The sequence below is a fragment of the Arachis hypogaea genome, chromosome 12 (genome assembly GCF_003086295.3).
Source record: "Arachis hypogaea cultivar Tifrunner chromosome 12, arahy.Tifrunner.gnm2.J5K5, whole genome shotgun sequence".
In the NCBI taxonomy this organism is placed as follows: Eukaryota; Viridiplantae; Streptophyta; class Magnoliopsida; order Fabales; family Fabaceae; genus Arachis; species Arachis hypogaea.
The window spans coordinates 66,186,027-66,258,115 of record NC_092047.1 but is presented as its reverse complement, the minus strand read 5'-3'; the positions used below and the strand labels follow the sequence as shown (position 1 = coordinate 66,258,115).

General features: G+C 39.0%; 1 protein-coding gene and 1 non-coding gene across 2 annotated transcripts; both read left to right on the top strand.

Moving 5' to 3' along the window:
* The first annotated feature begins 15,121 nt into the window (after positions 1-15,121).
* On the top strand, positions 15,122-15,225 carry LOC112731852 (small nucleolar RNA R71). The gene has a single exon (XR_003167607.1). It is a non-coding gene; the product is annotated as a small nucleolar RNA R71 (small nucleolar RNA).
* A 25,786-nt stretch (positions 15,226-41,011) lies between these two features.
* On the top strand, positions 41,012-41,896 carry LOC112730089 (uncharacterized). Its single transcript, XM_025780200.1, has one exon. The coding sequence runs from the start codon at positions 41,012-41,014 to the stop codon at positions 41,894-41,896; it is 885 nt and encodes a 294-aa protein (XP_025635985.1).
* The last annotated feature ends 30,193 nt before the right edge of the window (positions 41,897-72,089 follow it).

Here is a 72,089-nt window from a genome sequence, read left to right as displayed (position 1 = left end):
AGGGGATGTTGTGGTTCGGTCAAGGGGGAGAAGTAGTGTGTATGATGTGTGAAAATGAAGGAGTGAAGATGGGTTTATATAGGAGTGGAGAGAGGGGTAGGGTTCGGCCATATATGGGTGGGTTTGGGAGGGAAAGTGGTTTGAATTTGAATGGTGAGGTAGGTGGGGTTTTATGATGGATGGATGTGGATTGGTGAAGGGATTATGGAGAAGAGGGTAGGATTTGATAGGAGAGGGGTTTTTGGGGAAGAGGTATTGAGGTGATTGGTGAAGGATATTTGGGGGAGAGTGTTATGGAAGGGTGTGAAGAAGAGAGAGAGAGAGAGAGAGAGAGAGATGAGGTTGGTGGGGATCCTGTGGGGTCCACAGATCTTGAGGTGTCAAGGATTTTACATCCCTACACCATGTTGGCGTGCAAACGCCCCTTGCTTGCCAATCCTGGCGTTAAACGCCAGGTTGCTGCCCATTTCTGGCATTTAACGCCAGCTTTTGTCCCCTTTCTGGCATTTAACGCCAGCTCTGTGCCCCTTTCTGGCGTTAAATGCCCAGAATGGTGCCAGACTGGGCGTTTAATGCCCATTCAGCTATCCTTACTGGCGTTTAAATGCCAGTAAGCTTCTCTTCCAGAGTGTGCTATTTTTAATACTATTTTTCATTCTATTTTTACTTTTTCAGTTATTTTTGTGACTTCACATGATCATCAACCTACAGAAAATATAAAATAACAATAGAAAAGAGAAATTTAGCATAGATAAAAATTGGGTTGCCTCCCAACAAGCGCTTCTTTAATGTCAATAGCTTGATAGTGGGCTCTCATGGAGCCTTACAGATACTCAGAGCATGATGATGACCTCCCAACACCAAACGTAGAGTTTGAATGTGGGGGCTCTATTTGACTCTGCATTGAGAGAAGCTTTTCATGTTTCATCTCCATGACTACAGAGGGATATCCTTGAGCCTTAAACACAAGGGAGTCCTCATTCACTTGAAGGACCAATTCTCCTCTATCAACATCGATCACAGCTTTTGCTGTGGCTAGGAAGGGTCTTCTAAGGATGATGGATTCATCCATACACTTCCCAGTGTCTAGGATTATGAAATCAGCAGGGATGTAGTGGTTTTCAACCTTTACCAAGACATCCTCTACAAGTCCATAAGCCTGTTTCCTTGAATTGTCTGCCATCTCTAGTGAGATTCTTGCAGCTTGTACCTCAAGGATCCCTAGCTTCTCCATTACAGAGAGAGGCATGAGGTTTATGCTTGACCCTAGGTCATACAGAGCCTTCTCAAAGGTCATGGTGCCTATGGTACAAGGTATTGAGAACTTTCCAGGATCCTGTCTCTTCTGAGGTCATCTCTGCCTAGTCAAGTCATCCAGTTCTTTGGTGAGCAAGGGGGGTTCATCCTCCCAAGTCTCATTACCAAATAACTTGGCATTTAACTTTATGATTGCTCCAAGGTACTTAGCAACTTACTCTTCAGTAACATCTTCATCCTCTTCAGAGGAAGAATACTCATCAGAGCTCATGAATGACAGAAGAAAATTCAATGGAATCTCTATGGTCTCTAGATGAGCCTCAGATTTCCATGGTTCCTTATTAGGGAACTCCTTGGAAGCCAGTAGACGTCCATTGAAGTCTTCCTCAGTGGAAATCACTGCCTCTTCCTCCTCTCCAAGTTCGGCCGAGTGGGTAATGTTGATGGCCTTGCACTCTCTTTTTGGATTCTCTTCTGTATTGCTTGGGAGAGTACTAGGAGGGAGTTTAGTAATCCTCTTACTCAGCTGACCCACTTGTGCCTCTAAATTTCTAATGGAGGACCTTGTTTCAGTCATGAAACTTTGAGTGGTTTTAGTTAGATCAGAGATTATGGTTGCTAAGTCAGATTGACTCTGCTTAGAATTCTCTGTCTGTTGCTGAGAAGATGATGGAAAAGGCTTGCTATTGCTAAACCTATTTTTTCCACTATTACTATTGTTGAAGCCTTGTTGGGGCCTCTGTTGGTCCTTCCATGAGAGATTTGGATAATTTCTCCATGAAGGATTATAGGTGTTTCCATAGGGTTCTCCCATGTAATTCACCTCTTCCATGGCTGGGTTCTCAGGATCATAAGCTTCTTCTTCAGATAAAGCTTCTTTGGTACTGCCTGTTGCTGCTTGCATGCCAGACAGACTCTGAGAAATCATATTGACTTGCTGAGTCAATATTTTATTCTGAGCCAATATGGCATTCAGAGTATCAATCTCAAGAATTCCTTTCTTTTGATTTGTTCCATTATTCACAGGGTTCCTTTCAGAAGTGTACATGAATTGGTTATTTGCAACTATTTCAATGAGTTCATGAGCTTCTGCAGGCGTCTTCTTCAGATAAAGAGATCCTCCAGCAGAGCTGTCCAATGACATCTTGGATAATTCGGACAGACCATCATAGAAGATACATATGATGCTCCATTCTGAAAGCATGTCAGAAGGATACCTTCTAATCAATTGCTTGTATCTTTCCCAAGCATCATAGAGGGATTCACCTTCCTTCTGTCTGAAGGTTTGGACTTCCATTCTAAGCTTACTCAATTTTTGAGGTGGAAAGAACTTTGCTAAGAAGGCATTGACTAGCTTTTCCCAAGAGTTCAGGCTTTCCTTAGGTTGTGAATCCAACCATATCCTAACTCTGTCTCTTACAGCAAAAGGGAAGAGCATAAGTCTGTAGACCTCAGGGTTAACCCCGTTGGTCTTGACAGTGTCACAGATTTGCAAGAATTCAGTTAAAACTGATGAGGATCTTCTAATAGAAGTCCATGAAACTTGCAATTTTGTTGCATTAAAGAAACTAATTGAGGCTTAAGCTCAAAGTTGTTTGCTCCAATGGCAGGGATTGAGATGCTTCTCCCATAGAAGTCGGGAGTAGGTGCAGTAAAGTCACCAAGCAACTTCCTTGCATTGTTGGCATTGTTGTTGTTTTCGGCTGCCATAGCTTCTTCTTGTTTGAAAAGCTCTGTTAGGTCCTGTATAGAGAGTTGTACTTTAGCTTCTCTTAGCTTTCTCTTCAAGGTCCTTTCAGGTTCAGGATCAGCCTCAACAAGAATGTCTTTGTCCTTACTCCTGCTCATATGAAAGAGTGAGAAGAAAAAAGTATGGAATCCTCTATGTTACAGTATAGAGATTCCTTGAGATGTCAGAGGAAAAGAAGAATGGAAGGATGAGGTAGAGAGGAGACAATTCGAACTTATAGAGAGAGAGTCCAAATTACTGATAGTGGAGGAGTGTTAGTCCTTAAATAGAAGGATGTGAGAAAAGAGGAAGAATTTTAGAAAGCAAATAAAAAAGATTTTGAAATAATTAAAAGAAATTTTAAAAAAATGGTTGATGATTTTCAAAAATTGAAATTGAGGTAATAGTTAATTGATTTTGAAAAAGATTTTGAAATTAGAAATCAAAAAGATATGATTGAAAATTATTTTGAAAAAGATGTGATTGAGAAGATATGATTGAGAAGATATGATTGAAAATCAAATTAAAAAAAGAAAGTTTTAAAATTAAAGTTGATTACTTGACTAACAAGAAATTAGAAGATATGATTCTAGAATTTAAAATTTGATCCTTTCTTAATAGGCAAGTAACAACTTGAAAATTTTGAATTAAATCATTAATTGTTGCAAGGATTTTCGAAAATGGAAAGAAATTGATTTTGAAAAGATATGATTGAAAAGATATGATTTGAAAAAAAATTTATTTTGAAAAATTATGAAAATTTGAAAAAGATTTGAATTGAAAACAAAATCTTCCCGCTTGTGCCATCCTGGCGTTAAACGCCCTGAATGGTATCCATTCTGGCATTTAACGCCCAAAATACTACCCTTTTGGGTGTTTAACGCCCAGCCAGGTATCCTGGCTGGCGTTTAAACACCAGTTTTCCTTCCTCACTGGCCGTTTTGAACGCCCAGCTTTTTCTGTGTAATTCCTCTTACTGTCTGTTCTGAATCTTCAATTCTCTATATTATTGACTTGAAAAGACATAATTTTGAAAATTTTTTTATTTTTTTTAATGATGAGAAATAATCAAAATGCAACTAATCATGGAAAACTAAGATTAAATCAACAATGCATGCAAGACACCAAACTTAGAATTTTGTATACTAACGACTATAACAATTTGAAAATGCATATGAGAAACAACAAAAGACACAAAATAAGAGAATTTAAAGATCAGAGCAAGGAAATCATCAAGAACATCTTGAAGATCAATGAAGAACATAATGCATGGTTTTTCGAAAATTAAAAGAATGCAATTGACACCAAACTTAAAATTAGACACTAGACTCAAACAAGAAACAGAAAATATTTTTTATTTTAAGATTTTATAAAATTTTTTTGTGATTTTTCGAAAATTATTTGGAAAAGAAAATAAAGAGATTCAAAAATTTTAATAAGAATTATAGGAATCATTCAATGTTAGTCTAAAATTCCGGTCCAGGAATTAGACATGGCTTACTAGCCAGCCAAGCTTTCAGTGAAAGCTTCAGTCCAAAACACTAGACATGGCCAACGGCCAGCCAAGCTTTAACAGATTATCACTTTCAACAGCAAAATTGATAGAAATCAACAAGCTCTTGTGATGATAAGTTGAAACCTCGGTCCAAAAGATTAAACATGGCTTCACAGCCAGCCAGACATCGACAAATTATCATGAAACTCTAGAATTCATTCTTAAAAACTCTGAAGAACAGAATAGAAATTTTTTTTGTATTTTTTAAAATTTTTTCAAAAATAAAAAGTAAAAAGTTTAAACATAAAATAAAATTACCTAATCTAAGCAACAAGATGAACCGTTAGTTGTCCAAACTCGAACAATCCCTGGCAACGGCGCCAAAAACTTGGTGCACGAAATTGTGATCATCAATGGCGCCAACAACTTGGTACGCACAATTGTAATCTCAACTCTTTATCACAACTCCGCACAACTAACCAGCAAGTGCACTGGGTTGTCCAAGTAATAAACCTTACGTGAGTAAGGGTCAATCCCACAGAGATTGTCGGCTTGAAGCAAGCTATGGTCATCTTGTAAATCTCAGTCAAGCAGATTCAAATGGTTATGGAGTTTAAGATATTTAAAAGATAAATAAAACATAAAATAAGATAGAGATACTTATGTAATTCATTGGTGAGAATTTCAGATAAGCGTATGAAGATGCTTTGTTCCTCCTGAACTTCTGCTTTCCTATTACCTTCATCCAATCATTCATACTCCTTTCCATGGCAAGCTGTATGTTGGGCATCACCGTTGTCAATGGCTACTTCCCGTCTTCTCAGTGAAAATGGTCCAAATGCACTGTCACCGCACGACTAATCATCTGTCGGTTCTCGATCATGTTGGAATAGGATCCATTGATCCTTTTGCGTCTGTCACTACGCCCAACACTCGTGAGTTTGAAGCTCGTCACAGTCATCCCTTCCCAGATCCTACTCGGAATACCACAGACAAGGTTTAGACTTTCCGGATCTCAGGAATGACCGTCAATTATTCTAGCCTATACCACGAAGGTTTTAATCTTAGATTAGAAACCCAAGAGAATATACTCCAGCTGTCGTCCAATGACTACGTTGAACATCATGTAGATCGCTTTGTGGTTGTCAGGAACGCGACCTTGGCTAAGCGAGTAACGAAGATTGGGTGATTGTCACGGGTCACCCCTTCATTCTGACTTAACTGAATTAAGTACGAGAGTATATCTTGGAGAAGAAGTAGGCGTGAATTGAATAGAAAACAGTAGTACTTTGCATTAATTCATGAAGAACAGCAGAGCTCCACACCTTAATCTATGGTGTGTAGAAACTCCACCGTTGAAAATACATAAGAACAAGAGGGTCTGGGCATGGCCGAATGGCCAGCCCCCAAACGTGAACATAGAGATCAAAAGGTATATGAAAGTATCTATATACAATAGCAAAAGGTCCTATTTATAGAAAACTAGTAGCCTAGGGTTACAAAAATAGGTAATTAATGCAGAAATATTCTTCCGGGCCCACTTGGTGTGTGCTTGGGCTGAGCATTGAAGCTTTCACATGTAGAGACTTTTCTTGGAGTTAAACACTAGCTTTTGTGGCAGTTTGGGCGTTTAACTCCAGCTTTTATGCCAGTTCTGGTGTTTTGACGCCAGAATTTTTATGCTGACTTGGAACGCCAGTTTGGGCCATCAAATCTCGGGCAAGGTATGGACTATTATATATTGCTGGAAAGCCCAGGATGTCTAATTTCTACCGAAATTGAGAGTGCACCAATTGGGCTTCTATTGCTCCAGAAAATCCACTTCGAGTGCAGGGATGTCAGAATCCAACAGCATCTGCAGTCCTTTTTCAGCCTCTGAATCAGATTTTTGCTCAGGTCCCTCAATTTCAGCCAGAAAATACCTGAAATCACAGAAAAACACACAAGCTCATAGTAAAATCCAGAAATGTGATTTTTATTTAGAAAATAATAAAAATATAATAAAAATTAACTAAAATATACTAAAAATATACTAAAAACAATGCCAAAAAGCGTATAAATTATCTGCTCATCAGTTACCAAAGGGATAGTCCTTGGCCACAAAATCTCTAAGAAAGGCATAGAGGTAGATAGAGCCAAGGTGGAAGTGATTGAAAAATTACCCCCATCTTGCAATGTCAAAACAGTTAGGAGCTTTTTGGGACATGCTAGCTTCTATAAAAGGTTCATTAGAGACTTCTCAAAAATTGCTAAATCATTAAGTAACTTGCTTGTCTCTAATGTACCCTTCATATTTGATAGAGAATGCATGCAAGCTTTTGAGGATCTTAAAAGTAAGCTCTCCTCTACACTTATTATAGCACCACCAAGCTGGGAATTGCCCTTTGAATTGATATGTGATGCATCAGATTTTGCCATTGGTGCTGTATTAGGACAGAGGAGAGACAAGCTAGTGCATGTCATATATTATGCCAGCAAGGTCCTTAATGAAGTCCAAAAGAACTACACCACCACGAAAAAAGAACTCCGTGCTATAGTCTTTGCTTTTAACAAATTCAGGTTTTACCTCATTGGTTCTAAAGTAGTTATTTTTACTGACCATACAGCACTCAAATACTTGCTAACTAAGCAAGATTCCAAGCCTAGATTGATCAAATGGATTCTATTACTCCAGGAATTCAACATTGAAATCAAGGACATGAGTAGAGCAGAAAGTAAGGTGGCAGACCACCTATCAAGGATTCCACATATGGACAACGAAGCTCACAGCCCTGCTGTAAATGAAAGCTTCCCAGATGAGCAATTGATAGTGCTTCAAGAGGCTCCATGGTTCATAGACATAGCCAACTTCAAGGCCATTGGAGAGCTACCTTCCAACATCGACAAGCACTTAAGAAGGAAGCTCATCAATGATGCCAAGCATTTCATGTGGGATGAACTATACCTCTTCAAAAAGTGTGCTGATGAAATATTAAGAAGATGTATTTCTTATGAGGAAGGACAAGAGGTCCTTTGGAATTGCCATGGATCTACCTATGGAGGGCACTTTAGTGGAGAAAGGACTGCAGCCAAGGTTTTGCAGTGTGGATTTTTCTGGCCTACCATCTTCAAAGATGCAAAGGAGTTTGTGACAAGATGTAATGAGTGCCAAAGAGCTGGCAACCTACCCAAGAAGAATGAGATGCCACAAAAGTTCATCATGGAATTAGAGCTGTTTGATGTTTGGGGGATTGACTTCATGGGAACCTTTGTGATGACTTGCATCATCTACCTCTTTCTCTTAACTAAAAGGACCGTAGAATTAGTAAATTCTCATTCAATTGATGCAATTACTTGAACTAAATGATGAATTTTATGGTACAGTGCTTTGAAAAAGATCTTGTTTGAATTTCAGGTGAAAATAGCAACAAAAGAGGAAGAAAGCAAGAAAAATAAGCTAGGCGTGTGTACTGGGCGTGCCACTTAGTGTGAACGCCAACAATTTGAATGGGCGTGGCATGCCAGCTATAGGGCGTGTTACGCCAGTTAGCAACTCCAAAGAAGAGCCATTGATGAATTACAATGGGCGTGGCATGCTAAGCCCAGGCATGGCACGCCAAGGAGATGAACCACAAGGGGGCGTGGCACGCCTAGGCCAAGCATAGCACGCCAGTTATCTGATGGATGGAAATCAGATTCCACACCGAAACTCACCGACAAGTGTATTGGATCGTATCAAGTAGTAAAACTCACTTAGAGTGAGGTCGATCCCACAGGGATTGATGGATCAAGAAACTTTAGTGGTTTATTAGTTTAGTCAAGCTAACATTGGTGAATTGAGTGAAAATTTGAGAACAGAATGTAAAGTGCAGGGAATTTAAAGTTACAGAAGGTAAATTGCAGTGAAAGTAAAGAACAGAATGTAAATTAGATGAAGCTTAAATGACAATGAAAGTAAAATTGTAGCCGATCTCAATTGCAGGAAATAATTTGACAGAAGCTTAAAGAACAAGAAATGTAAATTAGACAAAAGGTAGATCAGCAGAATGTGAATTGAACAAAAGCTTAAAGAGCAAGAAAACTAAATTGCAGCAAAATGTAAAGGGGGTTGGGTGCTGGAAATTAAAGAAACAGTAAATCAGAACTCAGAACAAGAAATTTGAATTGCAGGAAAATCAAATTCAAATCACAGCAAGCTCAAATGTAAATTAGTAAGGAGGTAGAGAATTTAAATTGCATAGGAAGCAGACTCAGCTCAAGCAAAATGTAAAAGTGCAGAAAAGGAATTGCAAAAGAGAGAATTGTAGAGATTGAAAGTGTATAAGCGAAATTGCATTGGAAAGAAAATGAAGTAGAGAAGAAAAGAGAACCCAGATCTGATTTCCAATTCTCAAATTCAAACAAGAAAATCAAAGAGAGTTCTCTACTCTCCTCCTACTCCTACTGCTCTCTAATGGAGCCAGCCTTCCTAATGAAATGAAACTGATGCCTTTTTATAGGCTATTTACAAAAGGAAAATGAAATTAAAATTAAAAACAAAATTCAAATTAAATGAAGTGCCTTGTGCCTTTGAGTGATGTCCATGGGCTTTGCTTGCTTTTGATTTGAAGAAGAGTGGATCCGGATTGGCTTTTGGTTGAAAATGGGTTCATGGGACACTTCCAGGGAAGCGCTCAGTTAAATGCAACAACGCAGCGCTCAATTTGCTCGGTCCCAGGCTCGTGCCTAGCTCAATTGTTCATGGCGCTACGTTAAGTAAGTGAACGTAGCACCCTTTGTGCGCAAGGTGAGGCTTGATGCGCATAAACTTGTTATGCTACGATTAGGAAATTGCACGATCGGCAAAATTCCTTCCGGCAAGTGCACCGGTTATCGTCAAGTAAAAACTCACAATAGAGTGAGGTCGAATCCCACAAGGATTGGTTGAGTGAGCAATTCGGATTAGAAGTATGTTCTAGTTGAGCGGAATCAAGATTTAGATGAGAATTGCGGAATGTAAAATTGCATGAATTAAAGAGCGAGAAGCTAAATTGCTGAAATTAAAAGGGATGGGGGTGATTGCATGAATTTAATTGCAGAATGTAAAGAGAAAGTGGTAATTGGAGATGGGGAATTCATTGGGTTTTAGGAGATATTGAGATCTCCGAATCAAAACATTTTTATCTCTTCCTCAACCAATGCGTTCATTGAATTTTTGCTTGGCAATCTTATATGATTGGATCCCAATCCCTTGGCTCACCAATTCTCTCTAAAAACAAACAAATTTCCAATCCCTTGGCTTAAATGTTCATAAGAAGAGATGATGCTCGATCACTGATTATACCACACAGTTTCATGAACCACAATTTGGTAGGATTACATGTCACAATATCCATCCAAACCCCAATCCAATTCACTGTGAGAAAGCTTCTCTAGCATGAATCCTCCATTCCTTTCCCAAGGTTCCGAAGGATTCCAATTATGGGTAGTTTCTTTCCCAAGACAACTACCCAATGGAATTAGATCGAGAAGCTTTCTAACAAAATTCAAGAGAAAATATTGAAGAAGAAGATAAAACTATTACTGATTCATTGAATTACAATAGAGCTCCCTAACCCAATGAAAGGGGGTTTAGTGAGTCATAGCTCTGAATTCAATTACAAAAGTATGAAAACTTCCAAAATGAAAAGGTAAAAAGGTGCCTCTAACTTAAATTCTATCCTATTTATACACTTTCTTCATTGAGCTTCTGTTGTGTTTTTTTGGGCTTTGAGGCCTCTCCCGGCTTTCTTTTTGCTTTGGGTTTATGATCCATAATCTTGATGAGGCTGCTGATCCAAATTCTGTAACATTCATTGAGCCAACTTAGTGATAATCAAGTAATGACACATGACTCAACAAATTGAAATTCCAGACTCATCAATCCTTCAGGCCCAATCCCATAAACCATGATATTCAATTGGGTTTCATACCAGAGTAAGTTTAAGTTAATGTTTGTGCTCAAATGCTAACTTAAACTGCAATATTTTTGGCCCAGAAACCTTTTCCAAGAGTGGCGTTTAAGTAGCTTAAACTGCAGCTTAAACGCCAGACACTTCCAGTGATGCCTTTTGTGGAAGCACGTTTAAGCTTCAGTTTAAGGTTAAACTGAAGCTTAAACGTGAAAATGGAAGAAGGCAGCCCTGGAGGGTAACGTAGTCGAACACGTTTAAGCTTCAGTTTAAGGTTAAACTGAAGCTTAAACGTGGAGATAGGAAAAGCAGCCCTGGAGGTCGAACACGTTTAAGCTCCAGTTTAAGGTTAAACTGGAGCTTAAACGTGGAAATGGAGAAAGCAACCCTGGAGGAGAAAACTTGGTCGAACACGTTTAAGCTCCAGTTTAAGGTTAAACTGGAGCTTAAACGTGGAAATGGAGAAAGCAACCCTGGAGGAGAAAACTTGGTCGAACACGTTTAAGCTCCAGTTTAAGGTTAAACTGGAGCTTAAACGTGGAAATGGCTCCCTGGTGCATTTCCCATTTCTGGCGTTTAACTTCCAGTTTAAGGTTAAACTGGAGGTTAAACGCCACTTTCACCCTTTCCTCAGCTTTTATGATTTTGGCCGTTTAAGTTCCAGTTTAAGCTTAAACTGGAACTTAAACTCCACATGTGATATTCAAGCTTCCTTTATTGATTTTTGTTGCTTCCTTGCCTAGCCTCTTCTTTCCTGAAATCATCCAAACAACTGCATCAAAGTCTTGCAAATTTTCATGAGAATCTTCCATTCATAGCATTCAAGTAATATAACTAAAAACTCATGAAATTTGCATAAAAATCATACTGTTTGGATGGTTCATTGCTTTGTTATTCTTTTAACCATTCTTGGTTACTTTAAGCTCAAGAAAGTGCATAAAACAACTAAAACTAACAGAAAAATGCTAGTGAAACTAGCCTAAGATGCCTTGGCATCACAACACCAAACTTAATACTTGCTTGTCCCTAAGCAAGTCCTGAGTTATTTGAGAAGAAAGTATGAAACAGAAAGCAATTACATTGGCTATATTAGCAAGCATTTGAAGTTCATTAGAAGGGTTTTATGCAGAAAGTTGCAGCATCACTTTTTCATTCTTATCAGGTAAGATTATCACTTTTTCATTGCATCCATCAAACACTGCTATGGCCTCTTGTTATTCTTATGTCCTTGGCACTTTTCTCTTCTTTGTTTTTCTTTTCTTTTTCTTAGAGCTCCTTTGCTCCTTGTTTGCTTAGTGTCATGTGTTGCACAAGCCTTTGGCATTTTCTTTTTCTTATCAGTGCACTACACATATCCACTCCAGGCATTTTAGTTCACATTTCTTCTTGAGACATTGGTGTCCAGCACCTCTTTGTGTGACTAAATATTTTGTATTTAGGTTGCTCTTGATAATGGACTTTTGGTTGATAATCCCAGGTTAGTTAACCCAAGTTACCAAGTGTTGAAACACTCCTCAGAACCTATTCATCCAAGCATATCCTTAATACATAAACACCACAGACATTTGTCTCAGAAGTTCAAACCATTGGTGCCTAGCTTATTTTCTCAATTTTTTTTCTTTTTGGTTGCCCTTTTTTTCAGTGGCTTTTTCTTCTTCTTTTTCTTTCTTTTTCATGGCCAAAGACATTTATTCCTCAAGATCCATAGACAGTTTTCAAATTCTACACAAAAAATGATAATTCTACACTCTATTTCCAGTGATCTGACTAAACAATCAAGCATGCATACCACCACTTAATTCTACTTGATTTGTCACTAATTGAGCCAAGTTACTTTTGTTCAAACTTTTCTTTTATTTTTGGAAACAGAACAAGCATGGCAAGCATTTGTTTAAGAAGGTGAAGTTATATCCAAACATCTAGGCATTCACTTTATTCAAAGCAATAAACAGACAAACATACTAGAAACTTCACATTCCAGAAAGATTCAACAATTACAGTTTAAACCAGAACAAGCATGCTTTTGTTTGCCCTTTTTAAAGAATTGTCAAGGAACAACACCACCTTGTGAAATTCCTTGTTTTCTCTTTGTTGCCAGGGAACAATTTGATTTCTCCTTCTTCTCCTAGTTGTTGCTTCATGTTCTTTCTCAGATCCTTGTTTCCTTTCCTGCAAAGAGTGATGAAGTTGCTTGCTTCTCAAGCACTTGAGTGGTTAGCTCAACTATGTATGGGCAAGTGTCTGAGTCTTAAGTTGGTGTGTGAACACCAAACTTAGTCTCCTACTTACTTCTCTGTTCTTTGAATCCTTGAATTCTCCTTGGAATGAAGTTGCTGCTAAGGATTTTAAGCATTTCTGTGATTGCTTAGAATGGTTGTTCCTTTCATATAATTCAAAGGTTGTTGTGTTCAGTTGATCTTTATGGTGGAACACCAAACTTAGAGTCACACATTCCCCTTTGAATTATTGATCCACGAATTCATTGTTTGGTGTGAAACACCAAACTTAATTCTTTGCAATGCACAGAAACTACTTCACCTTTTTATTGAAACAAATAAAAGAAACAGCAAGGGAGTATTACCTCAGGTTGGGTTGCCTCCCAACAAGCGCTTCTTTAACGTCACTAGCTTGACGGTTGCCCCTTGTTAGGGTGGATTGTAGTGCTTGATGTCTTCTCCTCTCACTATGAAAACGTCCCCATTTGATTCCTTCATGACTTCTAAATGTTCCATAGAAAGAACTTTCCTGATTGTGAACACTTGAGGGAGCTGGGAAGGAATGGTTTTGAGGCCAGGTGGGATTGGCAGATAATGACTTGATATCACTTTATCTCCCGGAGAGAAACCTTCAGTGGGAATTTTCTTGTTTCTCCACCCTCTTGGCAATTTCTTTACAATTCTTCCCTTTCTCTTGAGGATTTCTTCATTGACCCTTATGCCAGGAGGATCCTTCTGATCTGTTTCTATTGATTCTTGTGGCTTTAACTCTTGCAATTCTTGTTTGCCTTCCAAGGACTGTTTCAGAATTTCAGCTACTGGATTGCTTTCCTCTAAACACAGATGGCTACTATCATCCTTAGGCTTTTCAGGTTCTGGTTCAGGCTCAGATGCAGGTTTGAAAGCATTGAAAATGAGCTGTTCATCATGTACTCTCAAAATTAGCTCTCCTTGTTCTACATCTATGAGCGCTCTAGCAGTGGCTAGAAATGGCCTTCCCAGAATGATAGGGTGTAGGTGGCTTTCCTCCATGTCCAAAATGACAAAGTCTGTGGGGAAGAAATAATTTCCCACTTTCACCAGCACATTCTCAACTACCCCTTCAGCTTGCTTTTGAGTTTTGTCAGCCAGTTGTATGATTACATCAGTGGATCTCACCTCATTCAGTTGTAGCCTCTTCATAAGAGTCAGAGGCATCACATTTATGCTAGCTCCTAGATCACAGAATCCTCTGTCAATTTTTGTTTCCCCTATGATGCAGGGGATATGAAAACCTCCTGGGTCTGTTTTCTTAGAGACTATGTCCTTCTTGATGAGGGCACTGCATTCTTTGTTCATTATTACAGTTTGTCCTCCCTTCAAAACTCTTTTCTTGCTCAGCAATTCCTTTAAATACTTGATATGTGTAGGCATCTGCTGGAGAATCTCAAGGAAGGGAATATTGATATGGAGAGACTTAAATGTCTCTAAAAACCTTGAATAGGTTTTCCCTTTTTCACCTCCTCCTAACCTCTGAGGAAATGGTGCTTTTGGTTGGTATGTTTCCAGCATGCCTTTTTGCAGTTCCTTGGCTTGCTCAGTTTCACTTTCCTGCTTAGCTTCTTCCACACCTTCCTTCAAGATTTCTGGCTCCTGTTCTGAGGGTCTAATTCCTTCTTCTTCTGAGACTTCCTTCAATATGGTGATGGCCTTGCATTCTTCCCATCTCACTCTCTTTTGTTCCCCTTTAGGATTCTTTTCTGTGTCACTAGGGAACACTGCAGTTGATTTGGGGGCCTGTTGAGATAGCTCTCCTACTTGAGACTCCATCCTCTTGAGTTTTTCACCATGGTTTCTTAAGGTAGATCTCACATCATCCCTGAAACTTTTCAACTCACTTATGTCCTGGCCCATGTTTGCCAGCATTCCTTCTATCCTGTTTAATTGATCTTGAAATTGTTGGTTCGGATTAGGTTGGGTAGGTTGATTATTTTGGCCATGATATGATGGTTGGGAGTAAGTGTTTTGTGTGGCTTGGTATGATCTTTGGTTGGAGTTTTGGTATGTGGACTTGTTATGTTGGTTTTGCTGGTTTCCCCACCCAAAGTTTGGGTGGTTTTTCCATCCTGGATTGTAAGTGTTGGAATGTGGATCATATGATTGCCTTTGTTGGTTTCCCACATAGTTGGCCTCTTCCCAATCACCTCCTTCAGTGCTTACTTCCTCTTGATCTTGTGTGTGTATTGCGGCCACTTGCTTTGTTTCTAGTTTCCTGGTGAGCTCTGCTAGTTGCTTGGCAAACACCTTGTTTTGGGCTAAAATTGTATCAACATGGTTCAGCTCCATGACTCCCTTAGTGTTGTGTCTCTCTAAAGCATAGTAGTACTCATTCTCAGCCACTGTCTCGATCACTTCAATGGCTTCTTCCACAGTCTTTTTCCTGTTCAATGAACCTCCTGATGAATGGTCTACAGCCTTCCTTGATTCATAAGAAAGTCCATCATAGAAAATATGCAATTGCACCCAGTCATGGAACATGTCTGGTGGGCATTTCCTTGTCAAATCCTTGAATCTCTCCCATGCCTCGTAGAGAGTTTCACCATCTTGTTGTCTAAACGTCTGAACCTCAGATCGAAGCCTATTGACCTTTTGTGGGGGGTAGAAATGTGCCAGAAACTTGCTTTCCACCTCATCCCAGGTTGTTAGGCTCCCCCTTGGGAATGATTCCAGCCACTTAGCTGCCTTGTCCCTAAGTGAAAATGGGAACAAGAGCAGTTTATAGGTATCTTCCTGGACTCCATTGGACTTCACAGTGTCGCAAATTCTCAGGAATTTTGTGAGATGTTGGTTTGGATTTTCATTAGCACTCCCACCAAATGAACAATGATTCTCCACAAGTGATATTAGCTGTGGTTTGAGTTCAAAATTGTTGGCCTGAATGCGTGGTTTCTGAATGCTGCTACCACAATTCCCAGAGGTTGGGTTTATGTATGAACCAAGAACCCTCCTCTCGGGAATGGCATTATTTCCATCAGCTCTCTCATGGTTGTGAACTTCTCTATCCATGTTGAGATCTAGAGCTTCCTCAAAATTGTCCTCAGATTCTCCTTCAGATTCTTCTTCTCCCAGTACTCTCTTCCCTCTTGCCTCCCTTCTAAGTCTATGAAGGGTCCTCTCTGGTTCGGTATATGGAGGAGTTGATGTCTCTCCTCTCCTACCTGTCATACAAGAACACAGCACAGGCAACAAACAAGTGAAATACTCTTGGTTAATGGAAGAGTATGGTTAGAGTAGTTGAGGAATTAATTCAAATAGTAAGTGAGTCAGTGAGTTAGTTGCTTGAATTTAAAGGCATAAAGAAAGAAAGAATGTAACAGAGTGCAGAAATTAAAAATTCAACAATTAACTTGAACTGAATTAACAAAGCAAGAAAAATGCTCAATCTAGTTAACTTCCAATTTGAGAATTGTCAATCGAAAACCAATCCCCGGCAACGGCGCCATAAACTTGATGCGCATAAACTTGTTATGCTACGATTAGGAAATTGCACGATCGGCAAAATTCCTTCCGGCAAGTGCACCGGTTATCGTCAAGTAAAAACTCACAATAGAGTGAGGTCGAATCCCACAAGGATTGGTTGAGTGAGCAATTCGGATTAGAAGTATGTTCTAGTTGAGCGGAATCAAGATTTAGATGAGAATTGCGGAATGTAAAATTGCATGAATTAAAGAGCGAGAAGCTAAATTGCTGAAATTAAAAGGGATGGGGGTGATTGCATGAATTTAATTGCAGAATGTAAAGAGAAAGTGGTAATCGGAGATGGGGAATTCATTGGGTTTTAGGAGATATTGAGATCTCCGAATCAAAACATTTTTATCTCTTCCTCAACCAATGCGTTCATTGAATTTTTGCTTGGCAATCTTATATGATTGGATCCCAATCCCTTGGCTCACCAATTCTCTCTAAAAACAAACAAATTTCCAATCCCTTGGCTTAAATGTTCATAAGAAGAGATGATGCTCGATCACTGATTATACCACACAGTTTCATGAACCACAATTTGGTAGGATTACATGTCACAATATCCATCCAAACCCCAATCCAATTCACTGTGAGAAAGCTTCTCTAGCATGAATCCTCCATTCCTTTCCCAAGGTTCCGAAGGATTCCAATTATGGGTAGTTTCTTTCCCAAGACAACTACCCAATGGAATTAGATCGAGAAGCTTTCTAACAAAATTCAAGAGAAAAGATTGAAGAAGAAGATAAAACTATTACTGATTCATTGAATTACAATAGAGCTCCCTAACCCAATGAAAGGGGGTTTAGTGAGTCATAGCTCTGAATTCAATTACAAAAGTATGAAAACTTCCAAAATGAAAAGGTAAAAAGGTGCCTCTAACTTAAATTCTATCCTATTTATACACTTTCTTCATTGAGCTTCTGTTGTGTTTTTTTGGGCTTTGAGGCCTCTCCCTGCTTTCTTTTTGCTTTGGGTTTATGATCCATAATCTTGATGAGGCTGCTGATCCAAATTCTGTAACATTCATTGAGCCAACTTAGTGATAATCAAGTAATGACACATGACTCAACAAATTGAAATTCCAGACTCATCAATCCTTCAGGCCCAATCCCATAAACTATGATATTCAATTGGGTTTCATACCAGAGTAAGTTTAAGTTAATGTTTGTGCTCAAATGCTAACTTAAACTGCAATATTTTTGGCCCAGAAACCTTTTCCAAGAGTGGCGTTTAAGTTGCAGTTTAAGCTTAAACTGCAGCTTAAACGCCAGACACTTCCAGTGATGCCTTTTGTGGAAGCACGTTTAAGCTTCAGTTTAAGGTTAAACTGAAGCTTAAACGTGGAAATGGAAGAAGGCAGCCCTGGAGGGTAACGTAGTCGAACACGTTTAAGCTTCAGTTTAAGGTTAAACTGAAGCTTAAACGTGGAGATAGGAAAAGCAGCCCTGGAGGTCGAACACGTTTAAGCTCCAGTTTAAGGTTAAACTGGAGCTTAAACGTGGAAATAGAGAAAGCCATCCTGGAGGTCGAACACGTTTAAGCTCCAGTTTAAGGTTAAACTGGAGCTTAAACGTGGAAATGGAGAAAGCAACCCTGGAGGAGAAAACTTGGTCGAACACGTTTAAGCTCCAGTTTAAGGTTAAACTGGAGCTTAAACGTGGAAATGGAGAAAGCAACCCTGGAGGAGAAAACTTGGTCGAACACGTTTAAGCTCCAGTTTAAGGTTAAACTGGAGCTTAAACGTGGAAATGGCTCCCTGGTGCATTTCCCATTTCTGGCGTTTAACTTCCAGTTTAAGGTTAAACTGGAGGTTAAACGCCACTTTCACCCTTTCCTCAGCTTTTATGATTTTGGCCGTTTAAGTTCCAGTTTAAGCTTAAACTGGAACTTAAACTCCACATGTGATATTCAAGCTTCCTTTATTGATTTTTGTTGCTTCCTTGCCTAGCCTCTTCTTTCCTGAAATCATCCAAACAACTGCATCAAAGTCTTGCAAATTTTCATGAGAATCTTCCATTCATAGCATTCAAGTAATATAACTAAAAACTCATGAAATTTGCATAAAAATCATACTGTTTGGATGGTTCATTGCTTTGTTATTCTTTTAACCATTCTTGGTTACTTTAAGCTCAAGAAAGTGCATAAAACAACTAAAACTAACAGAAAAATGCTAGTGAAACTAGCCTAAGATGCCTTGGCATCAAGGCTCCCTCTTTCGAGCCTTGGTGAGTTCATTTTGCCAATTTCCTTTGTGAAGAGTAGCGCTCAGTTAGTGCTTCTAACGTAGCGCCCCTTTGTTGTTTGCCTCGTTCCCCATTTCGAGCCCTGGTGGTTGCATTTGTGCTAGCAATTCCTTTGTATGAAGGCCCAAAAACGTTGTAAAAAGCAACGTAGCACTCATTGCTTACTTTCATTGGATTTATTAATTTATTTCTAATGTATTGGCCAATTGGCTTTAACGGCATTAAAATTGAAATGCACGCTTTAAACGCCTTTGGCATTCATTCATTTAATGAAAAAGCCAATGTAGCATTCATTCATATCATCCATTCCTAATTGTAATTATTAATTAAATTGCATGCATGCTTTAATTTATGATAATGCATGGCATTAATTAGTAATGCCATTAGCATTCATTTCATTTTAACGCTAGCTTCATTCCTTGGCATTATCATGGTCATAGGCCACGCTTTTAAAAGTGTGGCCTAAGGTTCCAAAGCGTGTTCAACTTTAAAGTGTGCCCCAAAAATTCCTCTTTTCTTCTTTTTTTGTGCTCTTTTGCTTCTTTTTCCACTTATTTCCTACAAAATTTATAAAATCAAAAGATCAAGGAAATATACTATTTAAGCATAAAAGAATGCAATATTTAAGCACTAATTGTCAATTTCTTGTATGAAAAAAGCATAGAAAAACATGACATGATGACATGTCATCACAACACCAAACTTAAACCTTGCTTGTCCCTAAGCAAGAAAAGAATCATGCAATAGAGATTGACAATCTAAGGTAAGAAGAATAGCAACTCAATGTTCATGGTTGGCTAGTTTTCTATTCATGCTACAATCACAAAAGAAATGTAAATGATTGATGCTTCTATCTAGCTCAATTTATGAAATCTTTTCCTTATATTTCTTCCTTGAAACAAGCTTTTAATTTTCTTATTAGCTTCTCCTTTTGGGTGCTTTGCCCCATGAGTTGATAGCAAAGCTACGACTTCTAAATACTTTGTTTTCAAGTATTACCACTTGATACATAAGCACCACAAGCATTTAATTAGAGGGCTTCTTTAAGCTCAATTGTTTCTTTTCTTAACTCTCTAATCATTGATGCTCAGAACCTTGAGCTTTGAGGGAGTGCTTTTGCACTTGAGCCTAACCTTGACTTTTAAGTGTTTTGTTTTCAAGCTTTTTGCTTGATACATAAACACCACAAGTACTTAACAATGGAATTGTCATTGGTACTCAGAGTCTTCAACTTTCTCATTCTTTCCCTTTTGCTTTTCTTAATTTGCAATTGCTTCTTCAAGGTTTTCATGATTTCAAAAGATTTCACAAAATGTCCTAGATGAAAACTTCAATTAAATAAAATCCAATGCAATTGAGCAACAATTAATCATACTAGCCTTCCTATTACTTGTATGCTCATGCTAAATTCTTCTTTAATTCCTTGTTTGTTTATGATCATGATGCTTTACTGCTTTTGAACTCACAGAATTCAAGTTGGTAATCATAATGCCACAGCAAGATGTTACAAATCAAAATTCAAGCTATGCTTATTCATACCACACGTGCTGCAATTTAAAGTGCTGGAAACAAATGAGAGGAAAAAGAACTTTAGAACCTTGTAATTAATCTTCTCTATTATTGTCATTTTCCTCCCATTCTCCTCCTTCCTATACCACACTTAGAATGCTTACTCATCCTTAAGCAACAATTAGAACAATGGTGGTGGGGTCTAAAATGGATCATAAATGTCTTACACAAGAAGATGTCAGTAGCATATGTGTTTAAGCAAGCAAGTTAAAAATAACCATCAAGGCACAGAGAAATATAAACATTGTGATTGCAAACATAAGAGGGTGTGCATGATACATTGCATAAAGAATAAGTGGCACACCAAACTTAGTGTGACGCTTTCACTTGAAATTGATGCAAGTATATAGTAAGGATTATAAGCAAATTTTGTTGCATAGAAACACCAAACTTAGAATGCAGTCACATGTCCATTTTATTTGAACTAAGACTAAGCAAAGGAAACTGTTATATGTTAAATACAATCACCAAGCCAAGAATCTGTCATGAATAAGGATTTCTTGGTGATGTATTAACAAAAACAGTTAATAAAAGAAAGCACTGAAAACAAGAAAATGACTAAAACTAAGAGAAAACTAAAATTGTCTAACTAAAAGAAAGATAACACTAAAAAAGGCCTTATGATTATGCAGACAAGTGGTGTTGCTGAATGAATTGCATAGAAAAATAAGTGGCACACCAAACTTAGAATCTTAGTGTGACACTTCCATGTAGAATTGATGAAATCATTCAAAGGGATTGAAAACAAATTGTTGCAGGGCAACACCAAATTTAGAGTGTAACCATATGCCAATTTATTGAAATTTAAACAAAGCAGACAGAGAACATAAACAAAGCAAAGAAATGAAATGTTACCCAAGGTTGGGTTGCCTCCCAACAAGCGCTCTTTTAGTGTCATTAGCTTGACATGTTGTTCTTCACTTTCTTCGTCTTCTTCCAGTTTGTTAAGAGGAATGACCTCAAGGGGGGAAAGATTCAGCTAGTGTCCCCTGTCTTAGCCTCTCCTCAGCAAGCTTCCTTTTGTTAATGGCTTGATTGAGCTTACTTGCTGGATCAGGGGTAAGATCGGTACTCTTGTTAGTTGCCTTCACTTCTTTGGATTCAAGACTTGGTTGCTGTGTGATTATTGGAGTTTTATCTTCATCTTGAGCCTTTTGAATTGCTGGCTCAATGAGCTCTTCCTTCATGTACTTCTCTTCCTCACTTGAGTGTGAATTTTCTTGACTGACTTTCTCACTTTCTTATTCTTCCACTTCCTCTTTTGCACTCAACATTTGAGTTAATAGCACTTTCATGGAGGAGGTTTGTTGTTCTTCCCAAGATTTCCTCATCTCCTCTTCATATCTTTCAATCACAGATTCAAGTGTTGAGCATTTTTGGTTCAAAGAGGTTTGTGGGGGTTGTGAGCTTTCATGTTCCTTTGTCATCTCAAGTGGCTTCTGTGGATATGCAAGTTCAGGTTCAAATGCCTCCTCCACTTCATTCTTCATTGAAATTTCACTTGATACAGTAGCCTTTTCTTCTTGCCCTTCCACTTTCTTCTTTGCACTCAACATTTGATCTACCATCACTTCTATGTTTGTAAGGGAGTTTTCTCGTTCTTTCCAGGATTTCTTTGTCTCCTCCTCATATCTTTTGACATGGACTCAAGCTTTAAGAGTCTTTGGTTTATGGAAGTTTGTGTTGGTTGTGAGTCTTGGGAGGGATTTTGTGTTGAGGCATAGTCAAGTGATGAAGAATTTTCAAATGTAGAAATGGGAGGTGAGGTTGGATAATATCTCATGTGATTAACTTGATCAATTTGTGGCTCTGGAGCAAATCTCCATGGATTGGAGTGCTCAGAATTTGCAATTTCTTGGTGATACTCCCAACCACCATTAGGATAATGACTTGAATCATTTTGTGGTGGTGAGAAATATCCCATATGATTCTCTTGCTCATCTTGTGGTTCTGAAGCATATCTCCATGGATTGGAGTGCTCAGGATTTGAAATTTTTTGGTTACATTCCCAGCCACCATTAGAGATTTGTGATGGTGGGTAATATCCCATAAAAGTTGTTTGATCACAAGATGAGTTGAACTCCAATTGAATTTTGTAAAACACAACACCAATGAAAATTGAAATTTCTCATATTAGAGATGAGAATTTCTGAGTGAGGCAATAACACAAACACCTTGCTTATCAGCAGAGAACAAAAACAAAGAAAAAAATGCTTAATCTAGACTTCTCACCAACTTAATCATTGTTGATCTAATCAATCCCGGCAACGGCGCCAAAAACTTAATGGGTGAAAATCAGGTTCCACACCAAAACTCACCGGCAAGTATTTCGGGTCACATCAAGTAGTAAAACTCACTTAGAGTGAAGTCGATCCCACAGGGATTGATGGATCAAGCAACTTTAGTGGGTGATTAGTTTAGTCAAGCTAACATTGGTGAATTGAGTGAAAATTTGAGAACAAAATGTAAAGTGCAAGGAATTTAAAGTTGCAGAAGGTAAATTGCAGTGAAAGTAAAGAACAGAATGTAAATTAGATGAAGCTTAAATGACAAGAAAAGTAAAATTGCAGCTGATTTCAATTACAGTAAATAAATTGACAGAAGCTTAAAGAACAAGAAATGTAAATTAGACAGAAGGTAGATCAGCAGAATGTGAATTGAACAAAAGCTTAAAGAGCAAGAAAACTAAATTGCAGCGAAATGTAAAGGGGGTTGGGTGCTGGAAATTAAAGAGACAGTAAATAAGAACTCAGAATAAGAAATTTGAATTGAAAATTAAATTCAAATCACAGCAAGCTCAAAAGTAAATTAGAAAGGAGGTAGAGAATTTAAATTGCATAAGAAGCAAACTCAGCTCAAGCAAAATGTAAAAGTGCAGAAAAGGAATTACAGAAGAGAGAATTGTAGAGATTGAAAGTGTATAAGCAAAATTGCATTGGAAAGAAAATGAAGCAGAGAAGAAAAGAGAACCCAGATCTGATTTCCAATTCTCAAATTCAAACAAAAAAATTAAAGAGAGTTCTCTACTCTACTCCTACTCCTACAGCTCTCTAATGGAGCCAGCCTTCCTAATGAAATGAAACTGATGCCTTTTTATAGGCTTTTTACAAAATAAAAATAAAATTGAAATTGAAAACAAAATTCAAATTAAATGAAATTCCTAATCTAGCTTGTTCTTGTGCCTTGTGCCTTTGAGTGATGTCCATGGGCTTTGCTTGCTTTTAATTTGAAGAAGAGTGGATTCGGATTGGCTTTTGGTTGAAAATGGGTTCATGGGACACTTCTAGGGAAGCGCTTAGTTAAATGCAACAACGCAGCGCTCAATTTGCTTGGTCCCAGGCCCGTGCCTAGCTCAATTGTTCATGGCGCTACGTTAAGTAAGTGAACGTAGCGCACTTTATGCGCAAGGTGAGGCTCCCTCTTTCGAGCCTTGGTGAGTTCATTTTGCCAATTTCCTTTGTGAAGAGTAGAGCACAGTTAGTGCTTCTAACGTAGTGCCCCTTTGTTGTTTGCCTCGTTCTCCATTTCCAGCCCTGGTGGTTGCATTTGTGCCAGTAATTCCTTTGTATGAAGGCCCAAAAATGTTGTAAAAAGCAACGTAGCGCTCCTTTGATGAATGCTTTGTTGAGCACTCCGTTGGAATCTTCAACGTCACACTCATTGCTTTCTTTCATTGGATTTATTTATTAATTGCTAATGTATTGGCCAATTGGCTTTAACGGAATTAAAATTGAAATGCATGCTTTAAACGCCTTAGGCATTCATTCATTTAATGAATAAGCCAATGTAGCGTTTGTTCATATCATCCATTCTTAATAGGCATTATTAATTAAATTTCATGCATGCTTTAATTTATGATAATGCATGGCATTAATTTTCAATGCATGCATAAGCATTAATTAGTAATTCCATTAGCATTCATTTCATTTTAACGCTAGCTTCATTCCTTGGCATTATCATGGTCATTGGCCACACTTTTAAAAGTGTGGCCTAAGGTTCCAAAGCGTGCTCAACTTTAAAGTGTGCCCCAAAAATTCCTCTTTTCTTCTTTTTCTGTGCTCTCTTGCTTCTTTTTCCACTTATTTCCTACAAAATTTATAAAATCAAAAGATCAAGGAAATATACTATTTAAGCACAAAAGAATGCAATATTTAAGCACTAATTGTCAATTTCTTGTAAGAAAAAGCATAGAAAAACATGACATGATGACATGTCATGACTATCTTTTCCAGAGAAGGGACTCCAAGCTTCACTATGGGCGTGGCACACCAACTACAAATTCCAGAGAAGGATCCTTGAAGACTTGCAAGGGGCATGGCATGCCAAGCTAGGCGTGGCACGCCAACCCTATCATCCACAATAGGTGTAACACCCTAATTAGCCTAAGCCTTACCTCGCGTGGTAAGGCAAAAGTTAATCAAAGGTTACAACAGTTCTAAGCTTATACATATAATATATATGGAAAGAATAGTATAATCTAGAAGCCCGATGAAGGATATAGCTTGAAACAGGATTGGAAAAGTGCAAAACGTGCTAACAAAGCTACTAAATTAAAGCACAAGAAAACATATGTAATATAATAAAATATAGTAGTATAATATCATAAGAATCTAGCCACGGCTCGCGGAGTTTAAGCCGGCCAGCTATATACAGACCATATATGAAACCAGACAGTAAAACAGCTTATACAAGTTTTGTTCTCTCAAATACAAGCCTCTAGGCAAAACAAAATACAAATGTGAGAGCCATGCTCAAAATAAATCAAAAGACTCCAAAAAGAAGTGTCCGGATCCTCCACTTCTGTCACCGACCAGACAACTCACCGAAGTGGGTCCCGACCTGCATCTGAAAAACACAACTGATGTATGGTATGAGAACTGGAGGTTCTCAGTATGGTAACAGTGCCCAGTGATGTAGGATATAAGACCCCGGGACGCCAAAGGCAATCCTAGACTCCATATCCATCACAAGAGTTCAAGCTTAAAGTAGTCTAAACCATAAAGCATAATATGTAAAACCTTAACCAAACTTGAAACCTTAGTATATCAAAATGGTAATCTATTCTTAAAGGATTTTATACTCTACCCATACACCGCTGTCCCACAGCCTTCACCAACATATCCTCTATACGAACCTATCACCATCGCCTACCTAACCTCCTCAAACCAGACAAACATAGATAATACAAGCAAGGAAACAACAGGTAATATTCAAGTATATATCAAGTAATTCAAGAAGCAAGTAGGCATATTACACAGGTAGGAAAACTCAAATAGTCAAAGCAAGCAAACATGAATAAGATGCATATGATGAATGTCTATCCTATTGGCTGTGATATCACATGTCGGTCATTTTGCCAAACCCAACAGCAAATCCGGCCGACGACTCCCAGATTAGTCTCTCTATTGCGCATAAGGAGGAGAATTTCGAGAGAGGGTGCCCTACCACCTTCTCCTTTCAGAGGGAAATATTCCGAGGGAACGTGCCCTACCACCTTCCTCTGGTTGTCGCATGATTCCGTGGGTTAGTGCCCTACCACCTTGCAATCAGAGAGAAACCCATGCTCAGGAGGAAAATTCCGAGGGAGAGTGCCCTACCACCTTCCTCTGGAGCAATTAAAATGAGTGAGAAGCTCTTCATCAAGCCTTACATCCGAGCGTAGGCAGGATACTACCACAGCCCCCACGACGGATAACAACATATATCATAATTACGTAATCAAACTCAGAGGCCACTCCTCATAGAACACTTCCACTCATTCTCATTCCATCAACCGTAATCATTCATTACCAAACTTTCCAACTCATCACAACTATCATTCATCCACGACTTTTTATTCTGAACTCACTAATGCGTCAAAATCTCGGATTCATACATCTTTCTCCCTTCACACTCAACTAAACCCATCCTCAGTACATCAGAAACCTAAGCCTCCGTCCTCTAACCCTTTCAAATAATTCCAACTCAAACTCTCCTAGGATCATTCCCATATTTGTTACCCAAAATAAGCTCCAAAAGCCTTAAAATGGTGTTATAGAATCTTACAACCTTGTTGGAATGGTGAAATAGTTGAAAACAAATTTTAAATTATGAAACAGGTCGTGTGCGTCCGCACAGGGGTGTGCGTGCGCACACAGGAAGATTTTGAAAGTGTGCGTACCGACAGGGGTGTGCGTACGCACAGGTACTAAAATTTATAGAGACTGTTCACTCGCACAAACTGTGTGAGTGCCCCTAACAGACGTTCCTTCCCGACTTGTGTATGCGCACAGGGCTGTGCGTCCGCACAGGTCGTAATTCTTCATTGATGTGTGCGCGCGCAACCTGTGCTAGCACTGCTACCAGAGCCCTTTCCCCTGCCTGTGCGTACGCATAGGGCTATGTGTCCGCACAAAATAGAATTTTCACAGGGTTCTGCGTCCGCACAGGGCTTTGCATGCGCACGTATCAGAAAATCCTGAAATGCTGAAACTTTGCAAAATTTTCGATTTTTAACACCAACTTTGAATGATCATAACTTTCTCTACAAAATTCTAAATTTCACAAACTTTATATCGATTTAAAGGATTTTGAAAGATATTTAATTCTAAAAAAGCTTCATCAGATTTCAAAAATCGAGGCAAAAGTTATAATCAGACAAAGTTCATCAAAAACCAACTTTTACCCAAAAACACAATTTCCTCAATGGCTTTATAAAACACAACCAAATCAACCAAAACCATTCCAAACTCTAATTCTCATCAAAATCAACCCTCTGTATCATATTAAACCCAACTTTCCACGTTTTCCCTTATCTTTCCTCCTCCACAGTCTCGACCTCTATATAACACATATATCAAACCTCATTAATAATTTTCCAACTACTTAACCAATTCATCAACATCAATATCATATAAATCACACAATTTACTTCTCAACTACACAATCATTCATCCTCATCATATCCTTACCATTCATTATGATCATACCCAACATAAATCTCCAATATCATACTATCAACATCAATATAGCTATTTATCAATCACCCCAAATCATCAATTATCATGCACTATCATGCTATACTTCTACCAACATAATCAAAGCTCATCACTTCATCATAAATTACCATACCTCAGCATTCAATACCCAACAACCGTTATTTACCAACATAACAATATCAATTTATCATACATCATCAACAACCACTTTAATTCAAACCTATCCTATGGGTCACTAGCCTAAGTGTCCATGAATATTATATACTACATAGAGAAAATCGAAACCATACCTTGGCCGATTCCCAATATGCGCCAAAACCCCAAGTTGAGCCCAAGACAAGCTTTCAAGCACAATCTATGCCACCAAGAATCTCCAACAAGCATCAACAAGCTCCAAACATCACTATAATCAAGCTATATATGCATAAACCATCATAAATCAACCTAGGGCTCAACATAAACATAATCTCACAAAGGTTCAAGAGCTTTTACCTTTTCCAATAGCTTTGGAAGCCAAAACCTAATGCTAAGCAAGGATTAGAGTGAACCTAAACACCCAAAAATCACAAATCTCACTTAACCACAAACCCTATAACTCAAAACTTTTGAGGGAAGAATAGAAAAGATTTTGTGGTTACCTCACTACTTTCTTGTATGGGTTTTGTAGAGCTTTTCACAAGGAATGCTTAACTACAAATGGTGCGGCGATCGGAGCTCTATAGCTCAAGATATGAGCTTGGGAAGAAGATGATGAATAGTGCCAAAAGAGGGTTTCTTCTTCCTCTCTTCATTTCAGCGTGAGTGTGGGTGTGTTTGAGTGTTGTTGCTGATTTGGTTCATTAAATGAACCTTATATATGTTGGTCTTGGGCCCAACTTGGCCTTGGTCCATCCCGTCAGCGTTTTTAGCCCGTTTGGCCCAACTTTGGGCCAAACCTTTAAAATTAATGTCCAGTTTTTTTTCATTTCTAATATTTTTCTAAGGTTTTTTACTGTTTCCACTTTTTCTCGTGCGGTACCGAGTAGACTTGAACCGGTTCAACTTTCGGTTCGCGGTTTTTCACGATTTTTCACAAAAAACACGTTTTATGACTCAGAAAAACCTACTGAGTCTAAAAATCATATTTAAATCTCCAAATTCTCATCCTAACTTTCTGGAATTTAATTTGGGCATTGAAATGATTTTATTCGTAAAAAATATGGTTCTTATAATGGGCATGGCACGCCAGGTCGAAGGCGTGGTACGCTAGTACAACCGAGCAGAGGAGAATGGTGGAAGCATCTATATGGGCATGCCACTTGAGACTTAAGGCGTGGCACGGCAAGTCAAAGATACAATGGGCATGCCACTTGGTACTAGAGGTGTGGCACGCCATGCTCATGAAACCCTCAACACCACTCTGGGCGTGCCACTTAAGTCCTAGCATGGCACGCTAGTTCATCTGACCAGAGAGGAAGAATGCAGCCCCAACAAGGGCGTGGCATGCTAGATCAAAGGCGTGGCATGCCAGCACAAGCCTCCAGTGAAGAAGATCAATGGGCGTGCCACTTGAGACTTTAGGAGTGGCACGCCAAGGAAAAATAACAATGGGTGTGCCACTTGGTGCTTAGGGCTTGCACGCCAACCTTGCTCGTACTATGGGTGTGCCACTTGAATCCTGGGTGTGGCACGCCAGTTTACTGGGCCAGAGGGGAGTACTCATGCTTTATTGAGGCGTGGCATGCCAGTTCAACCTTCCAGAGGAGAGATTGAAGGCTTTATTAAAGGCGTGGCACGCCAAACCTGGACGTGACATGCCAGTTCATTTGGTCAGAGAAGAAGGATGAAGAGTTCAACAAGGGTGTAGCACGCCACTGCTGAGCGTGGCACGCTAGTTCAAATTTCTAGAGAGGAAGAAGGGAGATATCACTTGGGCGTGCCATTTGAGTTCAAAGGCGTGGCACGCCAGGCTAGCTGCACAAAGGAAGCGTGCCACTTGGAAGCCAGGCGTGGCATGCTGAACACACGCCGGTCACACGCCAAACACATGTCTCACTTTAATTAGTTTCCTTTAAATTTTAATTGTAATTTTCTTTTTCTTTTTGTATTTTTTATAGGAGTAGTATAAATACCCCTTGAGAGTACTAAAAAGGGGGTTGGATTGGATAGTTGGTTGGTGGGCTTGGCTAGTAGAGGAATTAGTTTAGTTTTACTTCACATCATCTTCTTCCATCTCTTGTACTTTTCTCTAAGCTATGAGTAGCTAAACTCCCTCTCATTGGGAGAGAGAGCTCTGTTGTACTTGATGGATTAATGATAGTGAATTTCTTCTTCTCTTCATCTTCTCTTTGATTTGCTAGAAGGAATTTCGTTTTTCAAGTCTAGTGTTCAATCATCTTGGAAAAGAGGTTGAATGCAAATTGGGTTTCATGGGAACCTTTGAAAAGGAAACATGGAACCATGCTTGAAATCCCTTCTCACACTTGAGTAGATCTGGGTTTTGGGATTGGATATGGTGACATGAAATCCACCCACTATTTGGATCTATGAGGATGTATGGTATAATCAGGGACCAAGCTTATCTCTCTTCATGAGCAATGGTGCACGAATTGTAAATCACACTTTTTACAACTCGTACCACTAACCAGCAAGTGCACTGGGTCGTCCAAGTAATACCTTACGTGAGTAAGGGTCGATCCCACGGAGATTGTTGGCTTGAAGTAATCTATGGTTATCTTGTAACTCTTAGTCAGGAAAACAATAAAATAATTCACTTATCAATTTTGATTGCAAGGAATAAAAGGGGCAGAACACAAATTATACTTGTATGCACTGATGGAGAATATGTTGGAGTTTTGGAGATGCTTTGTCTTCTGGAATTCTGCTTTCTTCTATTTTCTGATTCACACATGCACGTCCTCCTATGGCAAACTGTGTGTTGGTGGATCACCGTTGTCAATGGCTACCATCCATCCTTCCAGTGATAAGGGTCCAAATGCGCTGTCACCGCACGGCTAATCATCTGCAGGTTCTCAATCGTACCGGAATAGGATTTACTATCCTTTTGCGTCTGTCACTATGCCCAGCACTCTCGAGTTTGAAGCTCGTCACAGTCATTCAATCCCTGAATCCTACTCGGAATACCACAGACAAGGTTTAGACTTTCCAGATTCTCTTGAATGCTGCCATCAATCTAGCTTATACCACGAGGATTCTGAATAAGAGATCCAAGAGATATTCATTCATTCTATAGTGGAACGGAAGTGGTTGTCAGGCACGCATTCGTGGGGGAATGATGATGATTGTCACGTTCATCATATTCACATTGAAGTGCGAATGGATATCTTAGATAGGAACACGCATGTTTGAATGGAAAACAGAATTACTTGCATTAATTCATTGAGACACAGCAGAGCTCCTCACCCCCAACAATGGAGTTTAGAGACTCATGCCGTCAAAAAGTACAAAGTTCAGATCTAAAATGTCATGAGGTACAAAACAAGTCTCTAAAAGTTGTTTAAATACTAGACTAGTAAACTAGGTTTACAGAAAATGAGTAAACTGAGATGGATGGTGCAGAAATCCACTTCTGGGGCCCACTTGGTGTGTGCTGGGGCTGAGACTTAAGCTAATCACGTGCATAGGGATGTTTTGGGCGTTCAACGCCAGCTATGGATCCAATTCTGGCGTTGAACTCCAACTCCTAACTTGTTTCTGGCGCTGGACGCCAGACAGCAGCATGGAACTAGCGTTGAACGCCAGTTTACGTTATCTATCCTTGAGCAAAGTATCAATTATTATATATTGCTGGAAAGCCCTGGATGTCTACTTTCCAACGCAATTAGAAGCGCGCCATTTGGAGTTCTGTAGCTCCAGAAAATCCACTTTGAGTGCAGAGAAGTCAGAATCCAACAGCATCAGCAGTCCTTTTTCAGCCTGAATCAGATTTTTGCTCAGCTCCCTCGATTTCAGCCAGAAAATACCTGAAATCACAGAAAAACACACAAACTCATAGTAAAGTCCAGAAATATGAATTTTGCCTAAAAGCTACTGAAAATAAACTAAAAACTAACTAAAACACACTAAAAACTATATGAAATTAACCCCAAAAAGCGTATATAATATCCGCTCATCAAGCAATTAGACCAAAGAATTGGCTAATTATCAAGATTTAAAGAATGAATCACCAAGGAATTGGGGTTCAATCAATCATGATTGCCAAGAGGTCAATGAGTTGCATGATTGAAGATGAGATGATCTAGATTTAATCCAAAGAGAGCAGCATCTCCTAATCCCAATGAATTTTCCTATTTTTATCTTTCCTATTCTTTATAGCTTTCTTTAATTTCTGCTATCAACCCATTCCCCAATTATAATTCAGTCATTTATGTTTCAGCAATTTACTTTCATGCTCTTTATAATTCTGCATTTTATTGCTTTTCTTTATCTTTAAGTCATTTAGAATTCTGCACCCAACAATTCTTATTGATTAGCTTGACTAAATCACCCATTAACTAAAGTTGCTCAATCAATCAATCTCTGTGCGATTCGACCTCACTCTACTGTGAGTTATTACTTGATAACAATTTGGTATACTTGCCAAAGACGGATTCATTATATTCTTTATGGCGCCGTTGCCGGGGATTCATTTTGAATTGACAATGATTAAGTTGATGAGTATTTAGATTAAGCATTTTTTGTTTACTTTGTTATTCATTTTAATTTCAATTCCTAATTTCTTTCTCTCTTTAGCACTTGAATTTCCAGTTGTACATTGTATATATAACCATTCTAACAAGAAGCACACTAACTGTTTGATGCTTTGCATCAACCACATTTGACTTACCCACCCTTCTTCCAAAGAGGGTGATAACCATTTTTCTAGATTGTGTTTGGTGTTGTGTATGATAGCGAGGAGAGGAGAAGTAACCTCCTACGATTCTGAACCTGAAAGGACATTTCTAAGATTGAAAAGAGAGGTAGTGGCAAGAGGCAAAAGGGTAGTTGGTGAAAAAGAAGAAGAAAAAGAGAATCCAACTCAAAATATGGAAGGTGAAACATACAATCATCAAGATGAAGCAGTGGGCAACCATGCTCCCCCACAAGAAAGGAGAGTGCTAGGCTCTTACATCAATCCCAATCCTGGGAAATGTGGGAGTAGCATCTTGAAACCCACCATACATGCCAACAATTTTGAGCTCAAACCACAGCTAATCACCCTTGTTCAGAATAACTGTTCATTCGGAGGAAATGCTTCAGAAGATCCAAATCAACATCTAACCACATTCTTTAGAATCTGTGATACAGTGAAGGCCAATGGTGTTCATCCGGACACCTATAAACTGTTTTTGTTCCCCTTTTCTCTCAGGGATAAAGCATCTAAGTGGTTGGAATCCTTTCCAAAGGAGAGTTTGACAACTTGGGAAGAAGTTGTGAACAAGTTCTTGGAAAAATTTTACCCTTCCCAAAGAGTCAACAAGTTGAGAGCTGAGGTAGAAACATTTAGACAACAAGATGGGGAGACTCTCTATAAAGCTTAGGAGAGATACAAACAGTTAACAAGGAAATGCCCACCGAATATGTTCAATGAATGGGTCCAGCTGCACATATTTGATGGGTGAAAAAATGATTCCACACAAAACTCACCAGCAAGTATACCGGGTCGCATCAAGTAGTAAAACTCACATAGAGTGAGGTCGATCCCACAGGGATTGATGGATCAAGCAACTTTAGTGAGTGATTAGTTTAGTCAAGCTAACAATGGTGAATTGGATGAAATTGAAGCAACAGAACAAAAATTGTAGGAATTGTAAAATGCAGAAGGTAAATGGCAGATGCTTAGAGAGCAAGGAATGTAAATTGGCAAAATCTTAAATGACAAGAAATGTAAATTGCATCAAATGTAAAGGGAGGCTGGGTGCTGGAAATTTAAAGAAAGCAATAGATCTGAGGCATGAAAAGTAAATTCAGATTTCAGCAAGCTCAAAGGTAAAGTTACAGAATGTAAATGAGCAGAAAAGTAAATCAAGCTTCAAGGGAAACGAAAATGTGAAAGTGCAGAAGAACAGAATTTGCAGGAAGGTGTAAATTGCATAAATTAAATTGGGAGCAATGTAAATAGAGAAGTAAAATTGCAGAGAAGGAAATTGGAGCTGAGGATTGTAGAAATTGAAATTTTGTATAAACTGAATTCAAGATTTAAAAATAGAAAGTGCAGAAAAATTAAAAGTGTTTCAAAGAGGACTTTCTATTCTACCCTACTCCTAATGCTCTCTAGCAGAGCCAGCCTTTTTATGAAATGAAACAGATGCCTTTTTATAGGCTTTACAAAAAATAAAAATGAAATTGAAATTGAAATCAAATTACAAATTAAATAAAATTCCTAATCTAGCTTGTTCTTGTGCCTTTGAGTGATAGTATGGGCTTTTCTTGCTTTGGATTTGAAGAAAAGTGGATCCGGATGGCTCGGTTCAAGTGGATCAAGGTTGCATTGTAGCTCCAGTAGAGCGCTCCATTTGGTTTAGTGAACTTGGCGTTCACTCTTGCCTTGTGTGCCTTGTCACGTGTTGAGCCTTCTTGCCTAGCCTCCTCCAACTTTCACTTAGTGAACGTTACACTCCCTTAGTGAGCACTATTCCTTGGGTTCCTTGGGTGAGCACTCTGCTTCTTATGTCTTGGTGCGCATTGGCCAGCTCTAATGTAGCGCTCCGTTGCATTCCTTTGAGCACTGGGCCTTGCTCCCTTGGTGCTCCCTTGGTAAAGAGCACGAAAACGCTCTCTTGATTGAACGTAGCATTCACTTTAATGAACGCTAGCTTTGTGTTGCGCCCAGCTTTTCCTTGGTTCCCTCTTCGATCCTTGGCGCTCCCTTTACTTGGCTATTGAGTGTGGTTTTTGGGCCTTAAAGATGCCTATCTATTGTGCTTCAATTTTGTGCCAAATATGGATTATTATATATCGTTGGAAACCTCTGAATTTCCAACGCAACTGGAATTGCATCAATTGGACATCTGTAGCTCAAGTTATGGTCCTTTGAAGGAGGCATGGTCATGTTGTCACAAGGCTTAAAGAAAAGCCCGAAAAAGTGAACAATTTTAAATGTAGCGCTCTCTTTTATGAGCGCTATTCCTTGGGCGCTTGGTTCCTTTGTGGCCAGCATCGCCTATGCCCGAAAACGCTTTCCTTTGTGAACGTTGCATGCAATCTTTTCTAGCTTTACTAATGCAATCTTTCATTGGCTTTATTAATCCAAGCTTACATTATGCTAGGCGTTCATTCATTTAATGAATGCATAATTAAGCCAATGATGGCATTAATAGTACTAGTGAGAATAAGCCATCATAGCATTCATTTACTAGTAGTGCCAATGCGTTAATGTAAGCTTTATTTGCCAATTGCATTAGTAATTAAAGTTTCATGCATGCTTTTATTAATGCATTAACATAAAGCTTTGAATTGCCAATTGCATTATTAAATGCACGATGATGCACGGAAACTTGTCTCTCAACAATTTTCCGTCGGCAAGTATACTAAATTGTCATCAAGTAAAAACTCACAATAGAGTGAGGTGGAATCCCACAGGAATTGATTGGTCAAGCAACTTTAATTAGAGGAATGTTCTAGTTGAGCGAAGCTGAATTTGGTTTGAGAGTTGCAGGAAATTAAATGGCGGGAAAGTAAATAGCATAAAATGTAAATGCTGAAAGTAAAGAGCTAAAAATAAATGACAGAAAGTAAATTGCAGAATCTTAAATGGGAATGGGAAAGATGCTCATAAAAGTAAATTGCAGAAATTAAAGAGAATGGGTAAGATCAGAAATGGGGAATTCATTGGGTCTAGGAGATGTTGCATTCTCCGGATCGAGTTCATTTTCATCTCTTCCTCAATCAATGCGTTCATTGATCTACTTGGCAATCTTAAGTGATCGAATTACAATTTCTTGTAATTCAATCTCTCAAATCTTGATCAATAGCCAATTCTTTGGTCAATTGCTCATGAGAAGAGATGAAGTATGGTCACTGATTATACCACATGCATTCCCAAATCAAGTGTTGGTAGAATTATAGTCACCATATTCTTCCAACCCCAATTTTGTCCAACATGAGAAAGCATTTCTAGCATGATCTCTTCATTCCTCTTCCAAGGTTCAGAAGAGATCCAAGTATGAATAGCTTCTTTTCCAAGATAACTTCCCAATTGGATGAAGATTGAAAGCTTTCCAGTAAAATCAAGAGAAAAGATAGAAGAAGAATAATGAAAACTAATATTAATCCATCAAATTACAACAGAGCTCCCTAACCCAATGAAGGTGGGTTTAGTTGTTCATAGCTCTGGTAATGGAAAATAGAGATGGAAAATACATCATGAAAAGTAAACTAGAAGTGCAGAGAAAGTAAAATTATACAGAGAGAAGTTCTCCAATTTCCAACTCTATCCAAAAGCTCTCTTTAATTCAAAACTACCCCTATATATACTACTCTTCTGATCTTCTAGTTGGTTCTTCAAGTCTTGGATATGGGCCTTTGGATCTTGAGTTTGAAGCAGTTATCCTCTTCAGTGGGCTTAGCTTTACTTGCAGAGCGAAAGTGTGAAGTAGGCAGGGTATTTAGCTCAGGACGTTAGTGGCGTTAACGTTAAGTGAGAGTGTGGATTTGAGAATGTTAGTGACAATCACCTTTTTCACTAACGTTCCTAACCCAGGGATGATCCACGTTAACTTCAATGTTAGTGGCACCAACGTGACCACTAACGTTGCCTCTTGGTCCTTCGCACACATTATTGGGACTCACCTTTTCCAATAACGTTGAGAGTCTTCCCTTCCCCTACGTTAGAGTCCACGTTAACTTAGTTAACGTGGCTCTTAACGTAGGCTTGCCAATCCTTCGAGAACGTTAGTGACACTTACCTTTGTCACTAACGTTCCAAGATGCCCCTACTTCCCACGTTAGAATCTACGTTAACTACGTTAACGTGGCTTCTAACGTGGTGATGATAGCCATCTCCAACGTTAGTGACAAAGGTGAGTGTCACTAACGTTGGCTCACCATCCTTCCTTCCACATTAGCTTCCACGTTAACTAAGTTAACGTGGGAGTTAATGTGGCTCATAGTGGCTCATTGTGGCTCATCTCCAACGTTAGTGACAAAAGTGAGTGTCACTAACGTTGGCGATTGTTTGCTTTCTCTACGTTAGCTTCCACGTTAACTTAGTTAACGTGGGAGTTAACGTAGCTCAAAGTGGCTTAGTCCAACGTTAGTGACAATGGTGAGTGTCACTAACGTTGGCCATTCTTTTGCTTCCCAACGTTAGAGTCCACGTTAACTAAGTTAACGTGGAGGCTAACGCGGCCAATATGAGCTTGGTCCAACGTTAGTGATAAAGTTGAGTGTCACTAACGTTGGCTCCACTTTCTTTCTTCCACGTTAGAGTTCACGTTAACTTAGTTAACGTGACTCTTAATGTGGGCTATGATGGCTTCGAGGACGTTATTAGCGATTACTTTTCTCATTAACGTTGCAAGCTAGCTCCCATTCCACGATAGTGGTCACGTTAGTTAGACTAACGTGGCTGCTAACGTGGTTCTTTCTTGCTTCCTTTGTCCTGAAATTAAGCAATAAAGTGTATCAAAGTTCTAATCCACATCATGAGACATGCATCATCTAATTTGTCATATAATTCATGCATAATTCTCATGAAACCATGTAAAGTGCACCATGTTTGCTTGAATCAAGATGTAAGTGAAATTCTACCCAAAACTTGCTTATTTCCTAAGAAAATGCATGAAACTACCCTAAAACAGTAAAGAAAAGGTCAGTGAAACTGGCCAAAATGCCCCGGCATCACACGCATGCTTTAATGAATGCATAAGGCATTACTAAAGGCCACGACTTCATGGTCATGGGCCACTGACACGCGAAAATTTTGAATTCACGTATTTACTACCGGCAAGTATACCGGGTCGCATCAAGTAATAAAACTCACTTAGAGTGAGGTCGATCCCACGAGGATTAAAGGATTAAACAATCAATAGTTTGTTGATTATTCTAGTTAGACAATCATTTTGGAGTGATGAGCAAACAATAGGAAGTGTAAATGACATGAAGATAAAGGAAAGCAATAAATTTCAGGAAAAATAAATGACATGAATGTAAGGTACTGGAAAGTAAAATTGCAAGAAAGTAAAGAACATCAAAGTAAAGTGTAGGGGAAATAAAATGCTGGAAAGTAAAGTACAAGGAAGTAAAAATTGTAAGAAAGTAAATGATGGAAAGTAAAAATGAAAGCATAAGGGATTAGAGATGTTGATTCCTCATGAATTAATGGGTCTCACTCCTTCTCAATCATGTAAGGTAGATCTATGGTGGATTATGAGTAATTAAACCCCAATCTCTTGGTGATTTAATTTCTCTTCACATAATCAATTGCCAATCTCTTGGTCTAATTGCTCATGAGAAGAGGTGAAGTTCAATTTCTAATCCAAAAGCCACACAACCCTCAAGACCTCAACTCAAAGAGGTTATATATCACGTACCAACTAAGAGTGTGTTGATGAAGAGGATTATGAGAGAAGAGCCTCAAACTGAATTCCATGATCCCTCTCTCGAGGCTCACATGAAATTCAAGTAGACTCAATCCCCCTCTCGGTGGTGATTGAATCTTTGAAGCATAAAAGCTCTTTCTTAGAAAAACAAACATGATTTCTAATCCCATGCTACATAAATCCAAAGACCCCAATATTAGAGAGGCTACATGTCACAATACCAACTCTAAATCAAAATCAACTTCATTATGCCAAGAGAGCTCAAACTGAATCCTATGATCCCTCTCTCAAGGTTCACAATAGGATTCTAATAGATCCAAGGATCTTTGAAGAACAAAACTCTCTTGCAAGGATTCTAATAGATATCCAAGTATGAAGATAGAGTGAAGAAGAGAAGGAGAAATAAACATTAATTCAATCAAAATTGAAACAAAGCTCCTTTCCCAAATGCAAAGGGAATTAAGTGATCAATGCTCTCAAATGAAAACTAAATTGCATGAAATTAATGTGCATAGAAATAAAGAGTGAGAATTCAAAACAGAAATTGAAAATTCAAGAATTCATAAATGAAAATTACAAAGTAAAATAAACTACTACTAAGGAAGAAGAGAAGAGGAAGGGAAGAAGAGTGTTTGAGGGGAGGGGTCCGAAGACCCACTCCTAATGGAGTGTGCCAATGAAGTGTGTGTGTGTGATCTCCTTCCGTCCCCCCAGCTTTTTTTTTAATTCTATGAAGCTAATGCCTTTATATAGGCTTTCCTAAATTGCAAATTGAAATGAAATTAAAAGCAAATTATAATCAAAATGAAAATTAACTATTCTAGATCATTCTTGTGGCCTTGATTGGTTGAGATTTATGGGATTTGTTCTTGTTGGATTAGCTAGCTCATAAATGGAGTTGCTGGCCTTTAAGGAAAACAGAGGAGGCAGAGCAAGTTGGCATCAATTCTGGCCCAATGAGGGGCGTTACTAGCAAACACACCAGTACAAATGCACGTTGGCAACGTGCTGTTGAATTTCCTGGGCTGGGAGCTTAGGACTGGGCGTTGCTGGCCCAAGTTGTTGGCACAAACGTGGCCTTTCTTCTTCTTAGTTTTAGTTTTGATGCCCAAAGTTGCCCCTGATTTGAGCTTAAATTTTGTGCTTCACTATCGACTATTATACATGGTTGGAAAGCTCTGAATGTCAGCTTTCCAACGCAACTGGAAGCACCTCAATTGGATTTCTGTAGCTCAAGGTATGCTCCATTGAAGAGGGTAAGGTCAGCCTGCCAAAATCGTAGGCATTTTTGGTGAACACGCCAGTGCCAACGTGCTCAGATTCTAAAGCTCTAAATGAAGCCAGCTTTTGAAGCTTTAAATAAACGCCAACTCCATACTATGATATATGGTTGGAAAGCTCTTGATGTCTACTTTCCAATGCCACTAGAATCACCTCCTTTAGAGCTTTGTAGCTTAAGTTATGCATCCTTGAAGGAGGCAAGGTCAGTATGCCATGGTTGGGGCTCTTCACTTTTCATGCTTGATGTTGCCTGAACTTTGAGCTTCAGTCCTTTGCTTCAATATGGACTATGATACATCATTAGAAAGCTCAGAATTGCTACTTTCTAATGCCACTAGAATCACCTCCTTTGGAGCTTTGTAGCTTAAGTTATGCATCCTTGAAGAAGGTGAGGTCAGGCTGTCTTGGTTGGAGTTGTTTGTGAAGTTGTTGGCAAACACGCCACTAGCAACGTACTCGATCCTCCCCTGGCCCAAGTCCTTGGCTTTGGCATTGCTGCTTGCATTATTGATGAACACGCCAGTTCATCCTCTGCTGGGCAACGCTTCTCGAGCTCTTCCTTGCTCTGTTCCAAGATCCTGGCGTTGTTGCCAGCGTTATCAAGGAACACGCTGGAGTTGGCAACATGCAATCCCCTGTTTCCTTGCCAAGATTGATGTATCTTCAAGCTTTCTTGCTCCATTGACTTCTTGCCTTATTACCTATCATTAACCAAACACATGCCTCAAAGCCTTGCTAAATCACAAGATTTTGCATCATTCATAACATCAAACAATTCTTGCATAAATCTCATGAAAATACACATAATTAACAATGTTTGATTGAATCAAGGCATGCATACAATTCTCATCCAAATACTTGCTTATTGCCTAAGAAAATTCATGAAACCAACCTAAAGCATATAGCCAAGATGCCCTGGCATCAGCCACGCTTTTAAAAGCGTGGCCTAAGGTTCTAAAGCAGGCTCAAACTTCAAAGTGTGCTCAAAATTCCTCTTTTCTTCTTTTTAGCTTATTTTGTGCTTTTTTTTTTTTTGCTTTTTTTTTCTTATTTCTTACAAAGTTTATAAAATCAAAAGATCAAAGAAATATACCATTTAAGCACAAAAGAATGCAATATTTAAGCACTAATCATCAATTTCTTGTATGAAAAAGTATAGAAAAATATGACATGATGACATGTCATCAATATTCTATGAAGGATTGTCTCAAGAGTCAAAGAAGGCTCTAGACCACTCTTCAGGAGGCTCTCTCAATAACAAGAAGACAATTGAAGAGGCCATAGACATCATAGAAACTATGGCTAATAACGAGTATTTCTATGCCTCCGATAGGAACTCAAGAAGGGGAGTAATGGAGCTAAACCACATGGATACTCTACTGGCTCAAAACAAGGTGATCATAGCCCAACTAACAGCTCTAACCAAGCAAATGGAGAAGAATCAAGTCTCAGCAATCAACACTCAAGCACCTATGCAAGAAGGAGATAGCCCAGAAGTTGAATGTGAATGGGAGCAAGCCAACTATGTGAACAACTCATCAAGACCACCATATGACCCCAATGCTAAAACATACAACCCAGGTTGGAAGAACCACCCAAACTTTGGATAGGGAACCAACAAAACCATATCCAAGACCATAAACCATATCACTCTAACTAATACAACAACCCCAGCCATCAATCTAACAATCATAGGCCCTACCACAACCAACACAATGCCCCCTACCACTCAAACCAACAACCACACAGCAACCATTCCCAAAATGTATCATCCCCAATCCCACAACCATGTGATGACAGTGGAAATTTTGCAAGATTGGAAGCTATGATGGCACGAATGGCAAGGGATATTACCACTGTTGCAGAGAGACAATTGCAAGCTGAAAAAAGATAGACTCAATCCTCGAGGCCAAATCCAACATAAAGAACCAAGGGGTAGCAATCTCAAAACTGAAATCACAATTAGGATACCTATCCAAGCAGATACCAATGCCTACAAATACATTTTCCAGCGACACCATGACCAATCCAAGAGGGGAATGCAAGGCCATCACACTAAGAAGTGGGAAGGTTGTGAAGGAGACATCCTCAAGCCATAATTTGCAAGAAGAAGAGGTTGAAAATAACTCAAAAATCAATAAGGAAGAAGAGACACATACTCCAACTCCACCAAAACATCTTGAAGCCCTATGTACCAAAAGTACCCTACCCACAAAGGCTGAGAAAGGATGGAAAGGACAGTTAGTTTTCCAGATTTTTGGAGATCTTTAAGAAACTCCAAATCAGCATCCCTTTTGCTGAAGTATTAGAGTAAATGCCACTCTATGCCAAGTTCCTAAAAGAGCTCATGACAAAGAAAAAAAACTGGAGAGAGAAGGAAACTGCAGTGCTCACAGAAGAATGCAGTGCCATTATACAAAAGAAACTTCCCCAAAAGATGAAAGATCCTAGGAGCTTTCAAATCCCCTGCATCATAGGAGATATTAGCATTGAAAAAGCATTGTGTGATCTGGGAGCTAGCATCAACCTTATGTCCTTGGCCATGATGAAGAGAATGAGAATTGAAGAAGCCAAACCAACAAGAATGGCACTTCAACTAGCTGATAGGACATTCAAGTTTCCCCATGGAGTAGTAGAAGACTTGTTGGTTAAAGTGGGAGAGTTCATCTTCCCAGCTGATTTTGTTGTGCAAAAGGGAGAGTTGTTCCTAAAACTGCATGAGGAAAAGATGGTGTTCAATGTTTTCACTGCAATGAGCTACCCCAAGGAATCCATTGGAGAATGTATGATGATGGACACAATGGAAAAGTTGGTTCAAAGAGTCGTAGAAGAAGATCAATGTGAAGAAGCAATGGAGCAAGATCATCAAACATCATGTGGTAAACTACCACAAGAAATCATAGAAGGCTCAATCATGCTAGACAAGGCAAACAAAGAGAAGATGGAGGCACCAAAGTTGGAGTTGAAAATCTTACCCCCAAGCTTAAAGTATGCTTACTTGGGAAGCAACAACACATATTCAGTAATCATCAACTCAATCTTGAGTCAAGAACAAGAAGAAAAGCTCATCAATGTGTTGAGGCATCACAAGGATGCTATAGGGTGGACACTTTCAGACTTTAAGGGGATTAGCCCTTCAATGTGCATGCATAAAATCCTTCTTAAGGAGGATGCCAAGCCCTCAATACAGCCACAATGAAGATTAAATCAAACAATAAAGGAAGTGGTGCAAAAAGAAGTGCCGAAGTTATGGCAAGCAAGGGTAATTTACCCCATCTTAGACAGCCCTTGGGTGAGCCCTGTTCAAGTAGTCCCCAAGAAGGGAGGAATCACAGTTGTGCCAAATGAAAGAAATGAATTGATACTAACAAGAACAGTGACTGGATGGCACATGTGTATAAATTACAAAAAGCTCAATGAAGCCATAAGGAAGAATCATTTCCCTCTACCATTCATGGACCAAATATTGGAGAGGCTTGCTAGACATGAGTACTATTATTTCTTGGATGGATACTCAGGCTACAATCATATTGTAGTGGACCCTAAAGAACAAGAGAAGACTTCTTTCACTTGTCCTTATGGTGTTTTTGCATATAGATGCATGCCCTTTGGTTTGTGCAATGCACCTATGACGTGACGCCCAAAATGCATATAGGTTAGGAACTTGGTTATCCAAAATGGAATTAGCGTTGTAAGTATAGTCCTAACCCAACAAGTTGGCCATCAATCAAATTAGAAACTCACAAGATGTTTCACAATTCAAAACTAATTCAAAACCGAGAGTATTTGACTCTCGAGTCATCTCCCAAGGAGTACTTTAGAACAATGAGTGTGCAAGTCCGATTGTAGTGATCAAAGGGTTGTCAATGAAGAAATGAACATATAAAGCATTAAAAGAACATGCAAAATTGTAGTGATTGAACTAATGAAGAAATTAAAGAACCAACTATGTAATATAAACAAGTAAAGAGTCTTGGCTTGGAGTGAGCTAAGGGTCCTTTCCTTGTTGGACCACAACTATGACAATTATGATGGATTAATCTCACTTGATCAACCCTCACATTGGAAAGTAAGTTAAATTAGCATAAGTGTTCTCAACCCATAAATCCTAAATTGCTTGCTAATTGCTTTAGCAACAAAATAGCCTTAGTGGGAACAACAACAATTAACAATCCAAGAATTGAAACTAAATGTTAGATATTCCAACTCTAGAAACCCAATTGCTCACTTTACCCAAGCCAAGAACCAAAAATTTAGCCTAAAACCATGTTTGAAATTTTGTCAAACACTTGGTGGGCAAAAACCTTAAACATAGAGAAAATGAGAAAAGGCTTGAAACTAAAAGTAACAATTGATCTCAATGAACAAGAATAACACAAGAAAAGCATGAAACAAACATCAAACATCAAATTCATCAACAAGAAATTAAAATTGCAAGAGAGAAGCAAAATTGAACGATAACTTGAATTAGAAGAAAGAGTAAAGACAATGTAACTATAAAGAGTAATAACAAGAGAATACTTACAACGAAAGCTAGCAAAATCCAAGATCAAAAATGGAAATGGAACTTGAATGTAAAACCCTAATATAAACCCTAATAGAGTTGATGAAAAAACTTAGAGAAAAACTAACTAAAAGCTTCCTACTATTACTCCTAAAACTATACTAATGATATGCTATGTTATGTTCCTCATTTTCCTTCCAATATGAGCTAGAAGACTTCAGAAATGGGCCTCTAAAGCCCCCAAATCGCGAGTCACGTGCCATTTTAATGAAGCCATGTGCGGATACCTGTGCGGACGCACAGATGCGTGCGTCCGCACACCTTGTGAAAAATCTAGTCCTGTGTGTACGCACAAGTAGCCGTGTACACGCACACTAGGTGATGCTTAAATGGAAGCGCGACGCACTCGAGGCAATCCACGCGCTCTCATTGGGCAGCTGTGCATACGCACAAGTAGCCGTGCACACGCACACGTCTCTGAGCTCATCTCCTTTGTTTCTTCATGTTTCCTCCACTTTGCATGCTCTCCTTCCATTTTCTCCAACCCATTCCTACCTTATACACCTGGAATCACTCACAAACAACATCAAGGCATCGAATGGAAGGCAAACAGAATAAAAATAGATTAAATTAAGCACAAAAGAGCATATTTTCATAATCAAGCACAATTTGGAAGGAAAGTTCAAAAGCATGCTATTCAAGGTAATAAGTGCAAGTTTATATGATGAAAATCCATTCAATTCTAACAAAAAATCATCATCAAATATGGATTCATCAATTCTCTCACACTTAAACACTAGCATGTCCTCATGCTAAACATACGCAAAGGAGATATATGAAAGGGAAAATGACTTATGCTATATACTACTTAAATGCATGCAACTATCCTAAGACTAATCATCAATATGTACTATGATGAGAGTTGGTAGAAACAAACCATGAAATTCCAATCCATCACAAGAAACTATAGGGCTAATGCAAAGAGTTCACTCACTAAGATCAATGTCCAAAGAATTGAATTGAAGTTATCAAAACCATCCAATTAAACAACTTGCAAGAAGGTGCGATATGAGGCGTAAGAACATAGATTTGAGTGATCAAACCCCTCACCGGATGTGTATCCACTCAATTCACTCAGTGTTTAGGGTTTAACCACTCAATTCTCCTTTTATCATGCTTTTCAAAGATTTGCAAGTCATCTAACAATCAACTAGTATTTAATGCATGAATAACAAATATCATGAGGTCTTTAGAGGAATGTAATGGGGCTAGGGTTAGGCAGGCTGAAATATGGTTAAGTGGACTTAAAAAATTAGTTCTTTGATTAGCTTGAGTGTCCACCTAATCCTACATCACCTATGTACACATAATAATACAACCTTTTTACTCATTTTCTTTTTTTTTCTATCTCACTTCACTCATGCATTTTCTTTTCAAACATGGCATATGCATCCTTTATTTACACTTTTTATTCATACTTTGTCATGCACAAGTTTTTTTTATGACTATGAATGCATATGTTTTAATTAGTGAAATGCATGAGCATTACCTAATTGCCCAAAAAGTTTTGCACAAAGAGTTCATGCCTGTATCACCAATGCTTCCCAAAATTCTCCCACACTTAGAATTTACACACTAATCCACCCAAGCTAATCAAAGAGTAATTCAGGGACATCAATGGATTTTCGCTTAAGGGGAGTAATGTGCTATCATTAGAACAAAAATGGGAATCATAGGCTCAAAGGGGTTCACAAAGGTGAATGCAAGAGTTGCCCATATAGGTTAGTGAGTTTATCATCAAAGATGGCCTCAATCATGCTAAATGTATCCAAACACAAATACAGGATATAAAGAATCATGCAAATCAATGAGCACAATCAAAAAGGAGTATAATCACACACAAGAACAACATTATGGTTGAAAAGTGCAACCATCTATTAAAGCTCAAATCTCACAAGGTATGTTGTTCTAGCTCGTTTCCATGTTCTACAAACAAAATACTCTAAGCAAGTTGGTAAACACAATTTTTCTTCAATTCAATCAATGGTATGCCCCTAAAAAGGTTTCATGGAAATTTCTTGGTGTTTCACCAACTTATTTGTTCTATCATGCAACATGCAAATATTAACTACTAAATATCCATAAACGATAAAGAAATATTTACAGCAAACTAAACAAGATGCAATATAAATAAAGCTACTCAAAATGGAGAAAAAGTACTACAAGAAACATTGCAAAGTGTCTTTAAGAGGGAAATTTTTTACCCCCTTGAAGTCATCGATCCTCCCCCACACTTAATTTGTGCACGGTCCTCCGTGCATGCTCACGATCTGGGAGGATGAAGAGGGGCCACCTTCAGCTGGTGGACTCAGGAGTGGGATGGTCAACTGCATCATGCTCTTCCCCAACTAGCTCGGATGAATCTCTAGGAATCGGGATGGGGTCTCTTCCTTCTAGTTTTGTCACTATCCACTCAAAACGTTTGTGCTCCAAATACTCCATATGGTGGATATCATGCAAGATATCTCGGAATAGATCCGGAAGAGGTCGGAAAAAGGGTAAAGCAGTTGATGAAGTTGGTAGAGTTGATAGTAGTGCTATGGGTGTCTTCCTCTCCGAGGGTGTAATGTTTGTTGATCATTCCAAATCTCCCCTCGGAATGAACTTGTTGCCTCTAGAAATCCAAAACATAATGTCCATTGGTCGCCTCTCTACCCCCGCTGCGTTTGCTAAGCGCATCACCATCAACGAAAATGGAATGTTGATATTCTTCTTCTCAACCAATTTCCAAATCGATTTGCGCAGTAAATTCAATATGGCTATATGTTTCCCTTGCATAATAGCCCAAAGTAGCAAAGAAGTTCTAAATCTCACATGGGTAGTGTGGGTGCTCGGGATGATGTAGTCCGCCACAATCTAATACCATATACGAGCTTCAGCATTCAAATCAGAGTATGCAATACTAGTGGGAACAGAATTCCTCCCATTACTATACTCCCAAAATGCACCAGGACGGCCTATTTTCTCAAGAATGGGAGTCAGAGATACTCTTCCTTTGAAGACATCCACCTTTATCTTGGAATATTCATCTTTCTCAAGTGGAATGTGGAGGATGTTCAGAATAGCTTCTAGAGTTTGATTGGATGTATCCAACATCTTTCCTCGAAGGAAGACTGACTTCGCTTCCCAAGCTTGGTAGTTCGCATAAAATTCCCACACCATAGTCTCATTGACTTCAATAGGTTCTCGCTCGAGAACTTCCAATGAAGCGAGGCAATCCTTTGGTGAATAGTCACCTTGTATTGGCTTGGAACCTCCAACGGCCGCTCCCAATGGATTGTACACTTCTCATTAGCCTCATATTGAGAGTCGGCTCTCCGGTTAACCAAGGTATCCAGTCTATGACCTTGGCGATTCCGCCAAATATCAGGAGAGTGGGTGGTAGTTTGCTCAACCAGCGCAGTAACCGGTGCCTTACCCTTCTTCCTCATCCTGAAAATACAAAGAAAAGAATTTCGAGATCATAGGGCAACAATTAAGTAAAATCAATTAGGAAGCACTAACAATGTTAAAAGAGCTTATAGCAGTAGTGTGATTTACAAAAAAAAACACGGTGTGTATATTCCAATGTTGTGCGCGGTTGGAACACACACACCGGCCGGATATCACGACAATCACACCCTTGAGACAATTCACAGTTCAAAGCTTCACGATTTGGTGCTCAAGTTGCAAATATAAAATAGAGAAATGCAAACAACTTCAAGCAAGCACCAAAAGGGAATTGTCCATTGTTCATCCTAAAGAAGTAGTACTCACACATACAATGTTCTTAATTGGAAGTCCAAAAGATATTTGATCAAGATATCATCAAAAGTTGAACATTCGTAGAGTGGTTACTCAATTTAAATTCCAAGATGGACAATGAAACTTAGATTACACCAACACAATGCATTTACAACCAAAATTTCACATCAATAAACAAGGAAATGCATTGGTGATTTCAATTTTCTACCATCAAAAGTCATAAAAGAAGTTGCACCATTCATACAATATGCCTACAAGAAATAAATTGAACACATATGATGGCCAAGTCATATGAATCAAACAAAATGTTTATTGAGGCATTTCATCGAACATGTGGTATGCAATGTGTAAGTTCATTACAATTAAGCTCAAATTTGATCATAACCAACCCAACAATCAAGCAACAACACTTTGCAATACAAAGAAACAACAAAGAAAGCAGCTAATTAAATCTAAGCAACATAAAAGAAATTAAAGCAATTGCAACAATATTAACATAAATAGAAAGGAAAAGCAAGAACCTAAGATGTAAAGGTTGAAAAGAACAAGAACTAGGGAAGAACAATGGAACTCTTTATAGCCACTGTAAAATCACGGCGTTTGGGTTCGCCGGAAAAAGAAGCACCGGAACAAAGAACTCACCGGTGGTCGATAGATAAAAGAGAAGCGAAAGAAAGAAAGAAAAGAGAAGAGGAGTAAGAGAAAGAGAGAGAACAGTCGCCGGCGGTGGGCTGACGGCGGCCGTGGCCGATGGCAGGGACCGGCGGAGCTGGGTAGAGGAGAGAGAGAGAGAGCAGCTATGAAGAAAAGAAGAAAAGAGAGGAGCTGCCTCTCAACAGGGCAGGTTACCCTGTTAATGCCCAGAACGCGATGTGTGCGGGCGCACAGGGGCCTGTGCGGACGCACAGAGATGAAAACTTAGAAGGGGTGCGAACGCATACAGCGTGCGATCGCTGCAACAAGAGAGGTTGCATAAATACGTGCGGACGCATAAAGACGTGCAACCACACAGATAGGTTCTTTTTACACTTGAGGACAGAATCATGTGTGCGTGCGCACACAGGTCCGTGCGCACGCACAAGGGCCAAAAATGGGGGAGGTTGAGCACGCGCACAAGCTGTTCCCTTGCTCCCACCAAAGGGGTCTACAATTGGTGTGCTGGCGCACATGTCTGTGCGGCCGCACAGATGAAGTATGAGAGGGGATGTGTGCGTACGCACGTAGCTGTGCACATGCACAAGTCAGAGAAAACAGGGCAGCGTGCATGCACAAGCTGTACTGGCGCTGCGACCAGAGGGCATATTAAGTCGTGTGCAGACGCACAGGTGTGTGCGTCCGCACAGATGGCGAAAAACACAGTTTTGTGCGCACGCACAGCTTGTTGCGTATACACAGATGCCCTGTTTCAGAAAATTCTTTTCTCTTCAAAACTAAGGTTCCTATCCTTAGCATATCAACATACCAACCCCAAATCATTCAAACAAGCACAATTTCATGGTCCACAAGTAATTTAACTTATTCAACTCAAAATCATCAAACCAAACCTAAGCTACTCATTATATCATAAGAAAGTAAATAATTCAAAAGGCTATAAACAAGAGATAAAATTGGGACAAAGTTACCATGATGGGGTGTCTTCCACCGAGCACTTTGGTTTAGAGTCCTAAGTTGGACTTGCATGGCTTCATTTGTCACTTGGAAACTTCACCAGGGAGGAAAATCTCCAACTCCTTGGCATTCTTGGGTTGAGTGTGATAAAGCTTCACCCTATGACCATTAACTCTAAACTTAACTCCATTGGTAGGGTGAATCACTTCCACCACCCCATAAGGCTTGACATCTACCACTCTAAACGGCCCGTCCCATCTTGATCTCAATTTTCCGGGCATCAATCGCAATCTTGAATTATACACAAGCACCTCATCACCTATCTTGAAGTTCTTCCTCCTGATATTCTGGTCATGGAATGCCTTAGCTTTTTCCTTGTAGAACTGAGTGTTCTCATACGCTTCCAACCTAAGGCATTCTAATTCCTCCAATTGAGGCTTATGTTCCATTCCCGCCCCCTTTAAGTCCGGATTGCAATTCTTCACCGTCCAATAGGCTCTATGTTAGATTTCAACTGGAAGATGACAAGGCTTCCCAAAAACAATACGGAAGGGGCTCATCCCGATTGGGGTCTTGTAAGCGGTCCTATAGGCCCATAATGCATCTCCCAATCTAGAGCTCCAATCCTTCCTCTAGGGGTTAACCACTTTCTCTAAGATTCTTTTGATCTCCCTGTTGGATACTTCCGCTTGCCCTTTGGTTTGGGGGTGATAGGCTATAGAAACTTTGTGAATGACCCTATACTTTTTCATCAACGCCTCAATTTTTCTGTTACAAAAATGGGTTCCTTGGTCGCTCACGATTGCTCGTGGTGACCCAAATCTACAAATAATGTTATTCTTCAAGAATGAAGCAACGGTGTTAGCGTCATCACAACGGGTAGGAATTGCTTCCACCCATTTAGAGACGTAATCCACTGCTAACAATATGTACATGAACCCATTGGAATTTGGAAATGGCCTCATGAAGTCCATGCCCCAAACATCAAAAATCTCGCAAAAAATCATCGGTTATTGGGGCATCTCATCCCTTTGTGAGGTATTTCCAGATTTATGGCATTGATGACAAGATTTGCAAAATTGGTTGGCATCCCTAAATAAAGTAGGCCACCAGAATCCATAGTCTAAAACCTTCCTCGCTGTTCGTTGCGGGCCAAAATGACCCCCACTCTCAGATGAGTGGCAAAATCGAAGGATAGACTGGAACTCAGATTTCGGCACACATTTTCTAATTACTTGATCCACTCCACGCCTCCACAGATGAGGATCATCCCAAAGATAATACTTAGCATCGCTTCTCAATTTATCTTTTTGATGCTTTGAAAATTATGGGGGGAAAAACGCGAGCGACCAAGTAATTAGCTATCGGGGCAAACCAAGGGGTGCTTTGGGATATTGCTTGCAAGGTATCTAAGGGAAATGAGTCATTGATAGGAGTGGAATCCGGAGTTAAATGTTCTAGCCGACTCAAATGGTCCGCCACTAGATTTTGGGATCCACTTCTATCTTTGATCTCCAAGTCAAATTCTTGCAAAAGTAATATCCACCTAATGAGCCTAAGCTTTGACTCCTTCTTCTTTAGCTAATATTTCAATGTGGCATGGTCCGAATACACCACCACTTTAGAGCCTAGAAAATAAGGTCGAAACTTGTCTAGAGCAAAAACAATGGCTAAAAGCTCTTTTTCGGTGGTGGTGTAATTCGACTGAGCCGAATCCAAAGTTTTTGATGCATATGCTATAGTGTAGGGAGCGTGATTCGAGGCATCGCACATGATCTCAAAAGGTTGATTCCAATTTGGGCCTCGCACAATATGAGCTATGGTTAACGCTTTCTTCAACTTGTCAAAAGCCTCTTTGCAATCTTCACCGAAATGAAATTCTACATCCTTTTGTAGTAGGCGGGAGAGAGGTAAGGCGACTTTGCTAAAGTCCTTGATGAACCGACAATAAAAGCCTACATGACCAAGGAAGGAACGGATCTCCCTCACTGAGGAGGGCTAAGGTAAACTCGAAATGACATCGATCTTAGCCGGGTCGACGGAGATTCCGTCTTTAAAGACAATATGACCCAATACTATACCTTGCTTCACCATGAAGTGGCACTTTTCAAAATTCAAAACAAGGTTAGTATTGGTGCATCGCTCTAGTACCCTAGCTAAGTTCACTAAACAAGCATCAAAGGAGCTACCATACACACTGAAATCGTCCATGAAGACTTCCATACAATCTTCCAAAAGATCCGAGAAAACACTTGTCATGCATCTTTGAAACATTGCCGGTGCATTGCATAAGCCAAACGGCATTCTCTTATACGCAAATGTTCCAAAGGGGCAAGTAAAAGTAGTTTTCTCCTAATCCTCAAGAGCTATGTGAACTTGAAAGTACCCTGTGTATCCATCTAAAAAACAGTAATGGGCTTTACCTGCCAAGCGATCCAACATTTGGTCAATGAACGGCAACGGGTAGTGGTCCTTCCATGTTGCTTGATTCAGCCGGCGGTAATCAATGCACACTCGCCAAGTATTCTGGACTCGAGCGGCCACAAGCTCTCCACTCTCCGTCTTCACCATTGTTACCCCGGACTTCTTCGGTACTACTTGGACCGGACTTACCCATTCACTATCGGAAAATGGGGTAAATGATGTCTGCTTCTAAGAGGCGAGTTACTTCCTTCTTGACTACGTCAAAGATTGTAGGATTTAGCCGTCTTTGCGGTTGTCGGACCGGCTTAGCGCCTTTGATGACAAGTCATCTTATGCTAGTTTCACAAGCATTTTTCATTAGTTTCATTTGGTTTTATGCACTTTCTTGCATAATAAGTAAGTGGTTGGAGTGAAATTTCATGGTTATTTTGATTCAATCAAACATCATTTATTTTATACAAAATCATGAGATTTATGCAAGAATTAAGTGATTATTATGATTGATGCAAATTCTTGTGATTTTGGTGATACTTTGATTGCTTGTTTGATTGATTTTAGGTGAGGAAATGAAGAAAAGAAGAAGCCATATAGTATAGCGTTGCATTCAAATAATGAACGCCACACTCACTTGCGACGCGCACGCGTGCATGACGTGCACGCGTCAAGGATGGATTTTTGAAGATCCACGCGTACGCGTGCATGACGCGTACGCGTGGTAGTGTTTGGCGCTTATTTCAAAAGAGAGCGCTACGTTCACTTACTCAGCATTTTCGGGCACGTCCAAATTTGGAGGCAAAGTTTTGAAATCAACGCGCACGCGTGCATGACGCGCACGCGTCGATGGAGCACCTGGGATAAAGCACGCTCACGCGTGGCTGGCGCTAACGCCTGAATTGGATATTTTACCACCCACGCGCACGCGTGAAGGATGCGCACGCGTGGGCAGTGCTCACTAAACTAACGTAGCACTCACTAAGTTAACGCTATCAACGACGCATACTGGAGCTGAAGACTGATGGTGATGCGTACGCGTACATGACGCGTACGTGTCGATGAGGAAAATGTGCAAAAGGACGCGCACGCGTCAGTGACACGTACGCGTGGATGAATGAATGCTACGCTCACTTAGAGAACGCAACGTTCCCCTGGGAGCAGCAATCAGGAGCCATTTTGATCCACTTCTTCATAGGCCAAAAAGCCAACTCCAAGTACTGGATGCCACAATTGGAAAGTGTATAAATAGATAGGAATTTGATTTCATGGGGGGAGCTCTTTTTTAGTTTTGATTTTAGAATTTTAGAATTGAGATCAGATCTGAATTTTCCTTTCTGTTTTTGTTTTCTCTCTTCTGCAACCTTTTACTTTCTGTTTTTGGATCTGAGAACTTGGATTGGAGAATTCTTTTGAATTCCTTCAATTTGAGTCATCTTTTACTTTTCCTTTTTGTATTTTGAAGAACTGGAGATCTGATCTTAGCTTTCATTCCACTTTTATTTCATTTTGCAATTTCCTATTTTCTGTTTTGTTAAGAGAGCAAATGAGATCTAACTTTTCTTTCTGTTTTTATTATTCTTCTGAAATTGTCAACTTCTCTTTTAAGATTCTAGAATTGATCTAAGTTTTTATTCTGCTTTGATTCTTATGTTTTCATTTCTGTTTTGGTACTAAAATCCTAACTGATCTATTTTCTGAACTTCTTCATCTGAGCATTCTATAGTTACTGCAATTTACTTTTTCCAGTTCTGTTTTGATTTCCAACACCCAAATCCCTTTATTATTTATGCAATTTAAGTTTCCCAGTAGTTTAGATTCAGCAATTTACATTACTTGCACTTTAAGTTTCAGTTATTTACTTTTCTTGCAATTTAAGTTTCAGCTCTTTTAATTTCTTGCACTTTAAGTTTTTGTAATTTTACTTCCTCTGCATTTAAGATTCTGAAATTTTCCTTTCTGCTCTTTAGTTTACTTGCAATTTCACTTCTGTTAACCAAATTTCACTCAAATTATCAACTATTCGCTTAACTAAATTTGTCACCAAACTAAAGTTGCTCAATCCATCAATCCCTGTGGGATCGACCTCACTCCTGTGAGTTATTACTACTTGATGCGACCCGGTACACTTGCCGGTGAGTTTGTGTGGAATCGGTTTTCCCTCATCAGCCTTCTTCCAAGAAAATCCTATGGAGGCACACTTGAGGACTTATTCCCACAATGTCACTTAGGCTCCATCTAATCGCCTTCTTATACTTCTGGATAACTTCAAGGAGTTGTTGCCCTTCTTGATTGGAGAGATCGGTTGCCACTATCACCGAAAATTTATGTTCCTCATCAAGGAACGCATATTTAACATGAGGTGGTAGTGGCTTCAAATATTCCCTTGCTTCTTGGTGGGGTAACTTATCCTCTTGGCTGTGGAGACTTGGTGCGTCATTTTCATTTTTTTCATCCTCAAGGTCTCCTGCTTGTGAGCTCTCTTCATCACTTAAACCTTTTTGAAGCTCATGGTGGCTATCTACCTCAAGTCTGTCCTCTCTCCCATCTTCAATGAAATTATCGCCCCATCAATAGATTCCTCCTTCGGAAGAGCGGGTTGAGGGTTTATCTCATTAAGCGGCTCACTTCCTTCCAGAATTATAGCATCAATGCTAGATTTTGGGGTTGATGGGTGTGACAAGGGTGGAGGAGCAAGGTTACTAGGGGTGGAATAAAAGGGGTGCTAGACGTGACAAAGCCTCGGCAAGAGTTGCCATGTAATTCTCTTGTTTCCTTTGAAATTCCCTTTGCTCTTGAATGAGGGCTTGAAACTAGGCTCTCCATAAGGGAAGTTAATGGGAATAGGATGGTGGTGGAAGCTAGGTTGTCCCAAGTGAGGTGGTTTGTAGATGGGTGGAGAGGGAATTGGTGGTGGAAAAGGTAAAGGAGCTTGAGGGTATGATGGTTGCATCTCATGTCGAGGGCATGGAGCATGAGCATATGGATGGGCAAAGTTGTAGTGAGGACGTGTTCCACTAGGTGTGAGAGGTTGATAGACATTAAGATCGTAGGGCCCTTGCAACGGTCCTTGTTGCCAAGAGCTGATTGCTTGTGACCCTTCCTCGAATTGACATCCCACACCTTGAGGTGAACCAACGTCGGAATTGCTACCCCCTACAACATGATAACAACTGATGCCAGGGCATTTTGGCCCGTTTTACTGACCTTTTCTTTACTGTTTTAGGGTAGTTTCATGCATTTTCTTAGGAAATAAGCAAGTTTTGGGTAAATTTTCACTTACATCTTGATTTAAGCATACATTGTACACTTTACATGATTTCATGAGAATTTTGCATGAATTATATGACAAATTGAATGATGCATGTCTCATGACTTGGATTAGAACTTTGATGCACTTTATTGCTTGACTTCAGGACAAAGGAAGCAAGGAAGAACCATGTTAGCAGCCACGTTAGTCTAACTAACGTGACCACCAACGTGGAATGGGAGCTAGCTTGTAACGTTAATGAGAAAAGTAATCGCCAATAACGCCCTCGAAGCCATCATAGCCCACGTTAAGAGTCGCGTTAACTAAGTTAACGTGAACTCTAACGTGGAAGAAAGAAAATGGAGCCAACGTTAGTGACACTTACCTTTGTCACTAACGTTGGACCAAGCTCATAAGTGGCCACGTTAAGAGCCACGTTAACTCAGTTAACATGGACTCTAATGTTGGGAAGCAAAAGAGAAGCCAACGTTAGTGACACTCACCTTTGTCACTAATGTTGGCCAAGCCACAATGAGCCACGTTAACTCCCACGTTAACTTAGTTAACGTGGAAGCTAACGTGGAGAAAGCATGTGATCGCCAACGTTAGTGACACTTACCTTTGTCACTAACGTTGGGGTGAACCCACACAAGCCACTATGAGCAACGTTAACTCCCATGTTAATTTAGTTAACGTGGAAGCTAACGTAGACAAGAGAGATGATGAGCCAACGTTAGTGACACTCACCTTTGTCACTAACGTTGGAGATGGCTAGCATTACTACGTTAGAAGCCACGTTAACCTAGTTAACGTGGACTCTAACGTGGGAAGTAGGGGCACATTGGAATGTTAGTGACAAAGGTAAGTGTCACTAACGTTCTCGAAGAATTGGCAAGCCTACGTTAAGAGCCACGTTAACTAAGTTAACGTGAACTCTAACGTAGGGGGAAGGGAAGTCTCTCAACGTTATTGGAAAAGGTGAGTTCCAATAACGTGTGCAAAGGATCAAGAGGCAACGTTAGTGGTCACGTTGGTGCCACTAACGTTGAAGTTAACGTGGATTATCCCTGGGTGAGGAACGTTAGTGAAAAAGGTAATTGCCACTAACGTTCTCGAACCCACACTCTCACTTAACATTAACGCCACTAATGTCCTAAGCTAAAGACCCTTCCTACTTCACACTTTCTCTCTGCAAGAAAAGCTAAGCCCACTGCAGAAGATAACTACTTCAAACTCAAGATGCATACGGCTCTGGTTGCTGGTTAGGCCGGTTCGATGGCTCTATATGAATTAGCAGTTTTTGATCCCTCTGATCCTGTTCTTGACCCAATGTGGAGACAGGGTATGTTTGTTATACCCTTCATGACTCGTTTAGGAATAACCAATTCGTGGGGCGGTTGGAGTATCACAGGAGGTACTACGCCGAATCCGGGTATTTGGAGTTATGAAGGTGTGGCTAGAGCACATATTGTGTTTTCGGGCTTGTGCTTTTTGGCGGCTATCTGGCATTGGGTCTATTGGGATCTAGAAATCTTTTGTGATGAACGTACAGGCAAACCCTCTTTGGATTTGCCAAAAATCTTTGGAATTCATTTATTTCTTACAGGGGTGGCTTGTTTTGGTTTTGGTGCATTTCATGTAACAGGATTGTTTGGTCCTGGGATATGGGTGTCTGATCCTTATGGCCTAACCGGAAGGGTTCTATCCGTAAATCCCGCATGGGGTGTAGAAGGTTTTGATCCTTATCCAAGACTTGAAGAATCAACTAGAAGATGAGAAGAGTAGTATATATAGGGGTAGTTTTGAATTAAAAAAAAAGCTTTTTGGGTGGATGGAAAATTGAGAACTACTCTCTGTATAATTTACTTTCTCTGCACTTCTAGTTCTAGTTTTTTCTGATGTATTCTCCATCTTTATTTTTCATTTCCAGAGCTATGAACAACTAAACCCCTTTCATTGGGTTAGGGAGCTCTGTTGTAATTTGATGGATCAATACTAATTTTCATTACTCTTCTTCTATCTTTTCTCTTGATTTTACTGGAAAGCTTTCAATCTTCATCCCATTGGGTAGTTATCTTGGATCTCTTCTGAACCTTGGAAGAGGAATGAAGAGATCATGCTAGAAATGCTTTCTCATGTTGGACCAAATTGGGTTTGGTTGGGTATGGTGACTATAATCCTACCAACACTTGATTTGGGAATGCATGTGGTATAATCAGTGACCATACTTCATCTTTTCTCATGAGCAATTGACCAAGGAATTGGCTATTGATCAAGATTTGAGAGATTGAATTACCAAGGAATTGGAATTCGATCACTTAAGATTGCCAAGGAGATCAATGAATACATTGATTGAGGAAGAGATGAAAATGAACTTAATCCGGAGAACGCAATATCTCCTAAGCCCAATGAATTCCCATTTCTGATCTTACCCATTCTCTTTAATTTCTGCAATTTACTTTTATGAGCATCTTCTCCATTCCCATTTAAGATTCTGCAATTTACTTTCCGCTATTTACATTCAGCTCTTTATTTCCAGCAATTTACATTTTCTGCTATTTACTTTCCCGCCATTTAATTTCCTGCAACTCTCAAACCAAATTCTGCTTCGCTCAACTAAAACATTCCTCTAATTAAAGTTGCTTGACCAATCAATCCCTGTGGGATTCGACCTCACTCTATTGTGAGTTTTTACTTAACGACAATTCGGTACACTTGCCAAAGGAAAATTGTTGAGAGACAAGTTTCCGTGCTATCAACAACTAGACTCCAAGCCAAAAGAGTGATAGTTCATGATGAATAGGAAAAATAGAACGCAATGATATCAACAAAAACAATGAACAAATGAGTATATATGTTCTAATTATATCCACTCGTCTAGGGCTAAACAAACAAAAAGTGTTAGTTGCTAACAATACTAAGATAGAGGCGCCTCCTACCAATTAGTGAGAGGACCAGACTAGAGTCAGCCATTTGAGATTATGTGTGATGCCTCCAACCATGCAGTAGGAGCAGCGCTGGCTCAGCGCGAAGGTAAGGATCCTTTCGTAATTGCTTATGCTTCTAAGACCTTAGACGCTGCTCAGTCTAATTACACCACCACTGAAAAAGAGCTTCTGGCTATTGTTTTTACTCTAGATAAATTCCGAGCCTATTTACTTGGTACTAAGGTGGTAGTGTACTCAGACCATGCAGCTCTAAAATATTTATTAGCTAAAAAGGAGTCCAAACCAAGGTTAATACGTTGGATATTGTTGCTACAAGAATTTGATTTAGAAATTAAGGATAGGAGTGGTAACCAGAATTTGGTGGCAGACCACTTGAGTCGCCTTGAGCACATTAAAACTGACTCCACTCCTATCAATGATGCTTTTCTATTTGATGGCTTGCACGCAGTATCTGAAATAGTTCCTTGGTATGCACCTGTAGCTAATTATCTAGTTAGCCATACTTTCCCTCCTAATTTTACTAAGCATGAAAGAGACAAGCTGAAAAGCGAGTCTAAATATTATATATGGGATGACCTATATTTATGGAGGTGTGGTGCTGAAAAAGTAATTAGAAGGTGTGTGTCCCAATCAGAATTCCAGTCCATTTTAGAGGCCTGCCACTTTTCTGAGAGTGGAGGACATTTTGGCCCTCAAAGAACAGTTAGAAAAATCTTAGACTGTGGATTCTGGTGGCCTACTCTTTTTAAAGATGCTACTACCTTTTGTAAATCTTGTCCCCCATACCAAAGGTTTGGTAATATATCCAAGAGGGATGAGATGCCCCAACAGATTATGCTTTTCTGTGAAATTTTTTATGTTTGGGCCATTGACTTCATGGGTCCATTTCCAAACTCTAGTGGTTATCTTTATATACTGTTAGCTATAGATTATGTTTCTAAATGGGTGGAAGCAATTCCTACCCGCACTCATGATGCTAACACTGTTATCTCCTTTGTTAGAAAATATATTATCTATCGCTTTAGATCACCACGAGCAATTATGAGTGATCAAGGCACTCACTTTTGTAACAGGAGACTAGCAGGACTACTAAAGAAGCATGGGATCGTTCACAATGTTGCAACAGCTTACCATCCCCAGACCAATGGGCAAGCAGAGGTGTCTAACAGGAAAATAAAGCCTCATACGAAGGACTGGAGCACCAGACTTGTTGATGTGCTCTGGGCGTACCGGACAGTGTACAAGACACCCATTGGGATGAGTCTCTTCCGCTTAGTGTACGAAAAGGCTTGCCACCTTCCAGTAGAGGTGGAACACAAGGCTTTCTGGGCTGTGCGGGAGTGCAACATGGGATTTGAGAAAGCTGGTGCTGAAAGGAAGCTGCAACTGGCAGAACTGGAGACCCTTCGACTCGAAACTTATGAAAACTCCGTATTATAAAAAAAGAAGGTGAAGGCTGTGCATGACAAGCTGATAAACCCCAATTTTGTGGTTTATCTTGTGCTTAATTTGGGGGATTTTATCACCTTTTCTCACATTTATTCAATGAAATAGCATGCTTTTGCAATTCTCCCTTGATTTGTGCTTAAATATGAAAACATGCTTTTTAGGCCCTTAAATTGGTGATTTTAATTCACTTTAATTCCATTCGATGCCTTGATATGTTTGTTGAGTAATTTCAGGTTCATAAGGCAAGTATTGGATGGAAGAAGTGAGGAGAAAAGCATGCAAAGTGGGAGAATTCATGAAGAAATGAAGGAACCGCAAAGCTGTCAAACCCGACCTCTTCGCACTCAATTAACCATAACTTGAGCTACAGAGATCCAAATGAAGTGGTTCTAGTTGAGTTGGAAAGCTAACATCTGGGGCTACAAAATGACATAAAATTTTCCATAGTTGCTTCGCGTTTAAGGGAGCACACGCGCACTGTACGAGTGCCCACCGAGGGAGCAGCATGATTCATTAAAGTGAAATCGTGGCCAGCGATTTGTAGAGCATTTTGGGCCCAACCCAACTTATTTCTAATGTTATTTCATGCAGAATTCAAGCTTGGGCAAAGGGGGAGCAATTGTTTATAGTATAGCATCATGTAGGTTAGCTTCTAGAGAGAGAAGCTCTCTCTTCTCTCTAGAATTAGGGTTCTTAGGCTTAATTCCATCTTAGATCTAGGTTTTGATTATTATTCTCATCTTGTTTCTTCAATAATTTCATGCTTCTACACTTTGATTCTCTTAGTTTTCTTGTTAATTTTCCTTTTATTCTCTCTTTTATGTTCATGGATGCTCATGTTGAATTTAGATCTCTTTTAATGAAATTTAATGTTTGATGTCTTATAATTGTTGATTTGAGTTGTTGATTTACTTTCTTGCAATTGGTAGTTGGTAGATTTATTATTCTTGTATTTTTTACTATGCTTTCCTTTTATACCTTCCAAGTGTTTGACAAAATGTTTGGTTGGGCTTTAGAGTAGATTTTGAGCATTCTTGGCTTGGGAAGAGTAATTGGGCAATCTTGAGTCATGAATACCCAATTTACATTAGTGATCTAGAGTTGTTAGTTAATATCATTTCCAATGACGCTAATCTCTTGCTAATTCAATTAGTGAGTTGATTAGGATTTTTGAATTGAGATTAACTAGTCTTGTTTGACTTTCTCTAATGGAAGATAACTTATACCTTCTTCCAACATTGGGGATGACGAAATAAGATAAATTCTTGTTAAGTATTGTTATGTTTAATGACTAGGATAGAAAGCCTATGATCTCAAACCTTTCCATGAATGTCTCTCTTTATTAATTGCTTTCTTTAATTGCTCTCTTTACTTTTCTTGTCATTTATTTTATTGCCCCTTTTATCAACCAAACCCCTTTGTTCCTTCATAGCCAATAATTGAGTACTTCATTGCAATTCTTTGTGAGATGACCCGAGGTTTAAATACTTCAGTTAATTTTTATTGGGGTTTGTACTTGTGACAAAACCGAAATTTAATTTGATGTGAGAGTTGTTTGTTAGTTTGGAGCTGTGCTTACAATGAAGTTCTTCTTTCTATAAGAGAAATTCCTAACCAACACGATTCTTGCTATCAAATTAATGGCACCGTTGCCGGGGAGTTGCAATGGTGTTACATTATTGGCTATTGTGAATATGTGAATATGTTTGCCTTTTGTTTGTTTGTTAGTTTTTATTAGGTTTAGGACTTTGTTCTCATTTTTGTTAGTTTTTATTTTTATTTGCTTCTATGAATTCTCACCGCTTTGGCTATGAGTTTGGTTCAAATTATGTTGTAGGGAATATAAGCTTCAAGGGGGATGTGCATCAAGGATTTGGGAATCAAAGATGGGAGGAGCCTCAAGGGATTGATCAACCTTATTGGCAACAACCCCCTCCGATTTCTTATGGGTATAATTCTAATCCTAATGCATATCAATCTAATGGATGTGGTGACCCTTATTGTGATTGTCAACAACCACCACCACATGCCTATGAACCACCTCCTCAACATGACTTTGAACCACCTTACTCACAAGTCCCCTACCACCAAACACCTCATTATGACCCTAATTCTTATCCACCATACCAACCACCTTATGAACCATATGAACCACACATGGAACCACTACCATTCCAACATAATTACTCTCAAGAACCACCTCAATGTACACCACCTCCATACTCTTACCAAGATGAACCAACTTCCAATTCTGAAACTTTTCTCCCAAACAATGAACCTTCTTTTTCCACACCACCTCTAATGGATGATTCTCTGCAAGATTGTGTTAGTTCTTACATTCGAAAGCAAGAAGAGAACCAAAAGGAGTTCAAGGAGTTAGAAGCCAAGATAGCTACCATAGCGGAAGCCGTTAGCAATATGGTCTCCTCCCAACTAAGCCTAAGCAACCAAGGCACTCCCATTGACGAATGTGGAAAAGCAATTAAGGAGCATAGTGAGGGAGTGAGTTTAGAGCTTCAAGGTGAATAAGAGGGGTTAAAGCAAGAATTGTCACAAGGGGAGGAAGTTAAGACAATTGAGAAGGAAGGAGTGGTTGAAAACATAGGAGATGTCGGAAGTCCATGGGAATGTAGCATTATAGAGCCCTCTTTCAAGAAGCTTGATATTGATGTTGAGGAGGGTGTACAACCTCCAAGGCATATCATGCTGGAAAACCTTGAAGAGGTTAACCAAGAGATGGATTCAATCATTGAAGAATTCTTATGTACAATTGAATCCTTCCCCATTGGGCTTGACATAGAGGGTAAGGAAAAAGATACCTCACCTCCCATACCCTTGGTAAGCAATGAAGAAGAGATTGAATTGGAAGGAAGTGACCAAAAGGAAGAGGTTGAGCAAAAAGTAATCTCTATCATCGAAGATGCGTCCACACCAACCAATGTGTCTTTTACTCCCTCATTGTGTTATGAAATTGATGACAAGGAGGATAATGCACAACCTCTAACACATGGTTTGAGCAATGAAGTGTGTATAGAAGAAATTGGTGAGCAAGAAATTGAAATTGAAGAAGCTTGCAAAGAGATGGAAGTTACAAGGGAAAAGCACAAAGGAATGGGTGTCACATTGGCTAAGTGTGGGGAGGTTTCCCTTCCTAAGTCACTATCATCCAACACAACATTCAAGTGGGTAAAATTTCTATCCCTAAGCTTCACTTTCTCACTTGAATATGGTTTGATTGAAAATAATGGTCAACTTAAAGCTCTTTGTCGAGTTAAGAGTAGGAGAGAGTTGTGTAGTGGTTGGACACATCACTCTAAGTTCATGATGGTTGCATGTTCGAAGTTGAAGAACAATGGTTGGTGTAGAACCAAATTGCATGGGTTTAGGAGAATGTTTGGATGCTTAATTGAGAATTCTAAGGTCATGCCACCCAATTGTAATCATGATGATCAATTTGAAGATGGGTGTCAAAACAAAGTGTGGGATCCCGGATCGCACAAGGAGAATCAAATTTGGGAGCCCATGGCTTGTGTGGAACTCCATCAAGGCTTGGAGTTATCATCTTTGAAGACTAAAGCTTATTGGAGATTCAAGCATTGGTGGATGTTCAAGGATAGCTTCAAGCACAAGCCACCTTAAGAGGAGCTCCCCATAAGTCCAACTTAAGGACAATAAACAAAAGTGCTAGGTGGGAGACACCCCACCATGGTAAATTCTTTTCATTTTTTCCCTTTTGTACATATTGGTAATTAGTTTAATTTCATGTTTTGTTGAGTTTGTTGAGTATAATTGGTAGTTTAGTAGGTTAAATAAGGTTTCATGGTGTTTTGGTAGCTGTTTGGAGGTTTAGAATGCTTGGATTGGTGCAAAAAACATAGAAAAATTTGGAAAAACAGAGCACCATCCACGCGTACGCACACTACACGCGTACGCGTGCATTAAGCATTTTCACCCCTCCACACATTGACCCGAGAGTTGCGCCTACACTGCGCCAGCACCAAGCCTGAGGCACAAACTGACCCGCGCGTACGCGTCCTTAATTCTGATTGCGCAATGCGCACGCACGCACACTGTGCACGCGCGCGCCGATAGCGCCACCTGCCCTCCTGGTACATGTTCCAGAGAGTTAGGCCAACCTTGGGCTGACAATGTGTCCCGCGCATAATCTCACCCACGCGTGCGCGCACCTGGCGCGTACGCGCCCTTCGGCCAAACTGCGCATCGGCGCGTGGGCGTGCATGACACATCCGCATCACAAAAAAAAGAGTTTTTTTTCCCATCTTCCATTTTCTTTTGTCCATTGCATTCGCATACTTTTATTCTTTGCATTTTTATTTTGTTTTTATAGCTTGTTTTTACCTTCTTTTTTTAGCTTCTTATTTGAATAATGGTGTTGAATTTTCTTACTCAATTATTGAGAATTTCTTAGTTAATCTTGGTGCTTCTTGACTTGTTTGATATTGTTAGGTGATAAAACTTTTAAATCAATGCTTAATCTTGTATGACTCTTATATTCTTTGTGCATTGATATGAACTTGCATGTCTTTCATGACCCACTCTGTCTAGTCGAACTTGATGCTTTTGAGTGCTCTTCATGTTTTGACTTTACTCTCGCATCAAGTGTTAGTTAATATGCCTTAGCTGATATTATTTTCTCACTCACATGTTGTAGCTACCATGTAGTGAGAACCTTACTCTTATTTGGCATTAGCCCTCGCCTATGTTCTATTTGCTTTGATATCTTTGTTGTAGGCTTAATTTTCTTTTTTTTTTCTTTTCTTTTAGGTTGGCCACCGAAAGAGGAAAAGGAAAAGCTTCTAAATGGGGCAACAAACAAGTCCTTCCGCACAACCTTTTGGAGAAACTCATCAATTGTAGCAACCCGTCCACTTTACTCTTCTTTGCATGCATCGAGGACGGTGCAAATCTTTAAGTGTGGGGAGGTCGTCTGACCGATCTCCATGGGTAAAAATTTCTTTCTTTCAACACCAATTCTTGATTTCCTTTGCTAGTTAGTTGTTGCATTGCATGATAGGTTGCATGACTAGTTAGAATTTGTACACATTTCACCATTTCTTTTTATGTTAGGACTACTTGGTTAGGGTGATGATTCTTTTCCAAGAAAAATTGTTTTAGGGCACCCTACCAATTCAAAAAAATTTTTGTGTGAACTTGCTTGAAGAATTTATTTTGGAACATGGTTTTTGAGCTAAGAACACAAGTATGTGAGTTTTGAGCCAAATGGTGTGGTTACATCCTATAACCATTTATTTTCATTCTTGTGTGCACTATTCCCTTTCTATGATTGTAATCTTTGATTTGTTTGATTTTATATGTCCATTATTCCATGCATACATGCATTTATATGATTGAGGCCATCATTTCATATAGCTCACTTACCCAAATAGCCCACCTTTCATCAACCATTGTTAGCCAATTTGAGCCTATTTAATCCCTTTTGTTCTTAATCTTAACACATCACTATCCCTAAGTGAAAAAATAATAAATGTCCTTAATTTGGATCTTTGATTAGCTTAGGCTAGTGAGGGTGTGTATCATTTGGGTATGGGAAACTTGGGACATTGGTTGAGGTAAAAGTGTAATTTTTTTTTGTTGAAAATATTGGGAATTGGGTATATATTCATGCACTATATGTAAAACCATATGCATTAATACGTTTGTATATACTTTAAAAAATGATAAAGAAAAAGAAAAAGAACATATATATATATATATAGAGAGAGAGAAAAAGAAATAAAAGGGGGACAAAAATGCCCCAAAGTAAAGTTCAATAAAAATCAATGCATATGGAGTGTGAATTAAAAAGAATGCATGAGTATGTGAAAAAGTGAGAATCATGGGTAGCTAGGTCATGTATTAGAAATGTATAGGTTGTTATATGTGTTAGGAGAGAGCTTAGGCTAATCAAAGATTCAAATTTCAAGCTCACTTGACCATATACATCCCTACCTTTACCCTAGCCCCACTACAACCTATGAATAAGTCTTCATGATGAATGTATGCATGCATTGAATAATTGTTTATTATTAGATGAAAAACAAATCATGGAAAGCATGATTAGAAGAGAATTGAGTGATCAACCCTATACACTTGAGCGATTAGAGCGGATACACTTCCGGTGAGGGTTCGATGCTCAATTCCTTGTTCCCGGCTTTCATGAGCTTTTCTTCTTGCAAGTCTACTTGTACTTCATTTTGATATTTGAATTGGTAGGATTCATGAGTCATCATACTACTTAACCCTACATGTGCATATGTGTTCTTGGAAATTGATTTACTTTTGACCAAGTAGGTAGAATCATTTTGCATTTAGTTGCATTCATATAGATAGGTGCATGTCGTTTATTTGCATTGAATAAATGTTCATACCCCTTTTCTTGTCCTTCTTTATTCTTAGCATGAGGACATGCTTGGTTTAAGTGTGGAGAGATTTGATAAACCCCAATTTTGTGGTTTATCTTATGCTTAATTTGGGGGATTTTATCATCTTTTCTCACATTTATTCAATGAAATAGCATGGTTTTGCAATTCTCCCTTGATTTGTGCTTAAATGTGAAAACATGTTTTTTAGGCCCTTAAATTGGTGATTTTAATTCACTTTAATTCCATTCGATGCCTTGATATGTTTGTTGAGTAATTTCAGGTTCATAAGGCAAGTATTGGATGGAAGAAGTGAAGAGAAAAGCATGCAAAGAGGGAGAACTCATGAAGAAATGAAGGAATCACAAAGCTGTCAAGCCCGACCTCTTTCCACTCAATCGACCATAACTTGAGCTACAGAGGTCCAAATGAGGCGGTTCTCATTGCGTTAGAAAGCTAACATTCGGGGCTTCAAAATGATATAAAATTTTCTATAGTTTCTTCTCGTTTAGAGGCACACACACACACTATACGCGTACATGCTGATGGAGCAGCATGATTCACTAAAGTGAAATCATGGCCAGCGATTTGTAGAGCATCTTGGGCCCAACCCAACTCATTTCTAATGCTATTTCATGCAGAATTCAAGCTTGGGCAAAGGGAGAGCAATTGTTTAAAGTATAGCATCATGTAGGTTAGTTTCTAGAGAGAGAAGCTCCCTCTTCTCTCTAGAATTAGGGTTCTTAGGCTTAATTCCCTATCTTTTCTTTTATCTTTGTTGTGTTGTGCTTAGAGTATTCCTGTAAGCCGAAGTTCACTTACAGAGGTGCTATTCCTGTAGGCCGAAGTTCACCTACAAAAAGTTGTTGTGATTAAACCATTTCTGTAAGCCGAAGTTCACTTACAGAGGTGTTATTTCTGTAGGCCAAAGTTCACCTACAGAAAAATTGTTGTATTGTGATTAAACTATTCCTGTAAGCCGAAGTTCACTTATGGGAATGATGTTTCTGTAGGCCGAAGTTCACCTATAGAAATAAAGCCATATCTAGGACTAGTTCCTAGGTAATGTCGGGATGCAGGGTGTAAACCGACACGTGAGCTCATGGCCTGCATAGGACAGACATGCATCATACTTGGTTGCGCATTTCCTCTGTTATGATTGTTGTTTAAATGTATGCCTTCTTTGTTTGTATTCTATTCACTGTGTCTGTGTTTTGTTTTCTTGTATTCTTTTGTTTGTGTTTTGCTTTCTGTTTTCTTTATTTTCTCTATTTATCTGTTTCTTCTGTCTACTGCTTCTCGGTATTCTGCTATTTATCTGCTAAATAACACGAAATTAATGAACTTAACTAATAACCCTGACCCTACTAAGAACTCCCCAGTTCTTACCCCTTCTCTCTCCCTTCCCCCTTCAGATGGAAGTAAGAGTACCTTACCATAGTTCACTGATGACCGTTCGCAAGAAAAGGATTATGCTCCACGTAGTCTTCTGAGTCTAGGGTGAATCTCGTTCTCCGTTTACATGTATATACTGTGAGACCAGCCAATGTCTGCACCCCGTTTGTACGTGAACTTTGACCTAAATCCTGTGTACGAGACTCCTATTGTGTGGCTACTTGATGAGGTACCAGAGAGACGTCATATGGTAATGTCTGATCGTGCAGAGGAGTAACAGATGAAGTTCTACCTTTTGATGACGTTCCACCAGACTTGAGTTTTGAAGACCTAGAACGTACTTTCCCTCGCTTTAGTAGTTTAGAGGGACTAGGTGAGTATAGAGTCTAGGCTAGTCTGGGTGCCAGCTTAGGGACCTCTTGAACAGGTCAGGTCCTGGGATGTTGTATGTATGTATATGTATATAGTTATTATCTAGCTATACCTAGGGGTGTTCTAACTAAAGGTCTATACTCTAATAAGAGCTGGATAACTGAATGTTGCTAGCTACTTGTGATGTATTTATGTGTGGTTGCTTATAATTGTTTTATTTGTTATCAGCTGTGAGTTGATTATAAATGATTATGTTTATTAATCCAAACATTTTCAGAAAAAAAAAGTACCTCACTAACCAACTACGCTTTTAACAACGAATCAGGCTCATATAATAAATAATAAAACACATTTCTGAACTTTGGTTTCTTTTAAACAAGTTTACTCTTAAAATATTATTAAACATACTTTTTTTAAATAATAAAAATAAAATAATACAACATATATGATAATTATTAGTTGAAATAAAACATAAAAAGAATATTTACTTATTTATTTATTTATTTATTTTTGCAGACCCGCAGATATGCGGATATCTACATAAAATCCGCAATCCAATCCTACTAGTGTGCGAGTTGGATTATCTTCTCATCTTGTTTCTTCTACAATTTCATGCTTCTAAACTTTGATTCTCTTAGTTTTCTTGTTAATTTTCTTTTATGCTCTCTTTTATGTTCATGGATGCTCATGTTGGATTTAGATCTCTTTTAATAAAATTTAATGTTTGATGTCTTATAATTGTTGATTTGAGTTGTTGATTTACTTTCTTGCAATTGGTTGGAAGATTTATTATTCTTGCATTTTTTACTATGCTTTCCTTTTATACCTTCCAAGTGTTTGACAAAATGCTTGGTTGGGCTTTAGAGTAGATTTTGAGCATTCTTGGCTTGGGAAGAGTAATTGGGCAATCTTGAGTCATGAATACCCAATTTATATTAGTGATCTAGAGTTGTTAGTTAATATCATTTCCAATGACGCTAATCTCTTGCTAATTCAATTAGTGCGTTGATTAGGATTTTTAACTTGAGATTAACTAGTCTTGTTTCACTTTCTCAAATGGAAGATAACTTATACCTTCTTCCAACATTGGGGATGACGAAATAAGATAAATTCTTGTTAAGTATTGTTATGTTTAATGACTAGGATAGAAAGCCTATGATCTCAAACCTTACCATGAATGTCTCTCTTTATTAATTGCTTTCTTTAATTGCTCTCTTTACTTTTCTTGTCATTTATTTTATTGCCCCTTTTATTAACCAAACCCCTTTGTTCCTTCATAGCCAATAATTGAGCACTTCATTGCAATTCCTTGTGAGACGACCCGAGGTTTAAATACTTCGGTTAATTTTCATTGGGGTTTGTACTTATGACAAAACCGAAATTTAATTTGATGTGAGAGTTGTTTGTTGGTTTGGAGCTATGCTTACAACGATGTTTTTCTTTCTATAAGAGAAATTCCTAACCAACACGATTCTTGGTATCAAATTATATCAAGAGAAGAGAGTTTAGACCAGGAGATCTGGTTCTCCTTTACAACTCTAGGCTGAGACTCATGCCAGGAAAGCTGAGATCCAGATGGGAAGGTCCCTACAAAGTGGAGAAAGCAGAGCCATATGGCGTCTTCCACCTAAGTCATCCTTCAAGTTCCAATTTCATCAAGGTCAATGGACATCGCTTAAAGCTTTATCATGGTGAGAAGATGAAGGAACACAAAGAGCTAGAGGTCTTCCTCTTGGAGGATCCACCAACAGAAGCAGATTGAGCTTGTGGACCATCCAACTTAAGGACGTTAAAGCAAAGTGCTACGTGGGAAACAACCCACCATGGTATGATCGTTCTTTCTCTCTTTTTAGTTTCATTTAGTGACTCTTCTCATAATCTCTGCATATAGTCTGCATTTGCATTTGCATGTTGCATATGTAAAAAAAATGTGGCAGAAGGTTGCGTGGGAGCAATGCAGAAAGTGTGCCAATCGTACAAATATCACCACGCGCACGCGTCCTCACGCATGCGCGTCATTTGAATATTTGTCACCTCACGCGTACGCATCAATGACACACACGCGTAACCTAGGAAAATTGACGTAAAAAGGTGTCAGGCCGAAAGTTATGCTGGCCTGGTGCGGGAACTGTGCCCAAGGCACTAAGCCACTCACGCGTACGTGTCCCTGACGCGTGCGCGTCATTTTAAAATTCTGCATATTCACGCGTACGCGTCAATGATGCGCACACGTCATTTACCATTTTGGCACACACCCCAAGACAAACAGAGAGTTGTGCGCGCGCAGGGCTGCCTTCGCGCGAGTAGCACAAACACGGTCACGCGTATGCATGACCGACGCCCACGCGTCGCCTTCCAATTTGCACGACCCACGCGTACGCGTAGAGTAAGCGTGCACGTCACTCGCGCAATACCACCAGATTCCTGCGCCGCCACTGTTCTTATCTTTTCTTTTCCAATCCTAATTTCTTACTTCTTTCTTCTTTCTTTCTCTTCTTTCTTCTTTATTCTCCATTCTTCTTCTCCTTCTTCTTTCTTTATTCTTTTCTTTCTCTTCCCCCTTCCATCATATTTTCTTCACCTCACATTCTCCATTACATCTCTTTGTCACCTTCTTCTCAAGGTTATTTCTTTCTATTTTCTTTCTTCTCTTCTTATTATATATCTATTTTTGCATTATTTTACTTGGTGTTAAAAAAATCTACTTGGGTGATTTTTTTCTTCCATAATTGCTTGTGGATCATTAAAGAGTTATTTGACAATTATCACTAATTATTGGGTTGCTTTCATGTTCAAATTTAATGCTTTCAATAACATATTTACCATGCTGACATGGCGGAAATTGGCAAGTCAAGAATTGTTATAAGATATGCGTTGCAAGTATAGTTCTTAACCAACCAGAGATCTGCTTATCAATTTAGAAGGGTGTCACAAAAATTAAAATTAAAATACTGGGAGTATGAATCCCAGGTCGTCTCCCAACGAGTTGCAGAAAGGTGTGCTATTTTATTAATCAGATATTTTCAAAAAGGGTTTGAGTTGAATAAACAGAAAATTAAATTAGAGAAATTAAATAATTTAAATAAAAGCCTTGACTGGAAGTAGATTAGCTGGAAGCCCTATTCTTGTTGGAGTACTCTCAAGATTAATTGATAATTGAAGGTTGTTCTGTTTAGTTATCCCTTACTAGGTAAGGGAAAGTCAAACAAGTTGGAATGCTACTTCTATTCACAAGTTCCAACCCATTCAATTAAAAGGGATTGATGTTAGTGACTAGAGGGCAATCCAACAATAAACCCAATTACAATTTTTCTTTTGAGCATTCCAACTCAAGGGTTCTTTTCAATCAACTCCCCATTAAGTTAGGGAACTACTCGCTCATTGTGAATGTAGAATTCATAACATAGGAAAGGGAATTAAGGAAAGTCATGATAAATAATAATCAAAGAAATCAATTAAAAATAAAAGTAATTCTTGTATTAATAAATTTTAAAATAATCCAATAGTAAAATTGAGTAAATTAAGGACATGGAAGAGTAAGAACCAAGTAAAGAAAACGAACTAGAACGACGAAGTCTTGATGAGGTAATAACTCTTCTCAATATCCCAATGCAAAAAGCAATAGAAATAAAAAATCCTAAGAACTATGAATGTGTAGAGAGAAAACCTAGAGGAGGAATAAAACTAGATCCAAAAACTAAAAATTGCGTAGAATGAATGTTGTTTTCGGTCTCTGCATGTTCTCTGGCTCTAGTCTGCTTTTCTGGGCCAAAAACTGGGTCAAAACAGGGCCCAAAATCGCCGCCAGCGAATTCTGCAGATTATGCAGATCGTGCACATCACGCGATCGCGTCATTCGGCCTTTTGCCCTGCCACGCAAGCGCATCGTCCATGCCACCGCGTCACTTGTGCTATTCCAATCCGCATGGTCGCGTGAGCCATGCGGCCGCGTCACTGCGATTTCCTCTCTTTCGCGCAGTCACGCGAGCCATGTGGCCGCGTCACTTCTCGCTGGTCATCTCCTCAATTTCTTGTGTTCCTTCCATTTTTGCAAGCTTCCTTTCCAATCTCCAATTCATTCATGCCCTATAAAGCCTGAAACACTTAACACACAGATCACGGCATCGAATGGAATAAAGGAGAATTAAAATACATAATTAAAAGTCTCTAGGAAGCAAGTTTTCAATCATGTAATAATTTTAGGAAGGAAATATAAATGCATGCTAATCATATAAATAAGTGGGTAAAGATCATGATAAAACCACACAATTAAATACATTATAAACCATAAAATAGTGGTTTATCAACCTCCCCACACTTAAACATTAGCATGTCCTCATGCTTAGTTGAAGGAGATAAAATAAATGAGTAGGAACATGTAAAACTCATGCAATGCAATGCAACCTATATATGTGAATGCAACTATATGATTCTTGTCCACTTGATCAATAGTAAATAAGCTCTTCAAAACAATTACAAATCAAATTCCACTAATTCAATTCTTATATAGTAAGAACAGATAAAAATGCAAGAAGGTAGCTCATGAAAGCAGGGAACATAGAATTTTAAGCATTGAACCCTCACTGATGATGTATGTATGCTCTAATCTCTCTAGTGTATAGGGCAATCACTCTATCCTTCTCTAATCATGCTCTCTAATTTTTGTTCTTCTCCTAACCAATCAACAGCATTTAATATACCAATGCAAGCATCATGAGGTCTTTTCAAGGTTGTAATGGGGCCAAGGTAATGGTAAGGATACATATGTGGCTAAGTAAGCTTATAAACTGAATCTTTAATTAACCCAAGCTTTAACATAACCTATATATATTCTATATAACTTTAGAATTCATACCTAGCTACCCAGAATTTCCCTTTCACATTCCATACTCGTGTATCAACTTTTTAATTTAATTTTATCATACATGCATTGATCTTTGAATTCTTAACTTAGCATTGGGGTAATTTTGTCCCCTTATTTATTTATTGAATATTTTTGGTTTTTTTTAAAATAAACATAAAAATAAATATAGCTTATCAATGCACATAGATTTTTAATTCTTATAGTTTCACATGAGTAGGTATCCAAATTCCCATTGTATTATCATGACACATTCCCTTATTATCTTTTGTTCCCACAATTTCCCATACTTAATTAGCACACACAATTCTATCTTAAGCTAACCAAAGATTCAATTTGGGATATATAATTATTTTTCCGCTTAAGGCTAGTAATGTGGTAAAATATAGAACAAATGGGATTTAAA

Coding starts and splice junctions, on each gene's coding strand:
- LOC112730089 (XM_025780200.1), top strand. CDS start 41,012: ATGCCACTCTATGCCAAGTTCCTAAAAGAGCTCATGACAAAGAAAAAA.